This window comes from Trachypithecus francoisi, unplaced genomic scaffold, assembly GCF_009764315.1.
Source record: "Trachypithecus francoisi isolate TF-2019V2 unplaced genomic scaffold, Tfra_2.0 Lachesis_group12, whole genome shotgun sequence".
Lineage (NCBI taxonomy): Eukaryota > Metazoa > Chordata > Mammalia > Primates > Cercopithecidae > Trachypithecus > Trachypithecus francoisi.
This window is the reverse complement of record NW_022681457.1, coordinates 116,427,766-116,499,854: the sequence shown is the minus strand read 5'-3', so window position 1 is coordinate 116,499,854 and position 72,089 is coordinate 116,427,766. Positions and strand designations below refer to the sequence as shown.

At 44.8% G+C, this 72,089-nt stretch overlaps 1 long non-coding RNA gene across 1 annotated transcript; it reads left to right on the top strand.

Moving 5' to 3' along the window:
• The first annotated feature begins 26,146 nt into the window (after positions 1–26,146).
• On the top strand, positions 26,147–52,712 carry LOC117093375. Its single transcript, XR_004441118.1, has 4 exons — positions 26,147–26,397; positions 33,673–33,905; positions 34,670–34,822; positions 52,070–52,712. It is a non-coding gene; the product is annotated as an uncharacterized LOC117093375 (long non-coding RNA).
• The last annotated feature ends 19,377 nt before the right edge of the window (positions 52,713–72,089 follow it).

Below are 72,089 nucleotides of genomic sequence, written 5' to 3'. Positions count from 1 at the left end.
TTGAATCCCTGAATAGACCAATAGCAGGCTCTGAAATTGAGGCAACAATTAATAGCCTACCCACCAAAAAAAGTCCAGGACCAGACGGATTCACAGCTGAATTCTACCAGAGGTACAAGGAGGAGCTGGTACCATTCCTTCTGAAACTTTTCCAATCAATAGAAAAAGAGGGAATCCTCCCTAACTCTTTTTATGAGGCCAACATCATCCTGATACCAAAGCCTGGCAGAGACACAACAAAAAAAGAGAATTTTAGACCAATATCCCTGATGAACATCGATGCAAAAATCCTCAATAAAATACTGGCAAACCGATTCAGCAGCACATCAAAAAGCTTATCCACCATGATCAAGTGGGCTTCATCCCTGGGATGCAAGGCTGGTTCAACATTCGCAAATCAATAAACGTAATCCAGCATATAAACAGAACCAAAGACAAGAACCACATAATTATCTCAATAGATGCAGAAAAGGCTTTTGACAAAATTCAACAGCCCTTTATGCTAAAAACGCTCAATAAATTTGGTATTGATGGAACGTACCTCAAAATAATAAGAGCTATTTATGACAAACCCACAGCTAATATCATACTGAATGGGCAAAAACTGGAAAAATTCCCTTTGAAAACTGGCACAAGACAGGGATGCCCTCTCTCACCACTCCTATTCAACATAGTGTTGGAAGTTCTGGCTAGGGCAATCAGGCAAGAGAAAGAAATCAAGGGTATCCAGTTAGGAAAAGAAGAAGTCAAATTGTCCCTGTTTGCAGATGACATGATTGTATATTTAGAAAACCCCATAGTCTCAGCCCAAAATCTCCTTAAGCTGATAAGCAACTTCAGCAAAGTCTCAGGATACAAAATTAATGTGCAAAAATCACAAGCATTCTTATACACCAGTAACAGACAAGCAGAGAGCCAAATCAGGAATGAACTTCCATTCACAATTGCTTCAAAGAGAATAAAATACCTAGGAATCCAGCTTACAAGGGATGTAAAGGACCTCTTCAAGGAGAACTACAAACCACTGCTCAGTGAAATCAAAGAGGACACAAACAAATGGAAGAACATACCATGCTCATGGATAGGAAGAATCAATATCGTGAAAATGGCCATACTGCCCAAGGTTATTTATAGATTTAATGCCATCCCCATCAAGCTACCAATGACTTTCTTCACAGAATTGGAAAAAAGTGCTTTAAAGTTCATATGGAACCAAAAAAGAGCCCGCATTGCCAAGACAATCCTAAGTCAAAAGGACAAAGCTGGAGGCGTCACGCTACCTGACTTCAAACTATACTACAAGGCTACAGTAACCAAAACAGCATGGTACTGGTACCACAACAGAGATATAGACCAATGGAACAGAACAGAGTCCTCAGAAATAATACCACACATCTACAGCCATCTGATCTTTGACAAACCTGAGAGAAACAAGAAATGGGGAAAGGATTCCCTATTTAATAAATGGTGCTGGGAAAATTGGCTAGCCATAAGTAGAAAGCTGAAACTGGATCCTTTCCTTACCCCTTATACGAAAATTAATTCAAGATGGATTAGAGACTTAAATGTTAGACCTAATACCATAAAAACCCTAGAAGAAAATCTAGGTAGTACCATTCAGGACATAGGCATGGGCAAGGACTTCATGTCTAAAACACCAAAAGCAACGGCAGCAAAAGCAAAAATTGACACATGGGATCTAATTAAACTAAAGAGCTTTTGCACAGCTAAAGAAACTACCATCAGAGTGAACAGGCAACCTACAGAATGGGAAAAAATTTTTGCAACCTACTCATCTGACAAAGGGCTAATATCCAGAATCTACAAAGAACTCAAACAAATATACAAGAAAAAAACAAACAACCCCATCAAAAAGTGGGGAAAGGATATGAACAGACATTTCTCAAAAGAAGACATCCATACAGCCAACAGACACATGAAAAAATGCTCGTCATCACTCGCCATCAGAGAAATGCAAATCAAAACTACAATGAGATACCATCTCACACCAGTTAGAATGGCAATCATTAAGAAGTCAGGAAACAACAGGTGTTGGAGAGGATGTGGAGAAATAGGAACACTTTTACACTGTTGGTGGGATTGTAAACTAGTTCAACCATTATGGAAAACAGTATGGCGTTTCCTCAAGGATCTAGAACTAGATGTACCATATGACCCAGCCATCCCACTACTGGTATATACCCAAAGGATTATAAATTACTCTACTACAAAGACACATGCACACGTATGTTTATTGCGGCACTATTCACAATAGCAAAGACTTGGAATCAACCCAAATGTCCATCTGTGACAGACTGGATTAAGAAAATGTGGCACATATACACCATGGAATACTATGCAGCCATAAAAAAGGATGAGTTTGCATCCTTTGTAGGGACATGGATGCAGCTGGAAACCATCATTCTTAGCAAACTATCACAAGAAGAGAAAACCAACACCGCATGTTCTCACTCATAGGTGGGAACTGAACAATGAGATCACTTGGACTCGGGAAGGGGAACATCACACACTGGGGCCTATCATGGGGAGGGGGGAGGAGGGAGGGATTGCATGGGGGAGTTATACATGATATAAACGTCATGCACATGTACCCTAGAACTTAAAGTATAATAAAAAAAAAAAAAAAAAAAAATAATAATAATAATAAATGGGGGCCGGGCGCAGTGGCTCACGCCTGTGATCCAGCACTTTGGGAGACTAAGGCAGGCAGATCACTTGAGGCCAGGAGTTCAAGACCAGCCTGGTCATCATGGCAAAACCCCACCTCTATTAAAAATACAAAAATTAGCCAGGTGTGGTGGCCCATGCCTGTAATCCCAGCTACTCAGGAGGTTGAGGCAGGAGAATCACTTGAATCCGGGAGGCGGAAGTTGCAGTGAGCTGAGATTACACCATTGCACTCCAGCTTGGGTGACAGAGTGAGACTCTGTCTCAAAAAAAAAAAAAAAAAGAAAAAAAGAGATAGTAAACGGGGTGATCCAGGAAGGTGTCACCGGGAAGGTGACATATGAGTAATGACCTCAATAATCTGTGAGTAACGTGGACATCCGGGGAAGGACATTCCAGGCAAAAGGACGAGCACGTGCAAAGACCAGTGGCCAAGTGTGCCTGCAAGCACAAATGCACAGATGGAATGTGGTGAACACGGGGGAGTGCAGGAGGGGACAAGAACAGAGAGCGGGCAGGGGCCATATCAGGGAAAACTGCATCATAATGACTTTGGCTTTTACTTTGAGTGACAGGGGAAGCTATCGAGGGTTTTTGTTGTTTGAGATCAGGTCTCACTCTGTCACCTGGGCTGCAGCCTCAACCTCCTGGGCTCAGGTGATCCTCCCACCTACTACAGATGTGCACCACCAAGCCTGGCTAATTTTTTTGTTTTGTTTTGTTTTTTTTGTTCAGAGATGGGATTTGGCCGTGTTGCCTAGGCCGGTCTCAAGAGATCCGCCTGCCTTGGCCTTCCAAATTGCTGGAATTACAGGCATGAGCCACCATGCCTGGCTTCATTGGAGGGTTTTGGGCTAAGAAATGATATACTCTGATTTATGTCTTAGCACCCAAAGCAGAGAGAGCAGTCGAGAAGCTATCATGAACTGGAGGCTGCAACACACAAGTTCCTCTGGAGAAGGCAGAGGCCATTCCCAATGTTGAGAGACAGGTCAATTCTCCCCAGCCAAGGAAAAATAAGGATGGATGGCAATTGCTCAGAGAATGGACTAGCTGGGGATTAAATGTCTGTTATTTTTGGAAGATAGCTTTTTTAAATTTGTGCCCTGCTTATGATTTCTTGTTGCATCCTTCAGAGCACGCCACAGGGAAAGATAGGAGCATGGCCTTCCAAATCTAGCACTGAATTAGAAGACCTTAATTTTGGCTAGGCTTGGTGGCCCAGCACTTTGGGAGGTGAGGCAGGTAAATCACTTGAGGCCAGGAGTTCAAGACCAGCCTGGCTGACATGGTGAAACCCTGTCTCTACTAAAAATACAAAAATCAGCCAGGTGTGGTGGCGCATGCCTGTGGTCCCAGCTGCTTAGGAGGCTTGAGGCAGGAGAATTACTTGAACCTGGGAGGTGGAGGTTGCAGTGAGCCAAGATCGACTCACTGGACTCCAGCCTGGGCAACAGAGCAAGACTCTGTCTCAGAAAAAAAAAAAAAAAAAAGACCTTCTTTCCAGTCTTGGTCCTGATGTTGACCTTGTAATATCCTGGGGTTGGTTACTTAATCTTTCTGAGCTTTAGTTTCCTCCGTGGAGAGTATGTTTGTCAATTACATTATGGAATTATTATGTCAATTTGTAACAGGGTAATGACCCAAGGGCCATAAAATACTCTGAGTGTCTTTGACATAGGCACGACAGACAACTGTGGTAGTAACCGCTCTAGTGTCGCTACTGAAAGAAATACATGGCATTTCAGCACCAAAAAAGGTTCATGGACAGGAAAACTGTGGGCGACCGGGAGGAGATGGTGGCATGAAGTTGGAAAGACATGAGTGGTGAGGAGGATGACATTTAATTTCAGGACATTTTGATGGATGTGAACAGGGATTTCGTAATGCTATTTGTAAAAGGTTGGGCATATTAGAAGGGTGAGGATAAAAGAGAGTGTGTGTAACGTAAATCACTTACTGGCCCCAGAATCTGGTGTGACTGCACGTGCCGCCTTTCCACCCTGTTCATGTTCAGTGGCTGCAGCTGACTCAAAGACTTTATATTATTGAGCAGCCTGTTCAAGAGGCTAGTGAGGTTGACCTCTGATACATCTGCCATGTGTAATCATAGGTGCACTGAAATGTGTGACATTTATTTTCCTTATTACACACCAATTTGTCAAACAGAACTGGAGTGTCACATAAGGTGGCACAACTTTGGATGAATAATGAGGTGGACCGTGGTGGATCTTTTGAAAGACACAGGCTGATCAGACTGGGATGACAGTGTGTCACTGACTAAGGAGAGTACATTCAAGGTCATCTATCAGTTGGAGTTAGGATGTCTACTACGAGTCAGGAGAGGTGGCTCGTGCCTGTAATCCTAGCACTCTGGGAGAATTGCTTGAGGCTAGGAATTTGAGACCTGAGCAACATAGCAAGACCCCATCTCTGCAATAATTCTTTTTTTTTCAAGAAGAAAACAAAGTTAACTGGACATGGTGGCATGCACCTCTAGTCCTAGCTACTCAGGAGGCTGAAGGAAGAGGACTGCTTGACCTGGAAGGTTGAGGCTGCAGTGAACTATGATTGCACCACTGCACTTCAGCCTGAGTGAAAGAGCAAGACTCTGTCTCCAAAAAAAAAAAAAAAAGAAAAAAAAAGTCCATTGCTTTAAGTGCTTGTTTATTCATCCAGCAGATAGTTTTTGATAATATATTGTGTTGGGCGCTGCAAGGCATAAAAAGATGAGTAAGACATGGCTGCTATCAACAGTGAGTTTATAATCTAACCAGGAAATAACTATACAATCAGGCAGTTTGTGATATGTGTCATAGGCAGTCATGAAAGTGGCAGAGGTCAGGGGGCGGGGGTCCCTTCCAGCTGGGAGGATCAGGGATGCTTTGTGGAGGAACTGGCATCCGAGCAGGAGGCAGCCGTGCATTCACATTGAAGGGATAAAGAGGCCAGGAGACCGTTGGTGAGGCCTCACGGGGAGCCTCCACCTTGACTGGACTTCGGAGGTCAGGTCCCTCATTTGGCACAGAGGAGACGGAGGAGACATTACGGGCCAAGAGCCAACCCTGAACGCGGTACGGGTGTTACAGACGGGTCATCAGGTAGACCGGAGCAGGAGAGAGTTCTGATGACGTAGATTTGGGCAGGCTTTACCTTTGAATGTCAGGCTGCGGAGTCTGCAGTGGTGGAGCAGTACCGAAGATTTCTGAGCAACGGGCTTTTTGGGGGGACAGATCTGGCAGTGAGGCCTAGGATAAACCGAAGGGCAAACGAAACCAGAAACGAGGAGAGTGTTGGGATAGTGCCAAGTCAGAGGTGAAGAACCGGGATGGATGGGAAAATAGCAGGAGAGGCAGGTGAAGATGTCATTTCAAAGGAAGCAGTGAACACGGTTTGAGCAGTATAAATCCCGAAGAGCCATAGAAGCAAAATCTAAATATCAGGGATTATTGAAGGGAAGGAAGAGGGAAGCTGCAGGATCAGTGTGAGGCTGGAAGTGGAGGCATGGAACAGGGAAGCTGGGAGACGCAATCTCAGTCTGGCAAATCATTATAGAATCTAACCATCAGCGTGATGGAGACCAGCTGGTCCTTCCTGCCAGCTGGGTATCTTGAACTCTTCAGGTATATAACTGATAAATGGCCACTAAGGTTTCTCGACACCTCATCTGATCTCCATGAACACGGTCAGGTATCTGGTTCCTGCTGCTTGGCCTTATTTCCACGGGCTGTCCATGTCAGCATGGAAGTGAGTACTTGTGCAGCTTTGGTGGAGAATAAAGGTCATGTACATACGTGCTTATTTCTAAATGAGCTGTAATTATATTCGCATCTCAGGACTCCATGACTCACCTCTGCCCTTATTAACTCCACCCAGTGATCTGCCCCTTGCATTCAAAGATGAAGTCACTCCATCCACTTCACTTTTCAAATCTTGGCAGAGCTTTCATGATGATTTTTTTCTTTGAAAGGAATCCGAAAGTTTGGATACCAAAACTTTCAGAGCCATCAAGGGCTCATGGGGAGATGCGTCCATCCCCAAATGTGAGGTGTGCTGTGTGTTCCTTGCTGAGACATGGTGAGGTCCTCCACATCAGAGGGCAAAGTGCCCATGGGCAGCAAATATGCTTGTCACATTGAACTTTAACCAAAGATCAAAAAGCATGGCGGGGATTCGGGTTTCTTAATCTAAGTCAGTTTAAACTCCTGGCGAGAGGGGAGAAGCGAAACAAATATGAGCGTGACATCCTGCTTTTAGCGCTGAGAGCCGTGGTTCACACGAAAAGGCTGTGAATCAGAAGGAGCGGAGAGCTCATCCTGTGGTCAGCACAAGCGATGTTTTCCACGAGGGAATGAGCCGAAGTTAAGAAGCAGAAAAACACTGGAATCCCTTAAAATGCCTTGTTGTAAACACACATCTCAAGTGTTTGTTGAGTATTTACTATGGTGAGATTGTCGTAAGTGCAAAGAAGACACAGTTTTCCGCCTTTTCGGATTTACATCGGCCAGTTTCTAAGATAAATGGGAGGATCTGGAGATGAGGATTTTTAATCATTTGTGGATGTGGGATGCAGTCTTCACAGATGCAATATTTGAGACCAGTATCCTTGGGAACAACGGTGAAATTATTTATTTTCTCTAAAAAAGTTGTGATTTTAAAAATACTTTAACTATCAGGTAGTAGAAACATAAAATAATGATTCCCAGTTGCTACGATTCATATCAGCTAAATATTCACCAGGTTCCTACAACATGCCCTCACACACCTTACCTTATTCCATGGCCGCAACAACCTTGTGAGATTGTTTTATCACCTCCATTTTACAGATGAGGAAACTGAGGCTTGGAGAGGTCAAATAACCTCTCCAACCTCCTACTAGTAAGTGGCAGAACAGGGATCAAATCCCTAGGTCTTCTGGTCATAAATTCTCTGCCTTCCACTCTATCAAAGCTGCCCCATGAGGAAAAAAACACCTAAAATTGACTCATCTCTAGGCCTATGGAAAAAACCTACCTAACCCCTGAAGTCAAGGAAACTTAAAATTCTCCTGCCAGATAGACTTCAGCGTTAAAGGACTTTAGGTTTCAGAATCCCTTCTTATACACCACTCCCACTTTGTGGTCAAATGAGTCTTCCACATGAAATCTATCAAGCAAATCTGAGGAGGTTTTCAGGGCAAATTGCAAAATCCATAATGTTTACATGGTCTAGATAAATTTCTATTGTTTGTTTATATTCCAGTTTCCTAAGAACTGATAGTAAAACTATCCTTACAGAAACATGAAGAAAATATCCAATGCTCCAATATTATTTGCATCTACCTGTACTATCTCCAAGCTTTCCAGTTGAAAAATATAAAATCCATGTTACTCTTGGCCTCTGTCCCTTATTCCTGGACCTGGGCGTTAGCCTAGAGTCGCTCTGAAGTTAATGATTAAAATCTTTGAGTGGACATTCTCCACCATTTCTTGGGAGCATTCTTGAGTTACCCGTTAGTTTCCAGTCTTAAACAGCATAATACAGTTCCCACCTATTGGTAATGATTTTTAGATCATGAATCTCCTTGTGGGGTTACTTTGGAACATCTCTCACCTCTTTATTGGCAGGCCTGATGGTCAAGGTCACTGCATCCTTTATCAGATTGTTATTCAACCACAATCCTTTTTTCAAGGATTTAGAAATACACAGATTGCTACTAAAAGAAACGTCCATATCTTTAACCAGTGCCTGTTTCTAGCACGTTTCTCTAAGCATAATTATTTTTATCACCCAGATTCTTATGATTCACTCAAAAGAAATTTAGAGCCAAGTCTGGCTTTTAAGCAAATATTTCTAACAAACTGACCTATTTTAGTATCACTCACCATAAGGTTATTTCAGGACGGTGAATGACAATATGTCAATGAACAGCAGAGGCTACCTTTCTTGATTTCTAAACAACTCAGATTTTGGGAGACTACGTTTTTCTTCAGTGATTCATAATCAGTTTTGCAATTTGAAAGCAGTTTATGAGTCATTCAGTTTATGAATTCGTTGTCACTTCCTTAGAAAAGAGCTCCCTTTCCTTATAGCTTTTCAAGTTGAATTCAGTTGCCTGAAAGCTTTCATTTAACCTCATTTTTTTCTGCTCCATGAAGATACACGATGCTATATATCCATTTTACTGTTATTATCGGGTAAGAAGGCCTAGGGGTTAGTGACACAAATTCCATGAGGCATCAGTTTCTTGGGTTTTTAATTCACAGAAGAATGGATACTTGTAATGGAAAAAAAAAAAAAACTTATAAAAATACCAGTCCTGTTTTCTAAGTTTTAAATATGGATTCTCTGCTTTTAGTTATCTTGTTTCTGCTTCACAATGCAATAAACTCTAGCCACCTGCAGGACTGCCGGATATTCTGACTTTTCCCTAGGATGAAAGAGCCACTTTAACTGGAAAGCTTTGCAACAAAACACCCTCAACTATTCAAGGAAGAAACTTGGTAGACTTCCGTGCACAAGGTCTTTGAGAAGAGAAAATAGGCCCTCGTTCAGGCCCAGACAGATCATTGACAGCATTTTTGGATTCCTTTTTTGATCAGGAAATTAGATCAACATCCTTATAGGGAAAGGTTCATTTGGGGCACAGGTGGGGCTCTTTAGTTAAAGTGTCTACTTCTCAGTCCATATTAGGCAACAGGAACTGCCTGAAAGGCATTTATTTTTCATTCTGTGTCATTCAACCATAAATGACTCAGTTCTGATATTATTTACCAAGCTCCCGTTGAACTCATAGGAGAGGCAGCTGTGCAGCACTCGTAATGCTAATCTTAATATAGTCTCAGCAGGGCATGCAGTCAGTGAGAAGTAAGACAGGTCATTTTTCCTTAAGATCATATTAATTAACTAGCTGACTCATCTCCCAGGGACTGGACTGAGTCCTCAAAATGCTTCATTTCTAAAATCATGGAGACTTAATCTAAGTAATTTTACTGTCATCTGGTAAAGCTTATTAAAGCTTAAGGGTTTTTTTTTTTTTTTTTAAGGCACACTCGAAAACTTATGGGATTAGAGAAACTAAGGTAATTTTAGTAGCAGCAATGAGCATTTCATTTTTAACATTTAAACATTAATCTGGCATTCTGGAAGACCTGAGATCTCATTGCTTCTTAAAATAAGCTTTGTTTTTTAGAGCAGTTTTGGGTTCACAGCAACATTGAATGGAGAGTTCCCATATATTCCCTGCCCACGCAGGCACAGCCTCCCCACTGCCAATGTGCTGTGCCATAGTGGTAACTTTGCTGCAATTGATTAACTCACACTGACACATCAGTATCACCCAAAGTCCACAGTTTACATTAGAATTCACTCTTGGGGTTGTACAGTCTATGGATTTTGACAAACGGATAAAAACACTTATCTACCATTACAGTATCATACAGAAGAGTTTCACCGTCTTAAAAATCATCTGTGCTTACCCATTCAGATCTTCGTTTTAGTTTCAAAGCTAATGATCTAAATATGAGAACGGAAATCTGCAAATTTAAAAAAGCACAAGAACCCAAGTGTTTAACTTAAAATCAATGGTTGCTAAAAATCATTAATATCATGTAAAAATATTAAATATTAAATTTCAACATTAATCTTAAGATTTAATTAATTCAAAACATATGTCTGAAATTTACCTTTACAGTAGCGATAAAAAAAAAAGTGTTAGCTAAGTAAACAGTTTAAGTGCCTGAGAAACTTTTAACCAAGGGACTGCAGTCACTATTGCTAATTCCCTGCTATCTGGAACTTAGCTACAATCAAGCAAATAAACAACAACAAAGGACAGAAAAATCTCTCAAAAATCTCCCCAAATTAGGAAAATAAGCAACACATTTCTTTCTTTTTTCTTTTCTTTTTTTTTTTTGAGATGGAGTCTCGCTCTGTTACCCAGGCCGGAGTGCAGTGGCGTGGTCTCAGCTCACTGAAACCTCCATCTCCTGGGTTAAAGCAATTCTCCTGCCTCAGTCTACCGAGTCGCTGGGATTACAGGCACGTGCCACCATGCCTGGCTAATTTTTTTGGTATTTTTAGTAGAGACGGGGTTTCACCATATTGGTCAGGCTGGTCTCGAACTCCTGGCCTCAAGTGATCTGCCTGCCTCAGCCTCCCAAAGTGCTGGGATGACAGGCGTGAACCACCGCGCCCAGCCCAAGATTGGTTTAATTTTCAAACTAAATTAATGTAACTCACAGAATAAAGGAGAAACATTTTCTGGTATCTGTGTTGGTGGTCCCTAAGGCCGCCTCCAGATTCGCCTCCTAGAGAGGACTGACAGGCTTCAGGATCTAGTTGTGCTCATGGCTAAGTTTTATCACAGAGGAAGAACACAAAGCAAAACCGGTGAAGTCAAAAGGCACTTGGGGTGAAGTCTGGTGTAAGTTTCCAAAATTCATCTCCTCGTGCTGAACTCCCTCGGCAATGAGTTGTGACGTGCATGAAATGCTGTCTTCTAAGAAACTTGGAGAGACTTGGAGTGCAGGGTTTTTACTAGGGGCTGCTCATATAGGCGACCTTTGCATGGCACATACCAAAATTCCAGACTCCCCTCAAAAAAGAAAAGTAGGTGTTCAGTGTAAACCACATGGTTTGTACCAAACAGGTTAGGCACGTGAGACTCTCACGCAGCCTGGGAATAATGGGAACTCTCCTAAAATCTAAGTCCCAGATGCCAGCCAAAGGCCAACATTTGCAAACAGAACTTTCTTTATTTATTATTTATTATTATTATTATTATTTTGTGTTTGATGGAGTTTCATTGTGTAGCCCAGGCTGGGGTTCAGTGGTGGGATCTCAGTTCACTGCAACTTCTGCCTTCCAGCTTCCAGCGATTCTCCTACCTCAGCCTCCCTAGTAGCTGGGATTACAGATGCCTCCCACCTCACCCAGCTAATTTTTGTATTTTTAGTAGAGATGGAGTTCCACCACACTGGCCAGGCTGGTCTCAAACTCCTGACTTCAAATGATCAGCCCGCCTTGGCCTCCCAGAGAGCTGGGATTACAGGTGTGAGCCACCGCACCTGACTGCAAACAGGACTTTCAAAGGAGAGCAGTCCCGGCCCTGCCATGTTCATTCTTTTCTATACAACATCTCAGTAGATGTACCCCATTCCCCCCAAAAGAAAACACTTCTGAAAAAAGTTAATACCCACTCATAAACTCTCAGCAAACTGGTGACAAAAGGGAACTGCCTCAATCTAATAAAAGACAGCTACAAAAAAAACTCCCCTGCAGCTAACAATATCCTTAATAATGAAACACTGCATGCTTTTCCCTGAGATTGGGAGAAGACAGGGATGTCCACGCTCACCTTTCCTATTCAACATGTACTGGAGGTCCTCATATGTGCATTAAAGCAAGAAAAATAAATAAAAGCCACACATGTTGGAAAGATGTAAAACTACTTTTACTCACAGGCAACATGATCTTGAATATAGAAAATCCCAAGGAATCTACCAAAAACAAAACAAAACATGTTATCAGCTATAAAGACTGAGTTTTGTAAGGCTGAAGGATACAAGGTCAATATTAATTGAAATTTCTATATACAATTGCAAAAATAGCTGAATTTCTATATGTAATAGTAACAAAGATTGAAAATTCAGATAAAAATACCACTTACAATAGCTTCAAAAATCATGAAGTACTTAGGGATAATCTTAACAAAATAAGAATAAAAGCAGTCTATGGAAAACTCTAAAATATTGCTGAGAGAAATTTTAAAATATAGAGATAAATAGTAGCTAGACCATGCTGTGGATGGAAAGACTCAATTTTTTAAAATGTCAATTATCTCCAAATTAATTTGTAGATACCATGTAATCCCAATTAAAATTCTAGCAAGCTTTTTCTAGCAAATGGTAAACCGCTCCTAAAATTTATGTGGAAACAAAAAGAGCCCACAAAGAACCCAATAAACTTATTTTGAAAATAAAGAACAACACTGGAAAATTCCTATTACCCGATTTCTGGATTTAATATTCAGCTTTGGTAATTAAGACAGTGTGGTATCACCACACAAATAGACAGATAACTCAATAGAACAGTACAGAAAAGTGAAAACAGACCCACCTATACCTGGTACATTGATATTTGACAAAGTACCCAGGATAATTCAGTCGAGGGGAAAGAGAGTCTTTTCAACAAATTATGCAGGAAAAAGAGGACATCTCCATGGAAAATAGGATCCCCGATGTTTACCTCATACCTTAAACAAAACTAGCTTGAAATGGATCATACGCCTTAACATAAAACTTAGAGACGACTATATAAGAGAAAATCTTTGTATATAAAAGAGAAAAATGTCTGTAACCTCGGAATAGGCAAAGATTTCTTAGCTAGACATCAAAAGCATGAACTATAAAAGAATTAAAAAATTGACTTCAAAGTTAAAAACTTTTGATTTTGGCAAGACACTGAAGAAAATGACAAGGCAGGTCACAGACTGGGAGACAGTATTTTCAGTACAGCAAGCACATGAAAAGATGTCCCATATCACTAGACATCAGGGAAATACAAACTAAAACCCCACTAGAAGGCTACAATTTAAGAACATGACAATACCTAGTGCTGGTAAGAATGTGGAACACCTGAAACTATTGTACGTTTACGGTCGTCATTCAACATGGTACGACCGCTCTGAATAACAGCTCCACCATGTCTTTTGAAGTTATGTATGTGACTTTATTCCACTCCTAGGCATTTATTCAAGACAAGTGATAGCACAGGCTCACATAAAGACATGCACGAATAAAGACATTGAGTCTTTATTCATAACAATTGTCAAAGAACCAGAAACAACCCAAATGCCCATCCATGGTGAATGACACATTGTGACATGTCTATAAAAATGAGATTATTTTGCAATACAAAGGAACAAACTAGTGATTCACATGGATGGATTTTAAAAACATGCCCAGTGAAAGAAGCCAGGGTACCTACTGTATGATTCTGTTTATATGAAACTCTAGGAAAGACAAAGTGAATCTAGGGCCGGGCGCGGTGGCTCATGTCTGTAAGCCCAGCACTTTGGGAGGCCGAGGTGGACGGATGACCTGAGTTCAGGAGTTCGAGACCAGCCTGGTTAACATGGTGAAACCCTGTCTCTACTAAAAATACACAAATTAGCTGGGTGTGGTGGCGGGTGCCTGTAATTCCTGCTACTTGGGAGGCTGAGGCAGGAAAATCACTTGAACCCGGGAGGTGGAGGTTGCAGTGAGCTGAGATCATGTCACCGCACTGCAGCCTGGATAACGGAGTGAGACTCTGTCTCAAAAAAAAAAAAAAAAGGGAATCTAGAAGACAGGTCTCTGGTTGCCTTGGGCCAGGAGTGGTTGGTCCAGATTTACCAGGAAGGGACATAAGGGGAACTTTTAGGATGATAGAAATGTCCTTTATCTTTTTTTTTTTTTTTTTTGAGACAGAGTCTCACTCTGTTACCCAGGCTGGAGCACAATGGCGCGATCTCGGCTCACGGCAACCTCTGCCTCCCGGGTTCAAGCGATTCTCCTGCCTCAGCCTCCCAAGTAGCTGGGACTACAGGTATGCACCACCACACCCAGCTAATGTTTTTATTTTTAGTAGAGATGGGGTTTCACCATGTTGCCCAGGCTGGTCTCAAGCTCCCAACCTCAGGTGATCCTCCCGTCTCAGCCTCCCAAAGTGCTGGGATTACAGGCGTGAGCCACCGTGCTCAGCCAGAAATATTCTATAGCTTAATCGTGATGATGGTTACGTGGGTGTACATATTCATCTGTCAAAACTCACATTGCACACAGTTTATACATTTTATGGTATGTAAATTATACCTTAATGAGGTTGAGTTTAAACCTCCAGAACTTTTCTCATCTTGCATGATTGAAACTGTATGCCCATTAAACAACCCCCTACTCCCTCTTCTCCAGCTCCTGGCGACTCCCATTCTACTTTCTGTCTCTTCATTTGACTGTTCTCGGTACCTCATGTAGGTGGAATCATACAATGATTATCTTTTTGTGACTGGCTTATTTCACTTAGCATAATGTCTTCAAGGCTCATCTATTCAATTTTTTTTTTGAGGGGTCATTATAATGATTTTTTGAAACGCATGACAGCCTTACTCCTTGCCATATTGCCACCCCCACCCCCACGTAAGTCCCAGTTTCAGCAAATGACTCCCATGTGGTGACATCATTATCCCCATCTTCTGCTCCCAGAGTTCAGAATTGGCTGCAGAATAAGGAAGTGCATGGGCTGGGGAGAAACAGCATGTTAGGTAAGGAGAATTCCCTTAGATAGAAAGAGGAAACACAAGCCCTTTCACTAGGGACAAAAGTCAAAGCTGACAAGACTGGGATTCAGACATTGCCTAGAGCCCTCAGGTCAACAGAGAGCCCTACTTCCTGCATCCAGTGGTTTAACCTTTTTTTTTTTTGGACATAGGGTCTCACTCTGCCACCCAGGCTGGAGTTCAGTGAGTGGTGCCATCGTGGCTCACTGCAGCCTCAACCTCCTTGGCTCAAGAGATTCTCCCACTCTGAGTGGCTGGGATCACAGGCACGAGCCACCATGCCTGGCTGATGTTTGTATTTTTGCAGAGATGGGGTTTTGCCACGTTGCCCAGGCTGGTCTCCAACTCCTGGGCTCAATCATTCCTCCCGCCTCGGCCTCCCAAAGTGCTGGGACTACAGGTGTGAGCCACCGTGCCAGGTTACTTGATCTACCTTTTAAGACACACCTTGGCATGCCTGAAGTCAAACCTTGACACAAAGCTGAGACACGTGTTCCCCATCATCTAACTCCATATTGTCATCTGCAGATAGAGGTCATGGCAGCAAGTAATCATAGTTTCTATTGACCATATGGAGGTCTGAAGGCAACTGCTTCATTAATTTTTTGAAGCCAGTGATTATTAAGGATGGAATCTGTTATTATTTCAGTGTTTATTGAGGACCCATAATGTGCTAAACACTTGTTTTGATCACCAAATAAACAGTCTGCACAAAGCAATATGGCTGTGGTTACTTCAAATTTCCAGGTCATGGGGACCAGTTGCAAGGGAAGCATGAGTGACCAGATAAATATTAATAAGCATCATGTGGATGAATATAGGGAACATATATTTAAGGTAATATAATTTAAACTATATTTAGGAGGAGGATGCCGTCCGAGGTGTTGATTATAACCCAGGAAGGAGATCTGTAAGTCATAGTAACCAAGCCAGACCATGCTGGGGACCATCTGCAGGTGTGTTGAAAACAAAGTATATTTTCATGCTATTAACTGTATATGGGGTGAACCAATGAATAAACGAACAATTTTAGCAAGTCACTTGTCTTTCTGGCCCTCAGGACAAACACCAAAATGGCCTTGCTATTAAAATGTAAATCTTTTCTTTTTTCCTGAACCAAGACTCTTAGACCGTGCAGAGTCTCTGTTCTTAACTTTGGTTTCCTTGGCCAGACGCAGTGGCTCACGCCTGTAATCCCAGCACTTTGGAAGGCAGAGTTGGGCAGATCACTTGAGGTCAGGAGTTCGAGACCAGCCTGGTCTACATGGTAAAACCCTGTCTCTAATAAAAATACAAAAATTAGCCGAGTGTGGTGGCACGCACCTATTATCCAAGCCACTTGGGAGGCTGAGGCAGGAGAATCGTTTGAACCTGGGAGTCAGGGGTTGCAGTGAGCAGAGATTGCATCACTGCTTTACAGTCTGGGCGACAGAAGGAGACTCCATCTTTAAAAAAAAAAAAAGAAATATTGGATTCCAGTGTGAGACTCCTTGTTAGGAAGGACATTGTTGACTAATACATGGTTATCTAGTCCTGTGGTGATAATCTATTTTTCATGAAGTCAAGTCAGGAAAAAGAAAAAAGATTTTTTAAAAAAGTCCCCATTTAAAATCAAAATAGATTTGAGACCCATGGGAAATATGTAGACTTAAAAAATTTAGATTATCTTATTGATTCAGTAATAAAATGCCTTTGAGAAAAATGGAACTGCATTGTTAATATCGGCTACATCGGTCTGTAGTAAAATGAAAATGTTTTCTAATCTTTTATCCAGAAATTAGCTCTTGGCCTGTGTAATGACAAGAATTGGTCTATATGTCCTTGATCACAAATGTGGCCCTTTGTGGCTTAGGTTATTGGCTGTGACTATCACTGGTGAGACGTGCTCCCTGCCTCTTCCCTCACGCCTTCTACCCAAACAGCAGTATAGCTTAAAATAAGGCATTTAATGACTAGTGCAAGATATAATATACTTTAGCCATATTGTTTATAACGTATATAACCATAATGTATATAACATAACATACACATGAGAATTAAAACATGCTGTAATTAGAAAGATCATTACATTGTTTGTAATTAAATATTTAAGTACATGCCCTGTGTCAAGCACAGTACAAGCTGATGGGCAAAAAGGACTAAGCAATAACGAAAAATACATAATAACGAGTGCCACTGAGGAAGTGGAGAAACTGAAACCCTTGTCCAGTGTTGGTGGGATTTTAAGATGGTGCAGCTGCTTTGCAAAGCAGTTTGGCAAGTTCCTCAAACAGTTAAACATGGTGTCACCATATGACCCAGCAATTCCACAACTAATTATGTACCCAAGAGATACGAAAACGTATGTCCGTGAAAAACTTGTACACAAATGTTCATAGCGGCATTATTCCTAATAGTAAAAAAGCTGAAATGACCCAGATATCTATCAATGGATAAATGGATAAGTAAAATGTCATGTACATCCACACAGGAGTGCTATTCAGCAATAAAAAGCAATAACCACATGCTATGCTGTGGTCTGAATGTCTGTGCTCTCTCCATCCCCCAAAATTCCTATGTTGAAACCTGATCTCCAATGCAAAAGTATTAAGACATGGGGCATTTAAAGCTGGGCATGGTGGTGTGTGCCTGTAATCCCAGCTACTTGGGAGGCTGAGGCAGGAGAATCCTTGAACCTGGGAGGCAGAGGTTACAGTGAGCTGAGATTGCGCCACTGCACTCCAGCCTGGGCGACAGAGCGAGACTCCAACTCAAAAAAAAGAAACGGGGCATTTAGGAAGTGGTTAGGTCTTGAGGATAGAGCCCTGGCGAATGGGATCCATGCTTTTATAAGAGACCCCAACGAGCTCCCTCACCCCTTCTGCTATGTGAGGACACAGCAAGAATGCACCACCTGTGAGACAGAGAGAAGCTCTTGCCAGACACCGAATCTGCGGGTGCCTTGATCTTGGACTTCCTAACCTCCAAACTATGAGAAATCATTTGTTGATTGTAAGCCACCCAGTCCAAGGCATTTTTGTTATAGCAGCGCCAATGAACTAAGACATGCTACTACATGGATGAATCTTGAAAATGTGCAAGTGAAAGAAGCTAGTCACGAAAGACCATCTATTATATGATTTTATTTCTACAAAGTATTCAGAAGAGACAAATCTACAGAAAGTGGAGATACATGGTTGCCCAGGGCTGGGATGGCTGGAGGAAATAGGGAGTGACTGCTATTGGGTATGAGTTTTTTTGGGGGGTTGAAAACGTCTAAACTTGATTGTAGTGATAGTTGCATGACTCTGAATATACTAAAAGCCTTTGATTTGTACACTGTAAATAAGTGAATTGTGTTGGCATATGAATTATATCTTAAAGCTATTATGAAAAATACTTATATATATTTATTAGTATATATTTATATATAATATCTATTTTTATATATTTTATATATACGTATATGTATGTATTTGAGATAGAGTCTCATTGTGTCACCTAGGCTGGAGTGCAGTGGCATGACCATGGCTCTTGAACTCCTGGGTTCGAGCAATCCTCCTGCCTCAATCTCCTGAATAGCTGTGCCACCACACCTGGCAAATATTTTTTCCTTTTGTTTTGAGATGAAGTCTTGATCTGTTGCCCAGGCTGGAGTGCAGTGGTGTGATCATGGCTCACCGCAACCTCCACCTGCTGAGTTCAAACGATTCTCCTGCCCCAGCCTCACCAGTAGCTGGGATTACAGGCGTACGCCACCATGCCCGGCCTAGAGAAATATTTTTTTTTTTTAAGAAAGGTTAATAAAATAGCCAAGATCTCTGTGCTAATAGAGCTAATTGGGACTAGTAACAATAAAGCCAGAAAATAGTGGAATACTGTAATGTCTTTAGCACACTGAAATGAAATAATTTTCCATGGAGATTTGCATCTCTAGTGAAAGGATCTTTCAGGAATGAGTGTAAAAGAAAGATGAGGCTTCCCAGAGTAGAGTTCAGCCAATTTCAAAGGACTTACATCATGCAGTCCACTTTTCTGATTACAATGTAATTAGTAATCAATAACAAAATTGTGAGGCCAGGCGCGGTGGCTCATGCCTATAATCCCAGCACTTTAGGAGGCCAAGGTGGGCGGATCATGAGGTCAGGGGATCAAGACCATCCTGGCTAACACGGTGAAACCCCATCTCTACTAAAAATACAAAAATTATCCAGGCATAGTGGCATGCGCCTGTAGTCCTAGCTACCTGGGAGCTTGAGGCAGGAAATTCGCTTGAACCCGAGAGGCGGAAGTTGCAGTGAGTCGAGATGGCACCACTGCACTCTAGCCTGGGTGACAGAGAGAGACTCTGACTCAAAAAACAAAACAAAACAAAAATTGTACCTAAAATCCCCCATACTTTTAGAAATTAAAAAGTTTCTAAATGACGTAATATAAAATAAAATATCATTATGGAAACAAGGAAGTATTTGAGAGTGAATGAGAAAAATAATTACACATTAGAACTGGAAGAATCTTGCTAAAGCAATAATTAGAGTAAAAATTTTAGCCATAAGTATTTCTGTATATCAGAAAGGAACTGCTGCTGTTAATTAGTGCGCCAAGTATTTGGTGTAATTCGGTGTAACAAGTTGGATTAAGGACTTGGGAATAAATGTGAAGAAAGTGAAAACAAGAGAATACTCAAAATAAAAACAGAAATCAATGAAACAGATAACAAAGAAATAGAAAGCATTAATAAGGAAAAATTCTTTGAAAAGACCAAAAAAAAGAAACGCCCACTTCAGCAAAACTGATCAAGGCCAGAAGAGAGTAGCACCAAGTCAAGACTGAAATAAGACCCATAAATACAGGCCCAGCAGAGCTCCAATTGATAAGAGGACCCTGTAAACATCTTTAAGACTATCCACTGATAAGTTACCAGAGCAAGAAACCGTATCAACAGTGACTCAGGAAGAAATAGTAAACCTGCCTGGTTCTAAACGCATTAAAGAAATTGAAACAGGCCATGTGCAGTGTCTCGTGCCTGTAATCCCAGCACTTTGGGAGGCCAAGGAGGATCACTTGAGCCCAGGAGTTCGGGACCAGCCTGGACAATACGGCGAAACCCCATCTCTGCGAAAAATACGAAAATTTAGCCAGGCGTGGTAGCACGTACCTATAATCCCAGCTATTCAGGAAGCTGAGGTGGGAGGATCACCTGAGTCTGGGAGGTTGAGGCTGCAGTGAGCTGTGATTGTGCCACTGCAATCCAACCTGGGCGACTGAGCAAGACCCTGTTTCCAAAAAAATAACAAAGAAATTGAAACAGACAATAAAATCTCTCCTCAAGGAACTATGAAGCCCAGGTATTTCTACAGCTAAGTTTACCAACTGTTCGGGGAAGAAATAATCTCAGTATTGCACAAACTCTTTCAAGTAATAGAAATGAAGAAAAGACTCCCTAATTAATTGAGACCCAAATCAATTTGTATAAGCACAAAACCAAAAAAACAGGCAAAAATGGTACAAGAAAGGAGAATTCCTGATCAATTTCACTCATGAACATAGCTGTAAAAATCCTAAGCAAAATATTTGCCAGCAGAATCAAGGAAGGTGCAGGCCCACCCTGTTTTATTGTAGTTCACTCTCTTGCACTTCACTGATGCTATATTTTTTACAAATTAAAGGATTGTGGCAACGCTGCGTTGAGCAAATCTCTTGGTGCCATTTTCCAACGGCATGTACTCACTTCATGTCTCTGTGTCACATTTTCAAACTAATTCTCACACTATTTCAAACTTTTTAATACGTATTGTCTCTGTTATGGTGATCTGTGATCAATGATCCTAGATGTTACTGTTGTGATTGTTTTAGGGCTTCATGAACTGTGCCCACATAAGACCGCAAACTTGATCGGTAAATGTGTGCATTCTGACTGCTCCACGGATCGGCCGTCCCTCCCGTCTCTTTCCCTCTCCTTGGGCCCCCTATTCCCTGAGACACAACAATATTGAAATTACGCCAATTAATAACCCTACAATGACTTCTAAGTGTTCAAGTGATAGGAAGAGTCGCATATCTCTATGTTGGTGAAAAGGTCGTTGCAGGTTTTGCCATTGAAAGTAACGCAAAACCCGCAACGACCTTTGCACCAACCTAATATTTTGAATCAAATGCTGAAAATGAGTACGCTTAGTGAGGAGTGCATATTGAAAGCTGAGACAGGTCAAAAGCTGGGTCTCTTCTGCCAAACAGTTAGCCAAACTGAGTGCAAAGGAAAAGCTCTTGAAGGAAATTCCAAGTGCCGCTCCAGTGAACACACAAATGATAAGAAAGCAAAACAGCCTTATTGCTGATATGGAGAAAGTTCTAGTGGTCTGGATAGAAGATCAAACAAGCCACAACACTCCCTTAAACCAAAGCCTAATCCAGAGCAGAGCCCTAATTCTTTTTTTTTTTTTTTTTTGAGACAGAGACTTGCTCTGTCGCCCAAGCTAGAGTGCAGTGGCGTGATCTCGGCTCACTGCAACCTCTGCCTCCCGGGTCCACACGACTCTCCGGCCTCAGCCTCCTGAGTAGCTGAGATTACAAGTGTGCCCCACCACACCCAGCTAATTTTTTGTATTTTCAATAGAGACGGGGTTTCACCATGTTGGCCAGGCTGGTCTCAAATTCCTGACTGCAGGTGATCCACCCACCTCAGCCTCCCAAAGCACTGGGATTACAGGCGTGAGCCACAGCACTCGGTCTAACTCTTTTCCATCCTGTGAAGTCTGAGAGAGATGAGAAAGCTGCAGAGGAAACATTCGAAGCCAGCAGAGACTGGTTCATGAGGTTTAAGGAATGAAGCCATCTCCATAACACAAAAGCCAAAGGTGAGGCAGCCAGTACTGATGCGGAAGCTACCCCAGGTTATCCAGAAGATCCAGCTAAAATCTTGATAAAGGTGGCTCCACTGAGCAACAGATTTTCAGTGTAGATGAAGCAGCCTTCTACTGGAAGACGATGTCATCTAGGACTTTCATAGACAGAGAAGAGAAGTCGATACCTGGCTTCAAAGCTTTAAAGGACAGGCCGACTCTTGTTAGGGGCAAATGCAGCTGTTGACTTTAGATCGAAGTCCGCCCTCCTTTGCCATTCCAAAAATCCTGCGACTCTTAAGACTTAAGCTAAATCTACTCTGTCTGTGCTTTATAAATGAAACAACAAAGCTTGGATCTGTTTACAGCATGGCTTACTAAATATTTTCAGCTCACTGTTGAGACCTACTATTCAGGAAAAAAGATTCCTTTCAAAATATTACTGCTCATTGACAATGTACCTGATCACTCAAGAGCTCTGCTGGAGATGTACAAGGAAATGAATGTTGTTTTCTTGCATTCATTCTGCAGCTCATGGATCCAGTAATTTTGACTTTCAAATCTTATTATGTAAGAAATTCGTTTTGTAAAGCTATGGCTGCACATAGATAGTGATTCCTCTGAAGGATCTGTCAGATCAACAAGACAAGGAAGAAAAGAAAATTATAGAATTGGAAAAAAAGAAATAAAACAGAAATCATTCAGAGATGTACTTGATTGGCTTGAAGTAAATTGAAAACCTTCTGGAAAATATTTACCATTCTAGATGCCATTAAAAATGTTTATGATTCATAGGAGGAGGTCAAAATATCCACCTTAACGGGAGTTTGAAAGAAGTGGATCCCAACCCTCATGGGTGACTTTGAGCGGTTCAAGGCTTCAGTGGAGGAAGTAACTGCAGATGTGGTGGAAATAGCAAGAGAACTTGAATTAGAAGTGGAGCCTGAAGATGTGGCTGAATTGCTACAATCTCATGATCAAACTTGAATGATGAAGAGTTGCTTCTTGTGGATGAGCAAAGAAAGCGGTTTCTTGAGATGGAATTTACTTCTAGTGAAGATACTGTGAACACTGTTGAAATAACAGCAAAGGATTTAGAATATTATTTAGACTTAGCTGATAAAGCAGCAGCAAATTTGAGAGGATTGACTCCAATTTTGAAAGAAGTTCTGTGGGTAAAATGCTATCATACAGCATCATATGCTTTGAAGAAATATTTCATGAAAGGAAGAGTCCTAATCAATGCAAAAAACTTCATTGTCTCGTTTTGAGAAATTGCCACAGCCATGCCAACCTTCAGCAACCACCACTGTGATCAGCCAGCAGCCATTAACGTAGAGGCGAGACCCTCTGCCAACAAAAAGTCTGTGACTCACTGAAGGCTCAGATTGTTAGCATTTTTTAGCAATAAGTTGTTGTTATTATTATTATTATTATTATTTGAGACGGAGTCTCACTCTGTCGCCCAGGCTGGAGTGCAGTGGCACGATCTTGGCTCACCGCAACTTTCGCCTCCCGGATTCAAGCAATCCTCCTGCCTCAACCTCCCAAGTAGCTGGGACTACAGGCATGAGTATCCTATTCGGCTAATTTTAATATTTCTAATAGAGACAGGGTTTCATCATGTTGGCCAGGCTGGTCTCGAACTCCTGACCTCAAGTGATCCACTCGCCTCGGCCTCCCAAAGTGTTGGGATTACAGGTGTGAGCCACCGTGCCTGGCCTTATTTTTAATTAAGGTATGTACATTTTTTAGACCTAATGCTATTGCACACTTACAGACTACAGTATAGTTTAAATAAAACTTTTATATACATTGAGAAACCAAAAAATTAGTGTGACTTGCTTTAATATTTGCTTTATTGAGGTGGTCTGGAATGCAACCCAGAATATCTCCATAGTACGCCTATATGAGAAAGATAAAGTTTATTCCAGGAAAATCTGTTGTAATCTGTACCATCAGTCGATTAAAGGAGAAAAACCATGTGATTGTCTTAATTAATGTAGAAAAGCAAAGTATAAAATTTAACATTCATCCATAATTTTAAAAATCTTAATCGACTGTAAGTAGAAGAGAATATGCTTCACATAATGAAAACCATTTTTAAAAACAAACAAACAAAACTACAGCAAACCTCAAACTTTATGGTAAAACCTTAAAAACATTCTCTCTCGGCTGGGCGCGGTGGCTCACGCCTGTAATCCCAGCACTCTGGCAGGCCAAGGCGGTGGATCACAAGGTCAGGAGATCAAGACCATCCTGGCTAACATGGTGAAACCCTGTCTCTACTAAAAATACAAAAAATTAGCCAGGCATGGGTGGTGGGCACCTGTAGTCCCAGCTACTCGGGAGACTGAGGCAGGAGAAAGGCATGAAGCCGGGAGGCGGAGCTTGCAGTGAGCTGAGATCACGCCACTGCACTCCAGCCTGGGCGACAGAGCGAGACTCTGTCTGAAAAAACAAAAACAACAAAAAACATTCTCTTGAAAATGAGGAAGAACTCCAAGACATCAAGTCTTGTCAGTTTGAGTTCACATAGTAATGGAGATGCTTGTCAGATCAGCAAGACAAGGAAGAAAGGAAAATTATAGAATTGGAAAGAAAACAGAAATCATTCAGAGATGTACTTGGTTGGCTTCTTAGAAAATCCTAAGGAATACACAGATGGATTAATAGAGTGTTTTAGCTAAGTTACTGTATATACAATCAAAATGCAAAGGTCAATTACATTTCAGTAATATCATCACTCTAACAACAGTAAAAAATAGATAATAAAAAGGATACCAGGAGGCATGATGGCATCATTACAAGCTCACACCTGCAATCCCAGCACTTTGGGAGGCCGAGGTAGGAGGATTGCTTGAGCCCAGGAGTTCAAGACCAGCCTAGGCAACATAGTGAGATCCCATCTCTACAAATAATAATACTAAAAATTAGCCAGGCTTGATGGCACATGCCTGTGGTCCCAGCTACTTGGGAGGCTGTGGTCGGAGGATTGCTTGAGCCCAGGTGGTAGAGGCTGCAGTGAGTTGTGATCACACCAGTGCACTCCAGGCTGGGCGACAGAGCGAGACCCTGTCTCCAGAACAACAACAAACGATGCCATTTGCAATAATACTTAGGAATAAATGCAACAGAAACGAGCGAGACCTTCATGGAAAACATGATGCAATATGCTTGCCATACATAAAGACCTAAATACATGGAGAATTAGATCATGTTTTTGAAGACACAACCTCCAAAATACATCAGTTCTCCTCCCACTAAGCTACAGATTCAATGTCATTCCAATCAAAATCCCGACAATTGTTTCTGTTTTGTTTTGAATTCAGCAAACCAAATTTTTAACGTGCTGGTTATAATATCGTTATATACGAGAGGATTTCATTATGTAAAAGCAAAACATACACACTCACGATATGCATAATTAATTGCTCTAGAAAAAGGTCTGGGTGGAGGGAGTATTCGTTTCCTGTTGCTCTGTAACGAAACAGCACTGACTGGGCTGTGAAAACAACACCCATTCCTGAGCTCACAGCCCAGTGGGGCAGACGCCTGTCCTGGTGTGGCTGGGCTTTCTTCTCAGGATATCATAAGCCTCAGGACATCAAGGTATTGACTAGGTTGAGTTCTTGTCTGGAGGCTCTAGAGGAAAATGCACTTTTTTTTTTTTTTTAATCTTCAACTTATTTTAAGTTCAGGGTTACACGTGCAGGATGTGCAGGTTTGTTCCATAGGTCAATGTGTGCCATGGTGGCTTTGCACAGATCATCCTATCACCTAGGGTTTTTTTTTTTTTTTTTTTTTTGAGACAGAGTCTTGCTCTGTTGCCCAGGCTGGAGTGCAGTGGTGCAATCTCGGCTCACTGCAAGCTCCACCTCCCGGGTTCAAACCATTCTCCTGCCTCAGCCTCCCGAGTAGCTGGGACTACAGGTGCCCGCCACCCACGCCCGGCTAATTTTTTGTATTTTTAGTAGAGATGGAGTTTCACCGTGTTCGCCAGGATGGTCTCCATCTCCTGACCTCGTGCTCAGCCCACCTGGGCCTCCCAACATCACCTAGTTATTAAGCCCAGGATCCATTCTTCCTGTTGCGCTCCCTCCCCCCACCCCTACAGGCCTCCATGTGTGTTGTTCCCCTCCATGTGTCCATGTGTTCTCAGCATTCGGCTCCCACTTAGAAGCGAGAACATGTGGTGTTTGTTTTCTGTTTCTGCATTCGTTTGCGGAGGAAAATCCACTTCTAGGCTCATTCTTGTTGGCAAAATTCAGTCCTTTGTATTACAAGACTGAGGTCCCCTTTCCTTGCTGCCTGTCAGCTGGGGACTGTTCTCAGCACCCGGAAGCTGCCCACATTCCTCCCACGCGGCCCATTCAGGCCAGCAGGGGCACACAGAATCCTCCCATGCTGCCCCGACTGCCTTTTCTGAGACCGTCTGCAGAAAACTGTCTGCCTTAAAGGGCCCACGTCACTAGGTCAGGCCCACTGAGTATTTTCTCTATTTTCAAGTCAACTGATTTAGGACCTGAATACATTGCAGCTCCTTTTCACAGCAGTACCTAGATTCACGTTTGATTGGATAACTGGAAAACGGTATGTGTATATCGGGGGCCTGGAAATTTGGTGGGGCGGGTTACGTCTTAGATTTCTGCCAAGCACACTGAGATTACAATTGTGTGTGTGTGTGTATTTTAAGATGACTCTACACCGACTTTTGGAGGGAAAGATTTAAAAAATAATTTAGAAAATGGAATAAGTTACCAAATAAAAGGCTCATGTAGCCGCGCACGGTGGCTCACACCTGTGATCCTAGTACTTTGGGAGGCCGAGATGCGTGGATCACCTGAGGTCAGGGGTTGGACACTAGCCTGGCCAGTGTGGCAAAAACCTGTCTCTTCTAAAAATACAGAAATCAGCCGGGCATGGTGGCGCCGGGCATGGCTGCCTATAATCTCAGCTACTCAGGAGGCTGAGGCAGGAGAATTGCTTGAACCTAGGAGTTGGAGGTTGCAGTGAGCCGAGATGAGATCATGCTACTGCACTCCAGCCTAGGCAACACAGCAAGACTCTGTCTCAAAGGAAAAAAAAAAAAGAGCATGTATAGACCACAGAAGATTTTTAGGGCAGTGAAGACACTCTGTATGATATTATAATCAGTTGATTTATGTCAATATGCATTTGTCCAAATTCACAGAACATATAATACCAAGAATGAAACTAATGTGAATGAAGGACTTTACTTAATAGTGAAGATTGGCTTAGCAATTGTAACAAACATGCCACACTCATGCAAAGTGTTAATAACAGGGGAACTGAGTTGGGGCATCTGGGAATTCTGTACTTTTGGCTCTGCTTTTCCTATACACCGAAAACAACAACAACTACTACTACTACTACTACTACTACTACCACCAAAGTCTACTAGTTACTAGTTAGTTAAAAAATCAAGGCTGGGTGCAGTGGCTCACACCTGTAGTCCCAGCACCTTGGAAGACCAAGGTAGGTAGATTGTGTGAGCCCAGGGCAACATAGCAAGACCCCATCTCTACAGAAAATTTAAACATTAGCTGGGCATGGTGGTGAGCACTTGTAGTTTCAGCTGCTCAAGAGGCGAAGACACAAAGATAGCTTTGAGCCTGGGAGTTTGAGGCTGCATTGAACTATGCACACACCACTGCACTCCAGCCTGGGCAACAGAGTGAGACCTGTCTCAAAAAATAAAAAAAATTCAAACAGCACAGAACTGGCATCTTAGGCCATTCTTGGGCACCGAAGAGGCTTTGGGTTGCATTTCTTCACTCATCAGCGTGGGTAAACCATTACAGAGCTCCAGTGTGGACACCACCAGGGGAAACAAAGTTGGGAGTAGCAAGGAATATGGGAAGCAGAGACAGTGAATAGTGCCTGACAGTGAATAGAGCCGGCTCAGCCGGCCTCTGGCCTCACAGTGAATAGGGCTGGCTCAGTCGGCCTCCCGGCCTGACAGTGAATAGGGCCAGCTGAGTTGGCCTCTGGGCCTGACACAGTCTATGTGTCTTAATTTTTTTCACGTAGCCCCATTGTTCAGAGCTTGCTGGCTGTGATGTCACACTTTCCTTAATGCTGGGATTGCAATCATCCTCGTGCCTACCTGCCTGGCTGCGGGAAGCTCTGTTTACTTCTAGGCTCTTCTCCCCAGGGCCACTTCCCTGTCTGCAAATCCGTGTGAGCTAGCCCTCTGCTCTGATTCCAGACTTCACCTCCTGGATTCCTGCAGGCCACCTCTGCTGCTTCCCAGACCTTTCCCTCCCATCCCTCTCAGGGTGAGCTGTGACCAGGCAGTAACTTTCAGCAGGACATTGCTGCATGCTTTGGAATCACAGACGGCAATGACACCACAGAATGTAATGCTGGATGCCAGACGCACCTGCCTGTGAGTCCCAAGGCCTGAGTCTCTTTGGAGAGTGGGTTCCCCACTGGTGCCTCTGTGCATGCCATGGCTGGCCACATGCGGGACGATACAGATGACACATGTGTCACACCAAGGCAGGCTCAGAAAAATGTTTGAGATTTCAGAAAAAGTATTCAAGAAGTCATTGCGGGAAGACCAGAACCTTGTGGGGTCAGAGTTGTTGGCTCGCAACCTCTTAAATTTTAGTTTTTCCATATTAAAAACTTAGAGGGCAGGTGAAGTGGCTCACGCCTATAATCCCACACTTTGGGAGGCCGAGGCAGGCGGATGACTTGAGGCCAGGAGTTCGAGACCAGCCTGGCCAGCATGGCGAAACCCCGTCTCTACTAAAAACACAAAAGATTAGCCAGGTGTGGTGGCGCACATCTGTAGTCCCAGCTTCTCAGGAGGTGAGGCATGAGAATCACCTGTGGGAGGCACAGGTTGCAGTGAGCCAAGATCGCGCCACTGCACTCCAGCCTGGGTGACAGAGTCGAGATTCTGTCTCAAAAAACAAAAACTTAGAGATTTCTTGTTTTTCTTTTAAAAAGTCAGATGGTGCCGTGACAGTGTGCATTGGCACCAAATGTCTGGCGGTGGGCAGGGCTGTCTTTTGGGGCAGATGTGCTCTTTTGAGCTCACCAAGGCCCCTCCATGCCCCACAGCCTGGATGATGACACCATCTCTCATTTTTTAAGCTTCATATTAAGGGCATTGGGTGTTCCCAATTAGCAGGTTGCGCTGATGGCCAAAAGTATTTCTCAATCACGTAGAGTTTTTCTGGGATCTTCCTTGTTCATGGCTGAGTAAAAACAGGCCCTACCATCTCATCATTTAGACCCTTCTTTTGTGCCCTTTCTGCCCCAGGGTCTTGGAATGTGCAATTCCTTTAACAGCCATAAAAAATATAAAGCTGAAACTTTTCAATATCAGTAGAACAATCAGAAAGGGGCCTTTTCTGTGTCTGTTTTAGAGTTGACTCAAAAACACAAATTCTAATCCCGCAGAGAACTGCTTGTGTTGAAATATTTACAGAAGGTCAGGGGTTTCTCCTCCCGCCTGGAGCAGAGAAGTGAAGCTGTGGGCCGTGGTTGAGCGAGGCTGGCCTTTCAAGCCTTGTTTATTCTGGAAATAACTTTGGAAAATGCCTCATATGGTTCCCCAGAGGCCTGGAGGTGGGCCTGTGCAGTTCACGACCAATGAAAACAAACCATTCCTCTGCAGTGTTTAGCAGAATTTATTAAAAAGATCTTTTTTAGAACTTCTAGACAGACCCGATGGACTAGAAATGAACTTGAAAGTGTGAGGAAGTCACTCCACGGAGTGACACACACACACACGATATATGTATATATTTATGTATTTCACCCACTTTATAGCTGATTTAGATAGTGGAAATTTTGTAAAGTACACTGCAAAGCAGCAGTTTGAAGTGGATATGAGACACTTGTTTGTTTTCTTCAGTCTCCGGAATGAAATCATTCCCCGAGGACCGGGTTAGCTGCTCCCTTCCCGGCACGGCCCTGCCTCTTTAAACGCACTCCCAGGGGGACGAGACTGTTGCCTGATGCAGCTGGGGCAGCCAGCAGAAGCACTCCTGGCTGCTGGATGAAGAAACCTTTACATCCCAGGATCCCTCTCTGAGATCAATGAACAGATGGGTTTTCACAACAAGCTCTGTCTCCAGGCAAACCTTATGTATGTTACCGACCATGGCTGTGAAGTCCAACCTACAGCATCTTTTTTTTTTTTTTTTGAGATGGAGTCTTGCTCTGTCACCCAGGTTGGAGTGCAGTGGCGCGATCTGGGCTCACTGCAACCTCCGCCTCCCGGGTTCAAGTGATTCTCCTACCTCAGCCTCTTGAGTAGCTGTGACTACAGGCACCCGCCACCATGCCTGGCTAATTTTTTGTATTTTTAGTAGAGACCAGGTTTCATCGTGTTAGCCAGGATGGTCTCGATCTCCTGACCTCATGATCCAACCGCCTTGGCCTCCCAAAGTGCTGGGATTACAGGCGTGAGCCACTGCGCCTGGCTGCATCCGTTGCATTCCTAGACACCTGACTCACGGAGCATTTATGAGGGCCTAGTTGCCTCCAAGCGTCTCATGCTTTTTGTCAGCCTCTCTCTCTGCCATTACCCTGATAAATCCCCGTCCGCTGCCACTCTCTTCTCCTGCAGGGACCAGTTCTAGGACCTGGTGTAGGGTCTGTGGGACCCAAAGTTCATCAGTGAGTTCTTCCTCCAGATTTTTCAAGCAGGACCCAAGAGAGAAAATCCATGTTCCTCCACACTCTTGGAATTTTTAGCACGTGGGCCTCGGGGCTGACAAGGGCTCCTGCTGTGTGGACAGGACGATGGCCTCTAAGAAGCCTCAAACCCCAGCAGTCCGGCTGAGACCATTGTGTTGTCCCAGCGTGTGACAGTGAGGGGACACTCAGCACACACAGAGCAGTGGTGGAGCGAGGCTTCTGGATCCGCGCCCTCCTCGTGTGAACGCTATGTCTGCCTTTCCTGCAGCGTGCTCACCTGGGCCTGCACGGAGCTCTTCTCGCCTAAGCTGGTTTGAATTCAGTTGGCATCACTTACAATGAAAAGGGTCTTAAAAATAGATAGGCATGTCACTGAAACGCTCCTTTATGGTCTGAAAAAGAAGGTCAAACTTTAATGTTGATAAGAATTATTTGAAATTTGAAACCAGGCGTGGTGGCTCACACCTGTAATCTCAGCACTTTGGGAGGCTGAGGTAGGTGGATCACCTGAGGTCAGGAGTTAAAGACCAGCCTGCTCAACCTGGGGAAACCCCGTCTCTACTAAAAAATATAAAAATTAGCCAGGCGTGGTGGCACACGCCTGTAATCCCAGCTACTCAGGAGGCTAAGGCAGGAGAATAGCTTGAATCCAGGCAGTGGAGGTTGCAGTGAGCCGAGATTGCGCCACTGCACTCCAGCTTGGGCAACAGAGCGAGACTCTGTCTCAAAAAAAAAAAAGAAATTTGAACGTGCACATCTAGCCAATGATGGGCAAAATTTAAAAAAAATTAATTAAAAAGAAAGTGCACATCTTTGGTCTGTGTGCAGATTTGTTCATTGTAGCTTTTCATAAAATTCATATTCTTTTCCAAGTATAAAATCCTTTTTTAAAAAATGTTGTAACGATATGATTGTGACGAGTGTTGGCATTTATTGAGTGTTTACTATGTGCCAGGCACTACTTTATATTTGCACTGGCTCTTTTCATTCTCACAGACACCTATGAGTCCCTATTGTTATCTCCCTCTTTTTGTAGATGGGGAGACTGAGGCACAGAAAGGTTAAACAGTTTCTCCCGAGTTACACAGCTAGTAAGTGGCAGAGGTGGGACTTGAACCCAAGTGCTTGTGCAAAGTTCAGGGACTGGACTTTGAATACAGAAATATTTAGAAGTATTGAAAACCATTATGTTTATTTCACTGTGACAATCTTATTTATGACCGAATTATCCATTTTTAATTTTTATTTGTTTATTTTTGACACAGAGTCTCGCTGTGTTGCCCAGGCTGGAGTGCAGTGGCACAATCTCAGTTCACTGCAACCTCTGCCTCCCAGCTTCAAGCAATTCTCCTGCCTCTCGAGTAGCTGGGACTACAGGCAAGCGCCACCACGCCCAGGCAATTTTTGTATTTTTAGTAGAGACAGAGTTTCACCATGTTGGCCAGGCTGGTCTTGAACTCCTGACCTCAAGTGATCTGCCCACTTCAGCCTCCCAAAGTGCTGGGATTACAGGTGTCAGCCACTGCGCCTGGCCCATTTTTAATTTTTAAAAAATATTTTTTACTGTCGAGTAGGGGTTCAGGACAGACTGCCCTCGAATATGCCGCTTTGGAGTGTTGGTGATTTTAAGCGGAAGGCACTGGAAAACAGTAAATGCAGAGACAGGGTTTCCCTGAACTCCTCTCATCTGCCCAAAGGCAGAGCCTCCAAAAGGACATCAGTTGTGCTAAGTCCCCTCCCCAAAAGTCAGTGAAGGCTGCCTTAACATCCAGACAAACTGTCACAGACCCTCATGTCTCCCATCTTGTCTTCCAAAGGCCAGCTTTCTTTCCTAAAAATCATTTCGCCTCCTCGCAGTAGCCGACGTCTCCTTTCCCTTTTCTCTCTTAAGATGGCATCACTTTTTTGTAATATTCAGTTTTTTTCTTCCTATGATACCCCCGTGCACATATTAAAAATTAATAAATGTGTATACCCTTTTTCCTGTTAAATCTGTGTATTGTCAGTGTATTTCCTAGACCCAGCTATCGAACCTGGAGGATAAAGTCTTTCTTCCCCGACTCTATTTCAAGGCAATAAAAAAGTTAAAAATGCCTTAAAAGACATATTTTACTCTATGACTTGGGTTATTAGAAGACGTTAAGCCAGGGAGGTTCTACTCTGTTTTTCAGCGGTGGAGCTGGTACTAGAATTCACACCCTGGTTTCCATCCCAGCTGGGCCATTCCACAAATGGAACTTTAAACAAATACTCACTTCTAGAAGTAGAAGCTGGGTTGGGGTCTGGTCTTAAAGGATGAATCTGAAATGGCGGAGGAGAGCCTGGCGAAGCCCTCTGGCCTCCTTCCCAGCGGCTCCCAGCTGTTTACCACGTCCCTAACTTGTATTTGGCTACTAAGGAATCAAATCTGTCTGTCCAGTTTTTTATCTTGATCATCCATAGTGTTCTGTAGACCACATAGAAAGATGGTTACAGCGTTCAGCACCTCTTGCTAAACATCCTGTCCTGGAGGCACATGGAGAAGGTCGACAAAGGCTCATTCCTCTGAAACATTTCATTCAAAACGAATTTGGTTGAAACCCAAGATTGTGATCTGGAGTCTTTAGCAACTGTGCTAATTTCCTACCTTGAGCATTTCATTTTTGAGCAACTAGAATAACAACTGGTCTTCTTTAGTCTTGACCAAAGGGGGATAAGGGAACCAAAAATCCTTGGCTCCTCATTTCCTGTTAGATTGTGAAACAAAAAGGTAAACATTTAACGGAATGTGGCAGCTCAGAACAATTACCCCTATTGTGGTGTGAACACTAATTTCTATTCCTTTTTACACAAACTCCTTCCGGTAGAGAAACTGAACAAAAGAACGTGCCAGCCCAGCCATGGGCTCCTCAGGTCGTGCAGATCGGGAAGTGAGAAACACCGGCAGAGATTTGCTTTGGGAAAGTTTGTAGACATTTTCAAAGTCAAGGGTGAAGTGTCCTTGGTTTACTCAGAATGGTTTTCTTTAAAGGAAATCACTGTTACAACTTCAGAAGCCCCGAAATGCCTGTGTAGTTATGAGAAGGGATGAAGGCTTCGCATAGCTTCATAACCTTGTTATTAAGAGACTGGAACTCGGTGAATGGCTGGGTGCTTGACCCTTTGTTCAGTAGCCCTGGCAAGAGCTCTCATTTTCTTCCTTTTTAGGTTTCCCCACTGCGAGCCCTTCGAGAACAATGTCATGTTGATCGATGGCAGTGACTCACGCCAGACCTTTCCATGCCTCCTCTGCAAAGACTCAGGAGAGTCGAGAGCAAAACCATGCCATAGTTCCAAGAAGGAGGGCAAAGAGCTTTATCTATGCTGAAAAACAGGCGGATCACGCGGCTACAGCATTGGTCTTTACCTTTTAACTGCTTGATTCGAAACATTCCAGCCAGGTACGGTGTGAGCCACCGTAATCTCAGCACTTTGGGAGGCCAAGGCGGGTGGATCACTTGATCTCAGGAGTTCGAAACCAGCCTGGGCAACCTGGCAAAACCCCATCTGTACAAAAAAATACAAAAATTAGCCAGGCATGGTGTGTGTGCCTGTGGTTCCAGCTACTCAGCAGGCTGCGGCTGGAGGGCCACTTGAGCCCAGGAAGTGGAGGTTGCAGTGAGCTAAGATTGTGCCACTGCACTCCAGCCTGGGTGATAGAGCCGGACATTGTCTCCAAAAAAAAGAAGAAGAAGAATGGTTCAGCAAATGCTTACGGAGGAGCTACCATGTCCCAGAAATTGCCTCTACCTCCAGGAAGACAGTGGTGAGCAAGTCAGACAATACCTCTAATCTCATGGAATTTATAAGTAAATAGGCCGTTACAATTACCAAATCAGAAGTGCTGTGATGAGCAAATAGAGGTTCATGGGAAACTCCTAAGAAAGGCTTCTGAGCTGGACTTGGGGGTCAGGAAAGGCAGAATGCGGGGGCTGACTCATCCAGACCAGGGTGGGGTGGAGTGGGGTGCCTCCCACTTACTGTCTGTCTCCTTCTAGACTGACTTCTCTGTCATCATGAATACACCCCTTTAAGAGGTACTTTTAAGAGAAAATAATAGGATGCCTTATTTATTTAAATGTTTGTTACATTTTTACTAACAACCACATACCTACAGGAAAGTCACAAGTAAACCTCAAAAACTTTTTTCTCTGGGGCATTGAAGAGTCCATTGCCAGCCAGAAGGCCCACTGAGCCTGAGCACTGCAGCGTGTGCCTCCTACAGATAAGGACGTCCTCCTGCATAACTGTCCCAGGAAAGGGGTCCCGATCCAGACCCCGAGAGAGTTCTTGGATCTCGCACAAGAAAGAATTCAGGGTGAGTCTGTAAAGTGAAAACCAGTTGATTAAGTAAGCAAAGGAATAAAAGAATGGCTACTCCATGGACACAGCAGCCCTGAGGGCTGCTGGTTGCCTGTTTTTATGGTTATTTCTTGATGATATGCTCAACAAGGGGTGGATTATTCATGCCTCCCCCTTGTAGACCATAGAGGGTAACTTCCTGATGTTGCCATGGCATTTGCAAACTGTCATGGCGCTGGTGGGAGTGAAGCAGTGAGGATGACAGCGGTCACTCTCGACACCATCTTGGTTTTTGGTGGATTTTAGCCAGCTTCTTTACTGCAACCTGTTTTTTCAGCAATGTCTTTACGACCTGTATCTTGTGCCAACCTCCTATCTCGTCCTGTGACTTAGAATGCCATAATCATCTGAGAATGCAGCCCAGTGCGTCTCAGCCTTATTTTACTCAGCTCCTATTTAAGATGGAGTCGCTGTGGTTCAAACGGCTCTGATATAACTGCTGCACAACCATTGACGTTGGGAAGGTAGCACAGGCTCATTGCCACCATTGAACCCTCAGACCCCACCCAAGCGTTGCCAATTGTTCCAATAATGTCCTTTATGGTGAAAGGACCAGATCCATGGTCACACTTTGCATTGAGTTGTCACGTCTTCTTCTTTAGTCTTCCCTTGACCTATATCACCTTGCCACTTTTGTAGGTAATAGTGTAACAGTCCAGTGGGTTCACCTTGCCCGCTGCCTAGACAGAGGTGATTTATCACAACAGGGGAATTGCAATGGAGAAAGAGTGATTCACACAGAGTCGACTGTGTAAGAGACCGGAGTTTTATTAATAGTCAAATCAGTCTCCCCGAGCGTTTGGCGATTAGAGTTTTTAAAGATCATTTGGTGGGTAGGGGCTTGGGAAGTGGGGAGTGCAATGGAGATGGAATCATAGGGGGTTGCAGTGAGTTTTTCTTGCTGTTTTCTGTTCCTGGGTGGGATGGCAGAACTGGTTAAACCAGATTACCAGTCGGGGTGGTGTTAGCTGATCCACTGAGCGCAGGGTCAGCAAAATATCTCAAGCACTGACCTTAGGTTTTACAATAGTGATGTTATCGCCAGAAGCAATTTGGGGAGGTTCAGACACTTAGAGTCAGAGGCTGCATGACCCCTAAACTGTAATCTCTTGTTTTGTTGGCGGTGGTGGTGTTTGTTTTTTTTTGAGACAGAGTTTCACTCTTGTTGCCCAGGCTGGAGTACAACGGTGCATCTTGACTCACCAGAACCTCCATCTCCCAGGTTCAAGTGATTCTCCTGCCTCAGCTTCCCAAGTAGCTGGGATTACAGGCATGTGCCACCACACCTGGCTAATTTTGTATTTTTAGTAGAGATGGGGTTTCTCCATGTTGGTCAGGCTGGTCTTGAACTCCTGACCTCAGGTGATCTGCCTGCCTCAGCCTCCCAAAGTGCTGGGATTACAGGCGTGAACCACTGTGCCTGGCCAGTAATTTTTAAACTTGTAGCTAATTTGTTAGTCCTGCAAAGGCAGAGTGGTCCCAGGCAAGAAGGGGGTCTTTTGGGAAAGGGGTTTTATCAATTTTGTTTCAGAGTCAAACCATGAACTGAATTCCTTCCCAAAGTTAGTTTAGCCTCTGCCTAGGGATGAACAAGGACAGCTTAAAGGTTAGAAGCAAGATGGAGTCAGTCAGGTCTGATATCTTCCACTGCCATAGTTTCCTGAGTTATAATTTTGCAAAGGTGGTTTCAATAGGACACTTGCTTTGTAGCCTCCACTTTGGTGTTCATTTCTCTGATGTGCCCTTACAGTTTGGGCCAAGTAATGCATCTTTAGCGGGAACAGCTCAGGAGTAGTGCAGTCTTACTGTATTACAACACATGCAGTGACATTTGTTGGCTCGGCTTCTACACTGTAAAGTTGCTCTTTTTCCCTCTGAATGAATATGTAACTTGAGGGAGATATTAAAAAAAAAACACCCCTTTCCTCATCAAACTCTGAATGTGTTCAGTATGATTCATGACTTTCTATTGTATCCACTGTTATAATCTGTTGCCATCTTTATTTTAATGCTCAAATTCTCCCATATTCAGTGACCACTTCAAGCTGACTTCTGTATCCTTTTGACACATCTCAGTCATTCTTTGAGCACTTCCTTTTCTGCTGAGATGGGTACATGTTCTAGGCTCACCCTGTGCTTCCCCTGTCTAGTCTGGAATCAGCCATTTCTCAAAGGAACTCTTGGTGGAGAATGGTGTTTAGAAACCAAGATCTGGACAGCAGGTGTGCTCATTGTGACTGAGCTATTGCCGCTCCCAATCCTTTAGGTAGCCAGAACAACAACAACAAAATTAACTGTGGACATGAAAACATGTATGTTTGGCCGGGCATGGTGGCTCACCCCTGTAATCCCAGCACTTTGGGAGGTTGAGGCGTGTGTATCACCTCAGGTCAGGAGTTCGAGACCAGGCTGGCCAACATGGTGAAATCTTGCCTCTACTAAAAATACAAAAAATTAGCTGGATGGGTAGTGCGTGCCTGTAATCCCAACTACTTGGGAGGCTGAGGCAGGAGAATTACTTGAACCTGGGAGGTGGAGGTTGCAGTGAACCAAGATTGTGCCACTGCACTCCAGCCTGGGGGATGGAGTGAGACTCTGTCTCCAAAAAAAAAAAAGTGTTTATTTCTGTATGTTTTTACTCACACCAATACCTTCAATTCCAGCCCATTACCACAGGGTTTATTCTACTTTTCTCTCTTTCCATATTTGTATCTCCTTTCTCTGACAGTGAGACCCTGGCTCACATTATTCTAAGTATACTGACTTATTTGACTAATCCCCTGTAGATGACCAGTCTCTGCCCCTTTCTCCCCCACCACATGTGGATGCCCTCCTCACCCTGCTTGGCCCTGTGCTGAGTCTTCAACATGCACAAAGGTTCTCCTGACCCCACTCGGGCTCTGATCCTCCACACCAGACCATCCCTTCACACGGGCTCCCTCCTCCCGCATTTGGGCTCCAAGTCCCCATGCTGAGCTGCACCTTACCTTGCTTGAACTCTTGACATGCCATGCCAGGTCTTGGCCTTGTGAGGACACCTTTCTCACCTTATGCTGGAGCTCCCTGGCACAGACTGCCTTGCACTGTGCTGGGCTTTGCCTGCCGCCTGGATGTGCTCCTTACCCTGCCTGGGCCCTGAAATCACCCTGCCTGGGCCCTGAAATCCCACTGCAGGCCATCCTCACACATGGATGCCTTCCCTACCCTACTTGGGCCCCCACTCCCATGCTGACTGCCTCTCCCCCATTGTATTAATCCATTTTCATGCTGCTGATAAAGACATAACTGAGGTCAGGTAAGGTGACTGACACCTGCAATCCCAGCACTTTGGGAGGCTGAGGTGGGCAGATCATGAGGTCAGGAGTTCGAGACTAGCCTGGCCAACGTAGTGAAACGCTGACTCTACTAAAAATACAAAAATTAGCTGGGCATGGTGGTAGGCGCCTGTAATCCCAGCTACTCAGGAGGTTGAGGCAGGAGAATTGCTTGAACTTGGGAGGTGGAGGTTGTAATGAGCCAAGATTGCTCATTGTATTCCAACCTGGGTGACAAGAGTGAGACTTCGTCTCAAAAAAAAAAAAAAAAAAACCATACCTGAGACGGGGCAATTTACAAAAGAAAGCGGTTTAATGGACTTATAGTTCCATGTGGCTAGGGGGACCTCACAACCATGGTGGAATGTGAAAGGCATGTCTCACATGGTGACAGACAAGAGAAGAGAGCTTGTGCAGGGAAACTCCCCTTCATAAACCAGATCTTGTGGGACTTATTCACTGCCATGAGAACAGCACAGGAAAGACCTGCCCTCGTGATTCAGTTACCTCCCACCAGGTCCCTCCCATGACACATGGGAATTCAAGATGAGGTTTGGGTGGGGACACAGCCAACCCATATCACCCATGCCTGGATGCCCTTCTCATGCTTGGGCTCTGTCATCTGCACCAGGCCTTCCACTGCCCATCTGTCTTACCCACCAGGATTCTGACTCTCCACGCTAGGCCACCTCTCTTCTCCAACACTGCTATGGATTGAATGTTTATGTTCTCCCCAAATTCACATGTTGCAATCCCAGTCTCCAATGCGATAGTATTAGGAGGTGCAGGCCTTTGGGAGGTGATTTGATCATGAAGGTGGAGCCCTCACAGCTGGGATGAGTGCCCTTCTACAAGAGGCTCCAGTAAGCTCCCTTGCCCCTTCCACCATGTGGGGACACAGCGAGAAGTCACTGACTATGAACCAGGAAGCTGGCCTTTGCCAGACACTGAATCTGCACTTTGATCTTGGACTTGCAGCCTCCAGAAATGTGAGAAATAAATGTCTATTGTTTATAAGGCACCCAGTCCATGGTATTTTTGTTAAAGCAACCTAAATGGACTAAGACACCTACCTTGCTCTACCAACCCTTCATGATGTTAGGACTGAATTGTTCAGGAAGGAACAAAAAGGGAAGGGAAAGAGAAAGGAAACAAGAGGAAGAAGAACATGAAGACCAGAGGGAAACAATTTGCTTTTTTTTAGCTTCCCTTTTTTGTTATACCTTCCAAGTCCCCTATGACCTGTCATCATATCAGACCTCATGTTACACTGCGCAGGCGCCCCCAGCTTAGCCACCTTCCCCATCCCTCTCTTCTGTTCACACCTCCACTCCTCCATCTCCCTCCTTCCTCAGATCCAGTGATCCATCCTTCTTGGTTTCAGCCCTCTTGGAATCGGCTCCGGAGTGTGCAGGTCTGGACTTCCCAGTTTGTCAGCCTCACTGAGAACCAGTTATCTGAAAAGAATGAGGAATTTTAACTTCTCTCTAGAGGATGGTGAAGACACAGGACACGTGATACCTCAGATGTAACAGCCGGTGATTATGAGAAGGTTTCTCTGCAAGGGCAAATAGAGATAAACATGTCCTTTTAAGGTTTTGACCAGTTTTTAAAATGATAACTAGCATTAGTATTTATCTTTTTTTTTTTTTTTTTTGAGGCAGGATCTCCCTCTGTCACCCAGGCTGGAGTGCAGTACTATAATCATAGCTCACTGAAGCCTTGGACCCCTGGGCTCAAGCAATCCCCAAGGTTCCTGCCCCAGCCTTCCAAGTAGCTGAGACCACACCTGGTTAATTTTTATTTTGAATTTTTTTATAGAGAAGGGGTCTTGCTATGTTGCCCAGGCTAATCCCAAACTGTCCTCAAGCAATCCTCCATCCTCGGCTTCTCAATGTGCTGGGAATACAGGCGTGAGCCACTGTGCCCAGTCTAGTATTTCTCTTTGATTTGGATCATTTTCATTTCAATAAGTATAGATATTCATTACTTCAGTATTATATCGATTCAACATTCCTAAAACTAATTAAGAATGTTGGAAAAAATACAACTAAATTAATACTAAGACTCATTACAGACTTTACTTTTTATTTTTATTTTATTTTATTTTTGAGACAGTCTGTTGCCCAGGGTGGAGTACAGTGGTGCGATCTTGGCTCACTTCAACTTCTGCCTCCTGAGTTCAAGCAATTCTCATGCCTCAGCCTCCTGAGTAGCTGGGATTACAGGTGCCCACCACCGTGCCCAGCTAATTTTTATTTTTAGTAGAGTCAGGGTTTCACCATGTTGGTCAGGCTCGAACTCCTGACCTCAGGTGATCCACCCGCCTCAGCCTACCAAAGTGTTGGGATTACAGGCATGAGCCACCACGCCTGGCCTATTAGAGACTTTAAAAGTAGAAATATACCTCCAGATTTCTATCAGCGTTTCAAAAGGAAGCTTGAATCAATACTGTTTGCTTCCACTAGAATTAATTCATAAACAAAACCAAAAACCCTCAAAACAAATTGAGTCTGTAATTTATTTCAGTTGAAATTTTGATTTTACATTACATTGGCCAGGCGTGGTGGCTCACACCTGTAATCCCAGCACTTTGGGAGGCCGAGGCGGGTGGATCACCTGAGGAGTTCGACACCAGCCTGGCCAACATGGCAAAACACCATCTCTACTATAAATACAAAAATTAGCTGGGTATGGTGGTGCGCACCTGTAATCCCAGCTACTCGGGAGGCTGAGGCAGGAGAATCGCTTGAACCCAGGAGGCAGAGGTTGCAGTGAGCCGAGACTGCACCACTGCACTCAGCCTGGGCAACAGAAGGAGACTTTGTCTAAAAAAAACAGAAAAAAAAATTACATTTATCCACCACTCATATGTTCAGTTGGGAAATGTTATGTATTAGAAACTTCAAAAATAGAAGCAAGACCAGGACAACCACAGAAAGTTCTAACACAAATGTATTAGTCCGTTCTCACAATGCTATAAAGAAACCCCTGAGACTGGGTAATTTATAATAAAAAGAGGTTTAATTGGCTCACGGTTCCACAGGCTGTGCAGGAAGCATAGCTGGGGAGGCCTCCTGAAACTTATAATCATGGCAGTAGGCAAAGGGGAAGCCAGCACATCTTACATTCTTACATGGCTGGAGCATCAGGAAGAGGGATCGGGGAGGTGCTCCCCACTTTTTTTTTTGAGATGGAGTCTTGCTGTGTCAACCAGGCTGGAGTGCAGTGGTGCGATCTTAGCTCACTGCAACCTCTGCCTCCTGGGTCCTACCGATTCTCCTGTCTCAGCTTCCCGAGTAGCTGGGATTACAGGCAGGCGCTACCACACCCAGCAAATTTTTGTATTTTTAGTAAAGACGGGGTTTTACCATGTTGGCCAGGCTGGTCTAAAGCTCTTAACCTCAGGTGATCCACCCGCCTCGGCCTCCCACAGTGCTGGGATTACAGGCGTGAGCCGCCGCGCCTGGCCTATTTTGTATTTTTAGAGACAAGTTCTCACTCTGTCTCCCAGGTTGGAGCACAGTGGCACGATCATGGTTCACTACAGCTTCCATGATCCTGGGCTCAAGTAATCCTCCTGTCTCAGCCTCCAGAGTAGCTAGGACTAAAGGCACACCACTGCCTTGGCTAATTTTTAAATTTTTTGTAGAGACTCAAAATATTGGGTGTCATTATGTTGCCCAGGGTGGTCTTGAACTCCTGAATTCAAGCCATCCTCTCGCCTCCGCCTCCCAAATTAGTAGGACTACAGGTGTCAGCCTCGACTCAAGACCAATTGGTATTTTAGCATTTATTTCAGTATCAAAATTCCGCTTTAAAAAAACATCAGCATAGGCTGGGCGTGGTGGTTCATCCCAGTAAAACAGCACTTTGGGAGGTTGAGGCGGGCAGATTGCTTGAGCTTAGGAGTTCAAGACCAGCTTGGGCAACATGGCAAAACCCCGTCTCTACAAAAAATACAGAAAATTAGCCATGCATGGTGGTGTGCTCCTGTAATCCCAGCTACTCAGGAGACTGAGACAGGAGGATCATTTGAAGCCGGGAGGTCGGGGCTTCAGTGAGCTGAGATTGTGTCTCTGCACTCCAACCTGGGTCACAAAGCAAGACCCTCTCTCTCAAAAAAAAAAAAAAAAAAAAAAAGGTATTTTGGCCAGGTGCGTGGCTCACCCCTGTAATCCCAGAACTTTGGGAGGCTGAGGTGGGCGAATCATTTGAGGCCAGGAGTTCAAGACCAGCCTGGCCAACATGGTGAAACCCCATCTCTACTAAAAATACAAAAATTAGGCCGGGCTGGGTGGCTCATGCCTGTAATCCCACCACTTTGGGAGGCTGAAGTGGGCAGATCACTTGAGGTCAGGAGTTCGAGATCAGCCTGGCCAATGTGGTAAAACGCTGTCTCTACTAAAAATACAAAAATTAACCAGGCGTGGTGGCACGCACCTGTAATCCCAGCTACTCGGGAGGCTGAGACAGGAGAATTGCTTGAACCCAGGAGGCGGAGGTTGCAGTGAGCCAAGATTGTGCCACTACACTCCAGCCTGGGTGACAAAGCAAGATCCTGTCTCAAAAAAAAAAAAAAAAGGGACATTTTATTGAAAACTTTTCAAAGTCATGACATGGAGAATAGAAAGATCAAAACTAAACATCTATAACATATCCCAGAGCATCTCTTGGAGCCTAGCTTATCTTGGCTTAGCTGTTTCCTTTATCTCCAGGGCCTGACTGAGCAGCTCTGTGACCCTTAAAACACACAAAGTGGTTCCACTGTCCCCCCTTGAGTGAGGGGCTTTGGTTTTGGGGTTGGGGGCAAGAGGATTTGGTAGGGAATAGCAGGAGGAAAGTGATGATGAGGGCTGGCAGGGCTTGGGATAGGAGTGGGGAAACGGATTGAGGAGAGAGCCAGAAATCTAAGCCAATTGCCCACTGTAGTCTAAAAGAATGGTGTGGCCGGGCGCGGTGGCTCAAGCCTGTAATCCCAGCACTTTGGGAGGCCGAGACGGGCGGATCACGAGGTCAGGAGATCGAGACCATCCTGGCTAACACGGTGAAACCCCGTCTCTACTAAAAAAATACAAAAAACTAGCCGGGCGCGGTGGCGGGCGCCTGTAGTCCCAGCTACTCCGGAGGCTGAGGCAGGAGAATGGCGTGAACCCGGGAGGCGGAGCTTGCAGTGAGCTGAGATCCGCCACTGCACTCCAGCCTGGGCGACAGAGCGAGACTCCGTCTCAAAAAAATAAAAAATAAAAAATAAAAAAAATAAAAGAATGGTGCTACACTCACGAACACACTACTGTTTTTTCATTGTTGTTATTGTTTTTTGAGACAGAGTCTTGCTGTATCACCCAGGCTGGGGTGCAGTGGTGCAATCTTAGCTTACTGTAAACTCTTGCCTCCCGGGTTCAAGCGATTCTCGTGCCTCAGCCTCCTGAGTAGCTGGGATTACAGGTGTGAGCCACCATGCCCAGCTAATTTTTGTATTTTTAGTAGAGATGGAATTTCACCATGTTGGCCAGGCTGGTCTTGAACTCAAGTGATCTGCCCACCTCGGCCTCCCAAAGTGTTAGGATTACAGGCGTAGCCACTGTGCCTGGCCCACACTGCTGTTTTGACACATGAAAATATGACGGTATCAAAGGAGCACGAGGAAACGACCAGGGTGAGGGTAGGTTCACTGACTTGATCGTGGCAAATAGTTTTAGGGGTGAATTCCTATGTCAAAAGTATCTACTCACCATTAAGTGTTTACTTTATGTTTGTTTTATTTGATGTCTCAATAAAGCTGTTTATAAAAAATACTAAGGTATACAAGAATGCTAAAGCCAGTATTGCAGTTGCTAAAATGTGTCAAAACATAAACAGGTCACCTGACACTGGGCTTTCTGTTGGGCATGGGGAGGGCCTGGGTTAGTAATTTATCTGTAGGTCATGGGTGGCCTCAAGGATCTGAACAGCCTCAGGTGAAATATTTTAATGGGGTCTGGCAATTAGCCCAGAGATCCCCATTTTGTGCACTTAACCCTTGAATGCAGGTGTCAGGGAGGGAAAACGTTGCCTCTACCCTCTTATGTTATATGATTAGGGGCCTGCGAATTAAACTACTTCAAGACAGGCCTGGCACAGTGGCTCACACCTGTAATCCTAGCATTTTGGGAGGCTGAGGTAGGAGGATCATTTGAGCCTAGGAGTTCGAGACCAGCCTGGGCAACATGGTAAGACCCCATCTCTACAAAATATACAAAAATTAGCCAGGTGTGGTGGCACACGCCTGCAGTCCCAGCTACTCGGAAGGCTGAGGTGGGGGGACAGCTTGAGCTTAAGAGGCGGAGGTTGCAATGAGCCAAGATCGAACCACTGCACTCTGTCTGGATGACAGAGCAAGACCCTGTCTCAAAAACTGAAATAAAATAAAATAGCAAAAAACAGGTTAACAGGAGACAAGGTACACAATTTTTATAAACATTTACATGCATAAGAGTTAAAAAAAGTGATACTCAAAGAAGTAGTAGGAATTTATACCATTTTAACAAAGAAAGGCAGGTTTGAGCTTGGAGAGACAAGGAATCATAGGAAAGTGACTAAGAAGCATATGGGGATGAATGGGAAGTCAGGGGTTATTTTAGTAAGGGTCTGTTCATGCAGACTCGTCTCGGGGTCAGCCACCGCTGGGGATGAGTGCTCTTCTCATCCTCTGATGGGGGTGGAGGGACACCTTTACAGGGGAAATTTATGCCCGGCTTTCAGGCAGTGAGGGGGAGGACAGAGAACTCTACTTGCTTGTCGATTCTTGAGTGCTTCCAGCTCAGAATAATCCTTACGCCAAATACATCTTTGGGGGTGGCATATTCTTTTTAAATTTTTTTAATTTTTAATATTTATTATATAGAGATGAGATCTCAATGTGTTGCCCAGGCTGGTCTTGAACTCCTGGACTCAAGTGATCTGCCCACCTCGGCCTCCCAAAGTGCTCGGATTACAGGTGGGAGCCACTGCACCCGGCGTGGAGGTGGCATATTCTGATCCCCTTCTCAGGGAAAACCATCAGCGACTGAACATTACAGAGGCCTCTGTGTCTCTACTCCCCCTCTCCCCTCCACCCCCTGCCATTTTATTGGACTTGACTGTGGGACAAGGAGGTGTGGGAACCTGGGCCAGTCTGCCTTGAGGGTGACTGAGCTGGCATCTCCTCTAGGGTTTGGCATTTCAAATGTCTCCTCTTCTAAGCCCTGGAGTCTCCTTCCTCCTCCCTCTCTCTTGCCTTGGGCACCCGCACCTCCCCACATATCATCTGCTTTTCTGACTTCCTCCCTCTGTTCTCCTCAGACTGGGCGCTAGGATCAGCTTTTGCATCTTTTAAAACCATATGCAGTATTTTCCGTCAAAGTTTGTTTCTCTAACAGGTTCACAGTTTTTCTGATTTACTAACTACACACTTTTTTGAACACCGATCATTTATTTTTTCCAATACAAAATATTTTCTTCTGCTTAATATTTTCCATAGAATATCGCCCTACTTTAAAAAACTTTTAAAAAACCTCTTAAAAAAAAAAAAAAGGAGGATGACTCAGAAGCCTCAAAAGCTGTGGCCACCAGCTGAGATCCTAAAATGACCCAACTGTGGAGCGGGGATAGAATGAAATAAAATAAACCCCTTTCCAAGAAGCTCAGCCCTGGAGAAGAACATTTGTGAACAGAACTGTGGGCCTGTTGCCATTCTCCACCCTTCTGTTTGGGTTGGCCCCCATCCTGCACGGTCATCTTCTCTCCTAACCAAAACAATGGCTGAGCTCATGAAGATTTTTACATTTTTCCTAAAAAGAAGTTTTATATCTCAATTAATATTTAAAATTCCAAGTTAGAAGGTACCTTTGGAAAAGTACATCCTTAGGCCGGAAACCCTGTCCTCTGAACACCACTTAAAACAACTCAACAGCCTGCACGAATCTGAGAATTCCAAGGTCATAGGTTTTTTTTTTTTTAGCCTTGTTTGTAAGAATAACAAGACCAGCTCACACATGTCCAAGCGTATTACTCACAGTTAAAAGTAATAGTAAGATTTAATTGGTTTTCTTTTTTCTTCTGTGGTGTCTGTCTATTCATCAACCTCTTACCACTCTAAGTTTTTCCTCCCTCCCTTAACCCACATCCTCAAGAAGAATTGAAGAATTTTCCAGTTATGCAATTTTGCCTGCAACTTTGCTTAGTGCTAGTCTGGAGTGGAGGAGGGGGCGGGGGATCTTCAGGTTCTGTTCCATTTCCTTAGCTCCCCTCACCCCGTAATTTGGAATCATGAACATTTTCGAACATACCAGAAACAGAGCAAATAGAACAATGGGCCCATCTTCCAACTCTAACAATTGTTATCATTTTTCAACGTTGTTTTATTTAGTCTCCATGCTCCAGCCTCTTTTGTTTTGAAGTATTTTAAAGCAAACCCTAGAAATGACATAATTTCACCCATAAATGCTTCAGTGTGTACCTACAACAGAGAATGTCTTGCCCCCAGTGTAATGCAATACCATGATGAAGCTAATGCAATGAACAAAGACCCTTTAATAAGAACTGCTCCAGCCAGAGTGGACCCCAGCCAAGCATCTGGAGGCTGGCTCAGGGCCGCTGCTGGTCAGCAGAGTTGGTGGTCGCGGAGAAGTGGATGGGGACAGGAGAGCAGGGACAAGCTGGACTTCATTGATACCTGTGTGTGTGTCTGTCATGCATCAAGTCTAAGAACTCTGGAGAATCATGGCTGGTGCTTCACGCAGCCTCCTGAATCCCATGACAATGCCTCTTTTGGCCACCTCTTCACCCAGAACTCCACAGAGAAAGGGATGTGGGGAAATCTAGCTCCAGCTTCACCACAGTGACTTGGTCCAAGCCACCACCATCCTTTCAGGTGCAGCCCGCTTTCCCATTTCCCTGCTTTCTCAATAATGGATTTTTACTGTTGGTTTGTCCAGATTCGGAATGAGACAAGAGCCCAAGGTTGCCACTGACTGTTCCTTCTCTTTTAATCTGCAACGCTCCATCTTTTCTCATGACATTGTTTCTTGATGTACCTGGGCCGTTTGCCCTGCAGAAATTCCCCATATCCGGAATCTGGTCAATTCTATTCTCGTGGTGTAATGGTGTTTGGTTCTCGAGGCTTGATAAGGTTCAAGGTTTTGTTTTTGCTGTTTTGTTTTGTTAGCTTTTCATTTTGTTTTGTTTTGAAACAGGGTCTCCCTCTATTGCCCAGGTTGAAGTGCAGTGCCATGGTCTCGGCTCACTACAACCTCTGCCTCCTGGAGTCAGGTGATCCTCCCACCTATGCCTCCTGAATAGCTGAGATTACAGGATTGCACCACCATGCCCAGCTCATTTTTGTAGGTTTTTTTCTAGAGATGGGGTTTCATCATGTTGGCCAGGCTGATCTCCAACTCCTGAGCTCAAGTGATCAGCCCTCTTTGACCTCCCAAAGTGCTGAGATCACCGCGCCCAGCCTGAGGTTCTTAGTTTTTTAACTCCCTTATGGCTCCAAGTCGTGTTCAGGTGATAGGTGGTTGGGAGAAGTCAGGGAACAGTCAGTGGGCTACCTGGACTTTACTCAGCTTCCTCAACTTAATCACTGCACGTGAATTGTCCCGTGTAGGGAAACTGCGTAAACGCCACTGTTATATTCTTCCACCACCCCCCAGCCTCATGGCATGGGTGGCGGTGGCTCTGTATCCACCTTGGGAATAGCTAGCTCAGTGTTTCTTCTTTCAGCTTGCTGAATCTGCCACGCCTGGTGGTGCCCGTCTCACTTTGGATATCAACTGTAGTGTTTCAGTTGGATGAGGGTCTAGTGGGAAGGAACCACATCCCTCCCCGCCCTGTACGATGACTCTAGGTTCTCTATTTAACAAAGGACACGGAAACTTATGGAAGTGGGTCCCCTCTCACCAGGATGGAAGCAGATGAAACACATTTCAATGTAGCGTCCAGAGACCCACAGTGGCCTCTCCATGGATTTCCTAATGTGGCCAATTGACATTGTCCATGATTTTTGCTATGCCCTTAAACTTGTATAGCCTGGTCTTATTGTCACAGTTCAAGAAGAACTTGCTCTAGCAATCCGTGACTTTCATTCAAGATAATTTTCATCAACATTGAACTCTCCTCTTTCTTGAACCAAACTCAGCTTCAGCAAGGCCACATCCTTATCAGGGAAGAGAAGTCAGACTGGGTGCCTCAGTTTCCCCAAGCTCCATCGCTGCCTAAATTCCTGGTGTTTTGGAAAGCCTCTTTGTCTGAAGTTGTTTACTCTCCAACTCTGAACTGATGAGCTTTAGGATTAATGTTTGATACAGAGCTTGATGGGAGGCTCGTGATCCTACCATGTGATTTTTACATTAATCCTTTAAGATTTTCACTGAATGCCAGGTGGCTCATGCCTATAATCCCAGCACTTTGGGAGGCTGAGGCGAGAGCATTGCTTGAGCCTAGGAGTTCGAGACCAGCCTGGGCAACATGTGAAGCCCCGTCTCTACAAAAAATACAAAAATTAGCCAGGCATGGTGGTGTGCACCTGTAGTCCCAGCTACTCGGGAGGCTGAGGTGGGAGGATCACTTGAGGTCCAGGAGGTCAAGGCTGCAGTGAGCTGGGATCACCCCACTACACTCTAGACTGGGCAACAGAGTGAGACCCTGTCTCAAAAATAAATAAATAATAAAACAATTACAATATTTTTGAAAAGACCTCATGGATTGATTAGAACACATCTACAGGCCAGAGCTCCACCAAGTTTGATTTCAAACCCCGATCTGCAGTTCCACTTGTGTTTTGACAGAATAATATGTATTCCAGATAAGACAGAGCTCTCGGGAAGCCAGATCAAGGCTGATAGGGACAGGCGCCTCTCCTATGCACTAGGCTCACCAGTTAGAGTGTAATGGAAGCAAAAGGGAATGTACTGGAAGGCTCTCTTGGACTCATCCAATAGATGTGAGGTTGAGGCACTGAGTTTGAAAAGGGGTGGAAATTGGCCGGGCGCCGTGGCTCACAGCTGTAATCCCAGCACTTTGGGAGGCCGAGGCGGGCAGATCACGAAGTCAGGAGATCGAGACCATCCTGGCTAACATAGTGAAACCTCATCTCTACTAAAAAAAAAAAAAAAATACAAAAAAAATTAGCTGGGCGTGGTGGCGGGCACCTGTAGTCCCAGCTACTCGGGAGGTTGAAGCAGGAGAATGGCATGAACCCAGGAGGCAGAGCTTGCAGTGAGCTGATATCACACCACTGTACTCCAGCCTGGACGACAGAGCAAGACTCCACCTCAAAAAAAAAAAAAAAAAAGGAAAAAAAGAAAAAAAGAAAAAAAGAAAAGGGGTGGAAATCATATAGTTCCAGAAAGCTAGCAGCTCCACATTCTTACTGGGAGGCAGGTGCTTGGATTTGAGATTTCATCGGATTCCCTCAAAGGGGATGAGGCAGTTCCATAAAAGGAAATTCAGATGCTCTAAGGATGGAAGAATGGCTAGAAAGCAACTGAAACCCAGCACACATCCACAGCAGCAGGCTGTAATTTAAGTAGAAGGAGGAGCGCCAGCTTTCTTGTATCATGAAAACGTTTACAGTTTCTGGGCTTAGAAGAAAAACAGCCCTAAAACCTTGAGGATAAAGGAATTCATTTTCTAAAATTCAGTTCTATAAACAACACTGTGAAAGGCCAGAGGAAGGTTATCAGATTGGGATATTTGTGTTTAATTTCTTGACTTACCACATTCCAGGAGCAGATTTATAGTCATTGGTCGGGAATGTGTCAGCGAGCACCCGGGGGTCAGGGAAATGTGGTCATTTGCATTTTGAAACGCAGAACTGTATGTTTCTTCAGCTGCCGATTTACCAGCTCTCCGGAGACAGCAGGCTGAGTTCATCTTGGCTGAGGGACACCAGGACTGACCGATTCTCTCTGGTCGCAGAAATCACGGCTTTCCTTGTTCAGGACATCTGACCAACGTTAGGGACTGGCGAGTCAGTCAGCTGTAAAGGATGGTCCCTCCAACTGGGGATCTGAGAGATCAGCAAAAAGGGATTTGGGAGGAAATGAAGTTTGTCATGCTGGGCCAGAGTGGTCATATCATTAGAGGCAGAAAAGTGTCTGTTTCCATTTCTGTTTACTAAAAATCATTGAACACTTTGAGAGCCTCAGAGAGGTGCTCAGCCTGGAGTCCTTACGGCTGTCCCCAGGTTGCTGGTTCATAGCTGATCCCTACGGAAGCTCATGGACACTTGTAATTCATTTTCATTTATAAATGTACACCCATAATGAATCTCTGATGAAAGGAAACATAAAGAACACTGATAATGAAAAGAAAGGCCATCGATAAGAAGAAAATAATCAAATTTCTACAAGTTGGCTGTAACATGAGTTTTCCAAGACTTTTTGTTTATTTGTTTGTTTTGTTTTGGAGACAGGCTCTTGCTCTGTCACCCAGGCTGGAGTGCAGTGGCACATTTCTACTCACTTGCAATCTCCACCTCCTGGGTTCAGGTGATCCTCCCACCTTGGCCTCCTCAGTAGCTGGGACCACAGGCACATGTCACCATGCCTGGCTAAGTTTTTGTATTTTTTATAGAGATGAGGGTCTCGCCATGTTGCCCAGGCTGGTCTCAAGCTCCTACTCAAGTGATCCTCCAGCCTTGGCCTCCCAAAGTGCTGGGATTACAGGCGTGAGCCACGGCGCCCAGCCCTTCTCAGCTTTCTTAGCTGTTTCCTTCTCATCAAAATTAGACTTCTTCAGGCCAGGTATGGTGGCTCACACTTGTAATGGAGCAATTTGTGGGGGCCGAGGTGGAAGGATCCCTTGATCCCAGAAGTTCAAGACCAGTCTGGGCAATGCAGTGAGACCCCATAAAAGAAAAAAAAAGTTATAAAGAAAGAAACAAGAAAATTAAACTTGTCCAATATTAACAACTGAAAATATAAAGACAGTGGTGTACAATTTTGCTTGTCGTTCTTTAGAAATAAAGGTTACCCTTACTGATGATGTGTTATTTGCTGAGGCATTCTTGCAGCTAGCAGCCTGAAACTTTCTCTCTTAACTTGCCATTTAGAAAAAAAATGTGGAATTTACATCTATAAAAAACCTCAGCTCTTAAAAATTCAGTGTTTAAAAACAGTGACATGCAAAAACTTCCAAACAATTTATAAAACCACTTTTTGTGGCCGGGTGCGGTGGGTCACGCTTGTCATCCCAGCACTTTGGGAGGCCGAGGCAGGTGGATCATTTGAGGCCAGAAGTTTGAGACCAGCCTAACCAATGTGGTGAAACCCTGTCTCTACTAAAAATACAAAAATTAGCCGGGCGTGGTGGCACACCTGTAATCCCAGCTACTTGGGAGGTTGAGGCATAAGAATCACTTAAAGCTGGAAGGCGGAGGTTGCAGTGAGCTGAGATCACATCACTGCACTCCAGCCTTGGCAACAGAGTGAGACTCCGTCTCAAAAAAAACAAAGAAACAAATTAATAAAACAAAACCAGTTTTATCTTTCTTTTTTGATGCCATAAGATGTATTTAACTTTGAATTTACAGTTGCCACAAAATGTCACTTAAAAATTCATTGAAGAATCAGACTTTTCTTAATGTAATTAAGTAAAAGTAAATTAAACAGCATATGTCTCTACTTAAATGTGATAAAGTTGAAATACGTGTTTTTATGTAAATTGGGTTTTTGTTGTTGTTGTTGCAGCAGTAGAAATTGACCAATTGCAACAGTAGGAGATGGTGTGGGGGCTTCAGCCTCTGACACACACTACATCCCCCAAAAGAACCAACAAAAATGAACTCCAATCCGAAAATGACAGCCCCTTGCTGCACAAATGCTGAGTGTAACGTTGCTATGTTTCTTTGCCTCACTCTGTGCCAGAATGCGGCCCCTCTAGCCCTTGACTTGGAAAATCTGGAGCTACCACTAAAGTCAACAATGGCCACTGAAGGCACAAAAGGCCGTGTGTGGTGGGCGAGGGGGGCTCAAGAACGGGGGAAGTGGAGTCGCCAGGCCTCAGAACACAGCACCAGGGATCTGGGGAGCAGGAACTACCAGGCGATCTCTTTAGAAGTCCAAGCTGCCCTTTACTCAGAGCTGTTGATACGAGTTGCCAAATTGCCTTCTAGAACAAATTTGGGAGTCTTGTGCCTGGGGCCGTGTGCTTCTTCTTTCTGTAGCTGCTCTAAGCCAACTCTGACGGTCTCTTTTCTGTGGTCTCTGCCCTACCCCAGGTTCTGCGTAGGGATCTACCAGAACCTTGACCTCCCTAAAGTGTCTGGCGTGGAGGCGGCCACCCAGTCATGATTAGTGGGCTCTCCCCGACTCTGCCTCTCTTGTGACAAGTTAGTCTTGAGGCCAGACATCCCCCGGGGCCGTTGCTCTTGGCCCTTCCGTGTGGGAGACGCTGCTACTTGCCTACTTGGTAACCATCCCTCCTTTTGCCTAATTATCAGAAGCCCAATTTTGTTCAGAGTGGCACGATGGCCAGCTAAAATTTCTACCTTTAGGCCAGGTGTGGTGGCACACACCTGTAATCCCAGCTACTTGGGAGGATGAGGCAGGAGAATGGCTTGACCCTGGGAGACAGAGGTTGCAGTGAGCTGAGATTGCACCATTGCTCTGCAGCCTGGCCAATGAGAGCTAAACTCTGTCTCAATAAATAAAAAATAAATAAATAAAACAAAATGTCTGCCTTTCCCAAAGCCTTTGCAGCTAGGGATGGCCAAGTGAAATGGTTCTGAGTTGTGCAACAGATCAGCCAGGCATTTCTGGAAGTTCTTTGCTTTTGTGATATAGTGATAAAAATTCAGTGTTTAAAAACAGTGACATGCAAAAACTTCCAAACAATTCATAAAACCACTTTTTGTGGCCGGGCCTTGCCCTCCTTCTCCTGGTTTTTGTTCCCCTGCTTGGAATATGGACGTGAAGCTGGAGCTGCAGCAGCCATCTTAAGCTCATGAGGTGAAAAAAACATGAAGCAAAAGTCACATACGGCCGGGCTTGGTGGCTCATCCCTGTAATGCCAGCACTTTGAGAGGCCAAGACAGGAGGATTGCTTGAGGCCAGGAGTTCAAGATCAGCCTGGGCAACATAGCAAGATCCCATCTCTACAAAAAAAATAAAATTAGCTGGGCGTGCCTGTAGTCCTAGCTACTGGTGAGGTTGAGGCGGGAGGATCACCTGAGCCCAGGGGATTGAGGCTGCAGTGAGTGGTAATCTTACCACTGCACTGCAGCCTGGGTGACAAAACAAAGCAAAAGCACAGGCTAAGGGTGGTGGAGCAGGAAGAATGGCATGTCATAGAGGTCAGGCCTGGCCCTAACCTTTGGAGACCCAGGGCAAGAGTACAAATGGAGGCCTACAGAGGGGGTCTGAATTTTTTTTTTTTTTGACAGAGTCTCGCTCTGTCGCCCAGGCTGGAATGCAGTGATGCGATCTCAGCTCACTGCAAGCTCCGCCTCCCAGGTTCACGCCATTCTCCCGCCTCAGCCTCCGGAGTAGCTGGGACTACAGGTGCCCGCCACCACGCACGGCTAATTTTTTTTTTTTTTTTTGTATTTTTAGTAGAGACGGGGTTTCACCGTGTTGGCTAGGATGATCTCAATCTCCTGACCTTGTGATCCACCCACCTCGGCCTCCCAAAGTGCTGGGCTTACAGGCGTGAGCCACTACGCCCAGCCGGGTGTCTGAATTTTAAAGAGTATCAAGCAAGTGAACAAACTTAAAATATATATATATATGTTCTCTATTCCCATCTTAACAATATACCTCATCACAGCAAAATTTTAAAAACATATGTGAGGTCATGGTTTTCATGTGTCAGCAAAATATGAAAGTCAACCAAATATTTCAGCACACTTTTCTGTATTCCAGTGCCAATTAGTTCATTGGGAATTATGATTAAGAATCTTACTGTGTTTTATTTTTATTTTTATTTTTTGAGAGGGAATCTCACTCTTTGTCGCCAGGCTGGAGTGCAGTGGTGCGGTCTTGGCTCACTGCAACCTCTGCCTCCCAAGTTCAAGCGATTGTCCTGCCTCAGCCTCCTGAGTAGTTGGAATTACAGGCACCTGCCACCATGCCCAGCTAATTTTTGTATTTTTAGTAGAGATGGGGTTTCACCATGTTGGCCAGGATGGTCTCGAACTCTGGACCTCATAATCCGCCCACCTCAGTCTCCCAAAGTGCTGGGATTACAGGCGTGAGCCACTGTGCCCGGCCTCTTGCTGTGTTTTATTATCAGCTTTTTGAGCACTAGTTATCACTGTAGAGGGGTGTGCACATAAGGATATAGGGTGAGACCTATTTGAACAAATAACGCAACAAACTGGGATATGGCCTGGAAGGGTTTTTTTTGTTTTCGTTTTGTTTTGTTTAAGTAAATCTTAGGTTGGATGCAGTGGTTGATGCCTGTAATCCCAGCACTTTGGGAGGCTGAGGCAGGGGAATCACCTGAGCCCAGGTGTTTGAGACCAGCCTGAGCAATATAGTGAAACCTCGTCTCTACAGAAAATAAAAAATAAAAAAAAATTGGCTGGGCATAGTGGTGCACGCCTGTAGTCCCAGCTACACGGGAGGCTGAGGTGGGAGGATTGCTTGAACCTAGGAGATTGAGGCTGCAGTGAGCTGTGAGTGTGGCACTGCACTCCAGCCTGGGCGGCAGAACCAGACCGTGTCTCAATAAAATAAATAAATAAGTTAATTAATTAATTACAGTAATTCTTAGATTTGGGCTTCTTTCATTATGATTTATGTTATTTTCAAGGAGAAAAAAACCCTTTAATTCTTCTTAGTCGGGAAGGTATTTTTGGCCTGATCTAAATGATGGCAATTTTATTCCATTTGTACATCTTGTACAGTGCTATGGAATCCGAGCTAAACCAAATAATTATGAAAACAGCTTCATAAGATAAAGTTTAAAGAAGTTCTTTATAAAGACACATGATGGATGATAGCTTTCCGTTTTCTAAATGGCAGTTGCACAGGTCATGCAGAAGGCAAACTTAATAGGTAGCTATTATGTCAAACCGCAAAGAACTTTGAATTCCGTGGTGGCGGATTCTCTGACCTCACCGCCGACATGCGGAGACTTAAATCTTCTAGTGGTTTCAGATTCAGAAATGTCGTCTTCCATAGCCCTTTTCCCGTGAGTTGTCAATGGAAAATGCTTCCAGAATTATTGTCTCACAGACAGCTATGCTTCAGGATAGTGGTTGAAAGTGTACAAGGGTTCAAACTACATCCAAGAGGGTTGAAGCGCACAGAGCAGAAGCTTTTAGGTGACAATTCTTATTGATGGGCCCGAATCTAGAAAGCCCTACCATGCATGTGGGACCACCCTGGCCTCAGTCTGTAGCCTTAATTCTGTGAGTTCCCGTCTATTTCTGCTTCCGGTCTAGACTGAGCTCCTCTCACAGGCAGCCGCCAGAGCACTCACCTCTTGTATCATGCTACTGGCAGGGTTCTCTTTTTCCTAAGAGACTTGGTCTCTTCTTCTTTTTTTTTTTTTTTCCAAGGGAAGAATGAGGTCTTCATTTTTCTATCACCAGTACCTACAAGTGTATCTAGCATAAAGAGTAAGGTGGTTTTTTAAACTGGCATATAATAATTATACATATTTTGGGCTGAGCACAGTGGCTCATGCCTGTGATCCCAGAACTTTGGGAGGCTGAGGTGGGCGGATCTCTTGAGGTCAGGCTTTCAAGACCAGCCTGGCAAACATGGTGAAACCCCCTCTCTACTAAAAATACAAAAATCAGCCGGGTGTGGTGGTGCATGCCGGTAATCCCAGCTACTTCAGAGGCTGAGGCTTGAGAATCGCTTGAACCTAGGAGGCAGAGGTTTCATGAGCCAAGATCATGCCACTGCACTCCAGCCTGAGCGACAGAGTGAGACTCTGCCTCAAATAATAATAATTATTATACATATTTTATATGTACACATGATATTTTGAACATACAACGTATAATGATCAAATCAGAGTAACTGGGATATCTGTCATCTCAAACATTTCTCTTTTCTTTATGTTGAGAACATTCCCATTCCCCTCTTGCCACTATTTTGAACTCTGCATTACACTATTGTTAACCATAGTCACCCCACTGTGCTATCGAACACCAGAACATATTCCTTCTATCTGACTGTGTTTTTGTACCTGTGTTTGTACCAGCCTCTGCTCATCTCTCCTCCTCCCCTTTCCCAGCTTCTGGTAACCATCAATCCAGTCTCCATCTCCATGAGATCTACTTTTTTGGCTCCCACATGAGTGAGGACGGCGTCTTCCACCCTCCAGTTTTTACTGCGCTCAAGTTGCTTTCTGTCTCTCATTGTCCTGTGCTTGCCTTACTCTGTGTGCCTTTGCTCTGGCTCACCATGTGGAAGCCCTCAGCCCCTGGAGGTGCTGAATGCCAGAGACAAAGCTGTGCAGGTGCACACAGAAGGCGCCGGCCGATCGGGCTCAGGCAGACAATCCACACGTGGGAGAAGGGAAGCGTGTGTGTGTGTGTGTGTGTGTATGTGTGTGTGTGTGTGTGTGTGTTGTGTGTGTGTGTGTGTGTTATGGATGGAATTGTGTCCCTCTCCACCCCCAAATTCATAGGTGGGAGCCCTAGTCTCCAATGTGATTGTATTTGGAGATAAGGCCATTAAGAATGTAATTAAGGCTAAATGAGTGGAGGTTCTAATCTGTGTGGGGACCTAATCCAGTAGAACTGATGTCCTTAGAAAAAGGAAGAGATGAGCTGCCAGGAGATGCTCATGAACAAGGTCTTTGTCTTCAGGGGATGAGGAAAGTCCAGGCGTTCGTTTACTCTAGAGCTACGGGTCAGAAGGGGGTTTCGGCATCAGCGTCTGCAACCTTTGTAAAACAGAGCACAAAATCAGTGATGGAGAATTAAGCTCTTTAGAAGCCTGGTCGGCCCAGTGTGGTGGCTCATGCCTGTCATCCCAGCACTTTGGGAGGTCAAGGCAAAAGGATCATCTGAGCCTAGGAGTTTAAGACTAGCCTGTGCAACATGGCAAAACCTCATCTCTACAAAAAAAAAAAAAAAATTAGCTGGGCATGGTGGCTTGTGCCTGTAGACCCAGCTACTCGGGAGCTTGAGGTGGGAGGATCACTTGAAGCCGGGAGGCGGAGGTTGCAGTGAGCTGAGATGGCACCACTGCACTCCAGCCTGGGTGACAGAGCGAGACTCTGTCTCGGAAAAAAAGAAAATAAGAAAAAGAAAGAGACATTAGGGGTGCTTGTACCCTAAGTAAAGGTCATATGAGGGCACAGCAAGAAGGCAGCCATGTGCACACTAGGAAGAGAGCCCTCATCCTGATGGCACTTTGCTCTTGATCTCCGGTTCTCAGGACTGTGAGAAAATGAATTTCTGTTGTTGAGGCCACCCAGACTGTGGTCAGCCCAAGCAGATGAATACAGTGTGGTTTTCCCCGAGTTCCTTTCTCATTTAAATGTAGTACATGCTTCCCTGAAGTCTTCCTTGCCAGGCTGTAAGAATTTAGCTGTGCCACAAGTTTAAACATATAGGTTATTCCATGTTTGGCTCTATGTTTTTCTCCTTACCCTGGTAACTGTATGTGAATTAACTTTGGGGAGGGTGTGGGGCCCGTAGAAAGGAAGGCTCTAAGGGGAGGCCAACAAATAGCTGAGTTTGTCTGTTTGGCTTGAAGGAATACGGACTGGGCAGATGATTATAATGGTGACACCTCTGATTAGCACCTTCCAGTTCACAAACACCCACCCAGGAGTGATCACATTGGTGCCTTCTGTTAACTCTGGGAGGCACACAGCCTAGATAATAGCATGTCTGTTTTAGAGATGGTACAACCGAGGCTTGGAGAGTCTAGATGCCTTGGTCAGACTCATAGCTGCCAGTGCGTGTCAGAATCAGGACTCCCAGCCACACGGGGAAGATGAGAGTGCGTCCCTGTGTGGTGCTGTGTGAAGCGCGATTTGGGGAAGTTATGGTAATTAACTGGATTATATTGTATCATTCACAGAGGTTCCAGAAGGAGAGGTGTCCACCCAGGCCCCTGCCTGCAGATCTGCATTCCACCCACCATGTGGACTGAAGGCTGTCTCCTCCATGGCCTTACACCTTGCTCGGGACTCCTGTGACACTTTATCTGTGACCCTTTTTCAAAACAACAGATATTTTCATAGAAATAGATCATTTGTTATCTCTCTGGGTCATTTCTGAAAAGGTTTTTTTTTTCTTTTTTTTGAGACAGGGTCTTGCTCTGTTGCCCAGGTTAAAGTACAGCAGTGCTATCTTGGCTCATTGAAGCCTCAACCTCCTGGGATCCTCCCACCTCAGCCTCCCAGGTAGCTAGGACTGCGGGAATGCACCACCACACCTGGCTAATTTTTACATTTTTTGTAGAGATGGGGTTTTGCCCTGTTACCCAGGCTGGTCTCGAACTCCTGACCTCAAGCAATCAGCCCACCTTGGCCTCCCAAAGTGCTGGGATTACAGGTGTGAGCCACTGTGCCTGGCCTAAAATGTTTTGTTTTGGTTTTAAACTCTTGGTAAAAGAAGCCATTTATGGTCAGGCACAGTGGCTCACACCTATAATCCTAGCACTTTAGGAGGCCTAGGCAGGCAGATCACAAGGTCAGGAGATCGAAACCATCCTGGCTAACACGGTGAAACCCCGTCTCTATTAAAAATACTAAAAATTAACTGGGAGTGGTGGCGGGCACCTGTAATCCCAGCTACTTGGGAGGTTGAGGCAGGAGAATAACTTGAACCTGGAAGGTGGAGGTTGCAGTGAGCCAAGATCCCGCTACTGCCTCCAGACGGGGAGATAGAGCCAGACGCCTTCTCAAAAAAAAGAAAGAAAGAAAGAAAGAAAGAAAGAAAGAAAGAAAGAAAGAAAGAAAAGAAGCCATTTAATTTGGCTTTGCTTGGGTTTGGTTTTGAGATTGGCAGATAACACCTTGTTTCTCCTATTACATCTTGGAAATCCCCCTCAATGCATGAAGAACAAGAAAGAAAGCATAAAGTCAATCCTAGATAAAGCTGGGAGAGGTTTGTATAACTGAGCTAAGGAGGATGAAGCCAGAGTCGGTGGAAGCGAAGTGGCCCAGAAAGCAAGCAGCTCACCTGGGATGGCTCAGGCATGGGAGGGGCCGTTGTCTGTGGGAAGGTCAGGGTGGGCTGGGGCTGGAAACGGCAGGATTTTTTATGAAGAGCAATTAGATGCTGCCCACTCACTTCTCAGAGCATAGCTGGGTTCTTGCCCGGCCGCACTGAATCACCTGAGGGGCTTTAAAAATGCTGACGCCCAGGCCCACCCCCCATAACCACCCCCCACCCCCACCGCTGTGACTTATCTAATTGGACAGTTTGGGGGGAAGAAACTGGCCCCACTCCTTTGCCCTTCCCTGTCTGTCCCTTGGGTTCTGCTGGCCTTCAGAGAGCAGGCGCTGAGGTGCTCCCATCCGCTCTCGTCCATCTGGAGAGCCTGCCATTTTCCGGCCGGGCTGAGTGGGTGAGCTTAATTCTAGGGTGCGGTGGGAGCATGCGCCCTTGGCCAGGAGACAAGAAGCCACCTTCTCCAAACAGCCGCAGCAGTCAGGGAGCTGATGTTTTGATCTCCGTCTCTCTGACTGCAGCACTCATCTCTCAATTAGCTCTGCATGTTTTCTCAGGAAGCTACTGGGAGATGTGGCCCATCAGAATGAGGGAGTATCCAAGAATAACCAAGAACAAGGAAGGCAGGAAATCCCAGAAACAAGGGCTTCGACAGTGAGCCCAGGGAATTTCCAGGGTGATGGTGCAGTGGTGAAGGGAAATCCAAGGACAAACTTGTGTGGCAGCTAAGGGAACAGAGAGTGAGCCAGGGCCAGGGGCCCAGGGCTCCAGGAAGGAATGTCCTGAAGACACAAGTGGGACAGACTGATGGTCAGATGGGTCTAATCATGTGGAATGACAGGCTGTCAAGGACTATGGGGAGATGAGTCCAAATAAAACGAAATGAATTCAAATATAAGGCAACTACTAACTTTGGGGCAAACAAAAAGTTATAGAAGCAGTAAACAATATTTACACAGTCCTAATAGTATAAATATTGAATGCCAATGTAACCAAAAATAATGTTGTAACTGCATTAGAAAGATGGGGTGGGAGCAAGAGCACAAAATCCTCTGATGGGGCTGGGTGTGGAGGCTCATGCCTATAATTCCAGCACTTTGGGAGGCCAAGGTTGGTGGATCACTTGAGGTTAGGAGTTCGAGACCAGCCTGGCCAACATGGTGAAAACCCATCTCTACTAAGAAAAAGAGAAAAATTAGCCCGGCGTGGTGGTGCGTGCCTATAATCCTAGCTACTCGGGAGGCTGAGGCAGGAGAATCTCTTGAACATGGGAGGTGGAGGTTGCAGTGAACCAAGATGGCGCCACTGCACTCCAGCCTGGGCGACAGAAAGGGACTCCATCTAAAAAAGGAAAGAAAAAAAAAATCCTCTGAAATCCTCTGATAGGAAGATGGTAGATGATGTCCAAAATAGATAAATCAAGACAGTGGAGTAACTATACAAAAGCAAATAATGGCGGTGGGAGGGACAGCATCAGGATAAACAGCTAATGCATGTGGGGCTTAATACCTAGGTGGTGGGTTGACAGGTTCAGCAAACCACCATGGCACACGTTTACCTATGTAACAAACCTGCACATCCTGCCCAGGTATCCCAGAACCTAAAATAAAGTAAGAGTAAAAAATAACTATTAGAATAATTTGCTAAGAATTGAAAGTACCCAGGAGAATTGGGTGGGGAGGGGGCAAGAGATTGCTCTTTTGCTTGGTTTTTGCCTTGTAACAAATCTTTAATACTAGTTGACCCCCCCAAAACTCACAAATTAAAAACATATGCTTCACCTTGATACACATTTTTGAAATTTTGCCCTGTATTCAGTCCCCAACTCTTGCTCAGATTTGAAGAAGGCAAGCTTCACCCAATACATGCTCCATGAAGATCATTCGTCCCTTCATATCTCTGACATATAACCTAGCTATTCACACTCTAAGTGTGTAATTGGAATATATCATCAATAATAAAAATCATCAGTTACAGTTCTATTTTTATTTTTATTTTTTTGAGATGGAGTCTCGCGCTATCACCCAGGCTGGAGTGCAGTGGTGTGATCTCGGCTCACTGCAACCTCCACTTCCCTGCATCAAGCAATTCTCGTGCCTCAGCCTCCTGAGTAACTGGACCCACGGGTGCACACCATCACACTTGGCGAATTTTTCTATTTTTAGTAGAGACGGGGTTTTGCCATGTTGACCAGGCTGGTCTCGAACTCCTGATCTCAAATGATCTGCCCGCTTCAGCCTCCCAAAGTGCTGGGATTACAGGCGTGAGCCATCACCCCTGGCCTAAAGTTGATTCTGATTGGCGGGTTTAAAAAAAAACAAAACAGATACTCTATAATGTAAACAATCGTATTTCAATACTAATTTATACTCTCAGATACTTCCAAAAGGACTTTGAGGTAGCGTACAGTAAAATAATGAAAATCAGTAAAACTAGAAGCTTTATTCATAATTGCCCCAAATCAGAATCAACCAAGATGTTTTTCAGTCAGTGAATGAATAAACAGACAGTGGCACCCGCAGACAATGGAGTATTATTCAGTGAGAAAAAGAAATGAGGCTGGGCACGGTGGCTCACACCTGTAATTCTAGCACTTTGGGAAGCCGAGGCTGGTGGATCACTTGAGCCCAGGAGTTCAAAACCAGCCTAGGCAACATAGTGAGACCCCTGTCTCTACAATAATAATAATAATAATAAAATAAACAAAATTAGCCAGGCATGGTGTCACGTGCCTAGGTCCCAGCTACTGGGACCTGTTTCTGTTTTCAAAAGAAAGAAAAGAAAAGAAAAGAAAAGAGAGAGAGAGAGAAAGAAAGGAAGGAAGGAAGGAAGGAAGGAAGGAAGAAGGAAGGAAGGAAGGAAGGAGAAAAGAAAAGAGCTATCAAGCCACAAAAATTTGTGGAGGAACCTGAAACATATTGCTAGGTAAATGAGCCAGTTGGAAAAGGCTATACACTGTATGATTTCAACTATATGACACTCTGGAAAAAGCAAAGTGATAGAGACAGCAAAAAAGATTGGTGGTTGCCAGGGACTGGGGAGTGAGGGAGAGGGGCAGAGATGACCAAATGGAGCACAGGAGTTTTAGGGCAGCGAAACTACTATTTGGTGCTACATTATAATGGTGGATCCTTGTCATTATACATTTATCAAACCCATAGAATGTGTAATACAAGGAGAGAATCGTCCTGTAAACAATGGGCTTAGTCGTAAGGAATCGGTATAGGCTCAGCAAGTGTAACAAGTGTACACCCTCACTTAAGATGAAAGTGGGCGCGGTGGCTCATGCCAGTAATCCCAGCACTTTGGGAGGCTGAGGTGGGTGGATCACTTGAGGTCAGGTTGACCAGCCTGGCCAACATGGTGAAACCCCCTCTCTACTAAAAATACAAAAATTAGCCGGGTGTGGTGGTGTGCACCTGTAGTCCCAGCTACTTGGGAGACTGAGGCAGGAGAACCCAGGAGGCGGAAGTTGCAGTGAGCTGAAGTCACGCCACTGCACTGCAGCCTAGATGACAGAGTGAGACTCTGTCTCAAAAAAAAAAAAAAAAAAAAAAAAAGAAGCCGGGCGCGGTGGCTCACGTGAGCCTGTAATCCCAGCACTTTGGGAGGCAGAGGTGGGCGGATCATGAGGTCAAGAGATCGAGACCATCCTGGCTAACACGGTGAAACCCCGTCTCTACTAAAAATACAAAAAAAAAAAAAAATTAGCCGGGCGAGGTAGCGGGCGCCTATAGTCCCAGCTACTCGGAGGCTGAGGCAGGAGAATGGCGTGAACCCGGGAGGCGGAGCTTGCAGTGAGCCGAGATCGTGCCACGGCACTCCAGCCTGGGCGACAAAGCGAGACTCCATCTCAAACAAACAAACAAACAAAAAAAGTTAATAACAGGAGAAAGTGTCTACAGGGAGAGGAGGGGCACATGGGAGCTCTGTTTTCTGTTCCATGTTCCTATAAACCTAAAACTCCTCAACGAAATAAAAAGATCCATTTAAAAAATCAGTACTTTCGTACCAAAAAAACATTAAAATAAGAATGAAGTGACAAGTGCAATTTAAGTCAGGAACTTGTTAGGTGAAAGTACTGAGGTGGAAAAACAAACCTTTATTCTGAATTCTCTGAGGAGCAGATCAAAGGAGGGATGAGTTACATAGGACACATTGTCTACGGAAAGGAAATAGACCTGTTTTTCAGGAGAGACAGGCCAACTCCGAGATGAATGTGTCCCACAGCTTGTTGTTGTCATTGTTTATTTTAGAGACAGGGTCTCTTTCAGTCACCCAGGCTGGAGTGCAGTGGCACAATCTCCGTTCACTGCAACCTCTGCCTCCCAGGTTCAAGTGATCTTTCCGCCTCACACGCCTGAGTAGCTGGGACTACAGGCATCCACCACCACAGGGATGGGGTTTCACCATGTTGCCCAGTCTGGTTTTGAACTCCTGAGCTCAAGCGATCCATCCTCCCGCCTCAGCCTCTCAAAGTGCTGGGACTATAGGTGTGAGCCACCAGGTCTGGCCAGTTTTTATTCCTAAGGGAGAAATAGCATAATGGGTGATGAGCCTGATTGTGCTGTCGCTGTAAGTTCTACACATTACCATTTCCTAACAATCCAGGTTTCAAAAACCCATGGGGGCCTGATGCTACATTGTAACTCATCAGGACAGGTCTGTGCTGGGCACCGAGTGGAGTACACAGATATCTTTCTTCGGGATCAGTGCTTATGGTTTCATTTTAGGAATATCTATTTGCTTCTCAACTTTAAAGTTGAGTCAGGGCTGGGCCAGATGTGTTTTGTCTGCTTCTATACTCCTGACTTGTTCATTCTTCCTTTAAAAACCTGCTTTCAGGCCAGGTGTGGTGGCTTATGCCTGGCATCCCAACATTTTGATAGGCCGAGGCAGGTGAACTGCTTGAGGTCAGGTGTTCCAGACCAGCCTGACCAACATGGTGAAACCCCGTTTCTACTAAAAATACAAAAAAAAAATTAGCCGGGCATTGTGGCATGTGCCTTTAACTCCAGCTACTAGGGAGGTGGAGGCAGGAGAATCACTTCAACTCGGAAGGTGGAGGTTGCAGTGAGCCGAGATCACCCCACTGCACTCCAGCCTGGCTGACAGAGCGAGACTCCACCTTACTCTCACACACACACACACACACAAATGGTGGGGGGGGGAGTGCTTTCACAAATCACTGTGTAAGCACTGTGCTTATTGTGACAGATTTTAAAACTTACAATCTTCTTGTTCCTTTTCTTGTATTAGCGAAGGAAAACAAAGCCACATGTTAAGAATTGAGGGCGCTTTCCCTGGAGAGTCTGTCCTTTACAGCTGAAGAGGCTCTGACACATGTCAATGGTTTACTCATGGGCATATGGCTAGTAGACACCAGAGCTGGCTCTAGGACTCCCATTGACGTCATTTAATTGATATATCTGACCCCGCTACTAGCACACAATTACTACTCTGGGTGAGGCTGAATTTAGGGGCATTGGTCATCATGTTGGAGACATTTTCCCAAAGGAGATGACATGACTGTCCTCAAGCAGGGAGCCCAAGTGTGTCCGGAGTTGCTTCCTTCCGGTGGGTTCTTGGTCTCACTGACTTCAAGAAGGAAGCCGTGGACCACTGCGGTGAGTGTTAGTTCTTAAGAGATGGTGTGTCCGGAGTTTGTTCCTCCAAATGTTCAGACGTGTCTGGAGTTACTTCCCTCTGGTGGTTCGTGGTCTCGCTGACTTCACGAGTGAAGCCCCATACCTTTGCACTGAGTGTCACAGCTCTTAAAGGTGGCACATCTGGAGTTGTTTGTTTCTACCGGTGGGTTCATTGTCTCCCTGGTTTAGGAGTGAAATGCAGACATTCCCCGTGTTACCACTCATAAAGGTAGTATGAACCCAAAGACTGAGCAACAGCAAGATTTATTGCAAAGAACAAACAACGCGCTACCTAGAAGACAACCCAAGACGGTTGGCGCAGCTGCCTCAAGTGGCCAGCTTTTATTCCCTTATTTGGCCCCACCCACATCCTGCTGATTGGTCCACTTTACAGAGCACTGATTGGTCCATTTTACAGAGTGCTGATTGGTTCGTTTTTACAGAGTGCTGATTGGTGCGTTTACAAACCTTTAGCTAGCCACAGAGCAGTGATTGGTGTGTTTACAATCCTTTAGCTAGATAGAACAGTTCTCCAAGTCCCCACCCCACCGGGTAGCCCAGCCGGCTTCACCTCTCACAATGGCCGTCCTGCTCACACAACCTGCTTACCTCTTGGGAAGATACCTCCTATTTGGACTTGCTGGTTTTTGTGCAGTCATGCAGAAAGCCCCATTTTGCATGACGCCAGCTGAACTAGGAGCAGAGAGACATGTGCAACATTATAGATGTTTTATAGTTAAAAGGACGAGGAAATTCTGATCCCCTGACCCTCTCAACACCGTCCCCCCGTCACCCAAAACAACCACCATGAAAGCGTTCTGCACTTCAGTGTAAAAGGTAAATCTTGTAACACTTGGCCTTGGCCTAAGTGCTGGGTGTCCAGAGCGGACAGAGGCACATGGCGACAGTTGTGCCAGCAGATTCCTGCTGCTAAGACCCTGGCCTTTGCACTCTGTGACCTGGGATGATGGGTGGATGGGTGCCTTTACTTGCCTGATTGAGGAGAGCACCCACTGGGGGCCTTTTGGTTTGAAACATTTTTTGCAACTAAGGGGTGGTAAAGATGACGCTAGTTTAACTGATTTTAAGGCTAATTAATCAGTCTTATTTTTTTCTTTTTCTTTTTTTTTTAGATAGAGTCTCACACTATTGCCTGGGCTGGAGTGCAGTGGTGCGGTTATGGCTCACTGCAGCATCAAACTCCTGGGCTCAAGCGATCTTCCTGCCTCAGCCTCCCATGTAGCTGGGACTACAGGTGCCCAACACCATTGCCTGGATAATTTTTTTGTATTTTTTGTAGAGACAGGGTTTTGCCATGTTGCTCAGGCTAGTCTCAAACTCCTGGTCCCAAGTGATCCTCCTGCCTCAGTCTCCCAAAGTGCTGGATTTACCGCACCCAGCCAAATCAGCCTTCTGAAGAGCTTAATTTTCCATCACTGATTTGTGCTCTTTTACAGGAAGGTTGCAGACTCCGATGCTGATGCTGAAACCCCTTTCTAACCGGTAGTTCTAGAGTAAACAAACGCTTGGACTTTCTTCGTCCCCTGAAGACAAAGAACTTGTTCATGAGCCTCTCCAGGCAGCTCGTGGTCTGAGCTGTCAGGAATGACGGATGAGCGGCTGCTTTTGCCGGGTGCCTCCGCGGCAGCTAAGGTAGCATTCGCAGGACTGTCTACAGCATGGACTCAGTGTTCAGGTGTTCAGGGAGTTATTACTGGAGCAGCTCACTCTATCTTAAGGCAGACAGCCCCGGGCAAAGCGCAGCGGATAAACACAAATGACATCTTATGAAACCTAAGTTCATGTGAAATCCTAGATAATTCTGTTGTCAGAAGTGAAAATATATATTGCATTTTTATCTAAAAATAAAAATGAACGTGATGATCTTTCTGCGTTTTGAGATCTAGATTTCGAAAATCATTTCTTAGATGAAGAAGGAAGCCATTTCTTTGTACTATATCTTGGAAGAAGATTTTTTTTTTTTTAAAGGAAAGCTGTAGGCTATATATACAGTCAGAAATTTGAAAACATACGTATATATTTATTAAAAACTAGACGTGTTTTTGAAATAATAAGTTTAAAAAAGGAAAACAGAGTAAAAAGGGGGAAAGCAGTTAATTACATAATACAATACGTATTAGATAGGGGGAAAACCACTCCATTTTTCTGATCCTAATCCTAGGAAGAAATTTCCTTGGAGAAATCTGCATCTTAGGCAGCTCTGGGAAGAATCCAAAGGCCCTCACTCCATCTTTAAAGACCCCCCCCCGGCATTCCCCAGTGGAATTTGCTATGTTCGGGAAGTTTAAAAAATGTTGAAGACAATGTGGATTTTGCAATGAGATTTATACATAATTAACTCATGAGTCGCTTCTTTTGTGTTCCACTCTACCTCTGCTTTGTGGTTCCTGGAAGTCCTTGAAGAACCGGAGCTGAAGGTACAGGGCCCACGTTTGCCCAATCCCAGGCTGGAACAATTGGTTTCAGTCACCGCCTCTGTTGGAATGTGGTTTGGAGGTGGAGGAGGGAGAGGAGGCAGGAGGCCAGTGGAGCACGGCGAAGCAAAGCAACTTTCTTCTCCAAGGAAGTGCTCCTCTTTTTGGTCACTCCTTTTCTGTTTTTGTCTTTGAGACAGGGTCTTGCTCTGTTGCCCAGGCTGCAGGGCTGTGGTGCAGTCACAGTACACTACAGCCTCAACCTTCTGGGCTCAGGCCATCCTCTCACCTCAGCCTCCCCAGTAGCTGGGACCACAGGTATGAGCCACCACACCTGGCTAATTTTCTTGGTCACTCCTACCTGCGTCCCTGCTGCCTTCAGAGTGACTGCCTCTCTTTGCCTTTCTCTTGGTTTGCCTTACTGCTTCAGTTTCCCCCAGCCCCAATCCTTTATGCCCAGGCCTTCCAACCAGCACAGTTAATGTAGACATTTTGTTTTAAACACTGGGGGTTGAATAATGGAGGAATCTTGTCTGGAGGGGAGGTTTCTCTCTAGTGGAGGGGGCTTCCCTCTGTTCTCCCAGCTCCCGCATGCCTTTCTACCAGTCCTATGCTGTTCTCAGATTAACCAAGCAGCCTCTGGTTGGATGACTGGGTTAGGAAACCCGAGTTTATTGGCAAGGTGGTGACATTCTTGGCTGGGCGCAGTGGCTCATGGCTATAATCCCAGCACTTTGGGAGGCTGAGGTGGGTGGATCACTTGAGGCCAGGAGTTTGAGACCAGCCTGGCTAACATGGCAAAACCCTGTCTCTACTAAAAATACAAAAATTAGCTGCACATGGTGGCGGGCGCCTGTAATCCCAGGTACTCCGGAGGCTGAGGCAGGAGAATCACTTGAACCCAGGAGGCGAAGGTTGCAGTGAGCTGAGATTGTGCCACTGCATTCTGAGACTCCGTCTCAGAAAAAAACAAAACAAAACAAAAAACACACAAATTCTCGGTATACTTGGTGTGGTACTGTGGGAAATAGATACTTGGTCTAGTCTATCTGTGTTCCTAGCACAAGCTCCTAAAGTTCTTGAAATTGTCAGTGTGATAAGAGTGCTGTTTCTATGCTAGTGAGATTACTGATGACTGGGGGCCCCTATAAAGCTTCAGGATGGCCTGCTGGCCACCAGGAAGACCAAGGCAGGATTAGAGGGTTAGAGCTTTCACTGCTCCCTCCACCATTCGGCCAGTCACCAATGGCCAACGATTTGATCAGTCATGCCTGTGTAATGAACCTGCATAAAAATCCTAAAGTTTCTAGGCACCTTCCCCTGTGCGTCTCTTCCATTTGACTGTGCTTGTGATGAATCCTTGGCGATGAACCAGTAATGCTAAGTAAAAGGCTTTCTCTTTCCGTAAGACATTCTAACAAATCATTGAGCCTGAGCAGGGGCTCGTGGGAGCCCCCAGTTTCCAGTCAGTCAGTCAAAAGTACAGGTGGCCTGGGTCTTCCGTCAGGTGTCTGGACTGAGGGTGGTCTTGTACGACCAAGCCCCTCACCTGTGAAGTCTGCTGCTAACCCTGGGAAGTTAGTGTGAGGACTGAGTTGCAAAGTTGGAGACACAGTTGGTATGTGGGAGAAGAAACCACACATTGCTGTCAGAGGCAGCGTGAGTAAAAACAGTTCACTTGGCAATTGCATTCTTATATTTCTTCTGTTTTAATAATTTATTATATGTAATTTATTATTACTCAGTAATGTGAATCCATCTAGAAAAAGAGTTTCTGGGCTGGGTGCAGTGGCTCATGCCTGTAATCCCAGCATTTTGGACGGGTGAGACAGGAGGATCACTTGAGGCCAGGAATTCAAGACCAGCCTGGGCAACATAGTGAGACCCCGTATCTAAAAAAAAAAAAAAAAAAGAAGAGGAAGAAGGAGGAGGAGGAGGAAAAAGAAGAAGAAGAAGGAGAAGGAGGAGGAAGAAGTGGAAGAAGAAGAAGAAGAAAGAGGAGGAGGAAGAGGAAGAAGAAGGAGGAGGAGGAGGAAGAAGAAAGAGGAGGAGGAGAAGGAGAAGGAGCAGGAGCAGAAGAGAAGGAGGAGAAAGAAGAAGAAGAAAGAAGAAAGGAAGAAGAAAAGGAGGAGAAGCTGGAGAAGGAGAAGAAGGAGTTTCTGAATGTACATTGACCAAACCTTGGGACCTATGAGTTCTCACCAAGACACTCTACATGAGACCTGGCCTGCAACAGCCAAGCAGACTGCCCGGTTCTCAGTCATGGTGGTGTGAATATCAGGCTCGGGATACTTAAGGAACTTGCCCCACATTACGTAGGAAATGGTAGCACTGAGATGAAAACCCAGGTCCCTGATTGCTTATCTGTATTCTTTGCACATATTGCTGCTCAGAAGAACACTGGACCACAGGAAAGCCTGGGCTTTTTGGGAGATAAAAATTTTCCAATGACACTTTGTATCATTACCTGTGCCATACAAATTATAGACAGGTATTTTCAACCCTAAAATTATCCTCCCCTGACCCCACATCCTTCTGGGCCTGGAGAGTGAGGACCTTCAAGAGAAGCTCCTGGGGCAACAATGATGGAAGTTGTCTGTGGGATGGGCTTGAGAACAGCCTTGCAGAAATCAGCACACCCAGTGTGGTTGGTGAGAAGCGGACACGTGGTCCCAACACCCCCAGAAGAACGCCCAAGTGACTTCAAGGGCTAGGGACCCGAAAAAACTTCAGATTTGATCCGTGAGGACAAAGAGCCTAACATTTGACAACTGGAGGCCCCAGTGGATTCTTTGGACATCATCACAGGAGCCATAGAGGTGGAGGGCCATGCTCTGGACCTGGTGGGACAGGTCAACCTTAGCAGTGGACAGGAAGGACAGAGGATTTTGGACCAGTGTGTGCATTTCTGTCCAAGATGCCAAATCCACCTCCCCGAATCCAGATTCCACCCAGGATAAGGAAAGAAGGAGCGGGTGAGATGGGGAAAATCCCAAATTGACCAGAGGCCCTGGTTACACAAAATAAGTGGAATGTAAACCAGTTGTCCAACTGACTTTGATTATATAAGGTTTTCTGTTACCAAAGGGTGATGTCAACAGAGTAACGAGTCCAATTATAAAGAAATAGACAACATTACTGTGTCACCCAGCGTTCTCCAGAAAGACAGAACCTAGAGGATATATTTATTAAGAGATGTCCTTTGAGGAATTGGCTCATATGATTGTAGGGGCTGTGTGGTCTGAAATCTGTGGGACAGACCAGCAGGCTGGAAATTCAGGTAGGAGTTGATGCTGGCAGGTTTTTGTTTTGTTTGTTTAGTTTTGGTTTTGGTTTGGGGATTTTTTGGAGACTGGGTCTTACTCCTGTTGCCCAGGCTAGAGTGCAGTGGGAGCAATCACAGCTCACTGCAGCCTTGACTTCCTGGACTCAGGTGATCCTCCCACCTCAGTCTCCTGAGTAGCTGGGATTACAGGGATGGGTCACCATGCTCGGCTATTTTTTTTTTGTATTTTTAGTAGAGACAGACTTTCTCCATATTGCCCAGGCTGGTCTAAAACTTCCAAGCTCAAGCAGTCTTCCCTCCTTGGCTTCCCAAAGTGCAGGGATTACAGGCACGAGCCACTGTTTCTGTCCCATTTGTTTTGGGTTTTTAATTGTGGTCTTAGTCCATCCAGGCTGCTATAATAAAATACCATAAACTGGGAGGCTTATCAACAATGGAAATTTCTTTCTTTCAGTTCTGGAGGCTGAGAAGTCCAAGGGCAAGGCAGATCTGGTGTCTGGGGAGGGCCCACGTTTGACTCATGGGCGGCACCTTCTTGCTGCATCCTCATATGGTAGACGAGGCAAATGTGCTCCCGTGGGTCTCTTTGATAAGACCGCTGATCCCGTTCATGAAGGCTCCACCCTTATGATGTAATCACCTCCCAAGGCCCCACCTCCTAAAACCATCCCCTTGGGGGTTAGGATTTCGACAGATGAATTTTGCAGAGGACACAAACATTCTGACCACATCAGTGATAAAATACACATAATGTAAATTTTACAATTTTCATCATTTGTAAATCGAATGTTTGGAGGCATTAAGTCCATTCACGTTGTTGTGCAATCATCACCACTATCCATTTTCAGAACTTTTCAACTTCTCCAGCTGAACTCTGTACCCAATAAACACGAACTCCCCACTTTTCTCCCACTGTCCTGGCCCACGGTAATCACGGGTGCTGCCGTCTAGAGGCAGTTTTTGTTTTTGTTTTCTGAGATGGAGTCTCACTCTTGTTGCCCAGGCTGGAGTGCAGTGGTACGATCTTGGCTCACTGCAGCCTCCACCTGCCAGGTTCAAGCTATTCTCCTGCCTCAGCCTCCTGAGTAGCTAGGATTACAGGGATGCGCCACCACATCAGGCTAATTTTGTATTTTTAGTAGAGATAAGGTTTCTCCATGTTGGTCAGGCTGGTCTCAAACTCTGACCTTAGGTGATCCACCTGCCTCGGCTTCCCAAAGTGCTGGGATTACAGGCATAAGCCATCGCGCCCAGCCAGTTTTTGCTTTTTTTTTTTTTTTTTCTGACAGTCTCACTCTTTCACCAGATTGGAGTGCAGTGGCACAATCTTGGCTCACTGCAACTTCCATCTCCTGGGTTTAAGCAATTCTCCTGCCTCAGCCTCCTGAGTAGCTGGGACTGCAGGCACCCACCACCATGCCCAGCTAA